Source organism: Rattus norvegicus, chromosome 9, assembly GCF_036323735.1.
Source record: "Rattus norvegicus strain BN/NHsdMcwi chromosome 9, GRCr8, whole genome shotgun sequence".
Lineage (NCBI taxonomy): Eukaryota > Metazoa > Chordata > Mammalia > Rodentia > Muridae > Rattus > Rattus norvegicus.
In genome coordinates this window covers 11,571,155-11,643,243 of record NC_086027.1, presented here as the reverse complement: position 1 = coordinate 11,643,243, position 72,089 = coordinate 11,571,155, and the positions used below count along the sequence as shown (strand labels likewise).

Genomic DNA, 72,089 nt, shown 5'->3' with positions numbered 1-72,089 from the left:
AGGAGAGGCTGGTGGAAATGGCAAAGAACCGGTTCTCATTTGTGGTGGCTTTTGTTCTTCCTCCCCTCATGTCTCTGTATATGAAAATGGTGACTTCATGCTTCATAGATCTTGGGTAACTACAGAGCCTGAGGAGCAGCATGTCAGTCCTGTCTTATTTGAGTGCTCCTGGAGAGTTCGTATGTGGGCCTTACAATCTGAAGCTGGATAGAAGAACAAGGATGTGGAAAAGGTTTCTCAAAGGCTGAGGGTTGGCATGAGAGATTTGAGACTTCAAGAACAAAGTTATCCGTATATACCCCCAATTCTCACCAAGAAAGGTGCATTGCTGTGCTGATCTGCATCTTAGGGAGCCTGCGGGGAGGCCAGTTCATGACATGCAGTTTTGTCCAGTCATTATCCAACTTCGTCCTTTAAGCCTAGGTCTCTCAACAAACATGAAGCTTCCTTTTTTGTGCTGTCCAGCAGTCTTTGCATCACCGGTCCAGTTCCAGGTGGAGCCCTGTCTCTTATTTGTCTCAACACATTCTTAAACCATTCAACTATTTTCAAAATAAGGATTAGATTTCTTCACTTTACCTGAACAGAGGTATCCCCCGGGAAGATTCTGGATTGTCTTGTTGGCTTCACCATGATCTTGCATGGAATCCTAGAGTGCATCCCTCTGCTGACATTGCTTTGCTGACTATATCATGGGCATGGCATCCTTTAAGGATAGATTCCCCCTCAATACTGTACACAGTGCTGCATTTCAGAAAAGTCAGGGTATGTTATTTCTTTAGCCTCCTTCTGACTGACATTCAGGTTGTTTTAACATCACATGAACTCTAATGTGATGAAAAGTTCCTGGTAAATGACCATGAGTCCCTGTCTTCTCTGATGGTTCCAAGGTCTTCTATGAAGGAAACAGGGTAGTTTTAGTGAGGGGCCTATGATGAGTCAACATAGAGCTTGATGGTGTCTTTTCCTAGAATCTCTTTCTTGGGAATTTGATCTTGTATTGTTTAGGCTATCTGTGCAGAACATGTAACTTACTTGTAAAACCAACAAGTATCTGCATAGAAAGGTTTCCTGAAGTGGAAATGAGTACAGGCCAGGGCAGCACAGCCTGCTTGAGTCTAAGAGACTTGTACACAGCATAGCTCCCACTAATTCCTCACTCAACAGGAAATGTGCTGCACAAGATCAAAGTTTTCATTTGTGCGTGCAAGTGAGTATCTGTGTATTTCTGTGTGTTTGTGTGTGTTTGTGTTTGCAGTAGTGAATGTGTTTCCCTCTATTTCCAAGTTTCATGAGAAAAGTACTCTAAGTGATCACTTTACATCCATGAAACATGAAATACAGCTGCCCAGTCATTTGGCATCTCCATCCAGCTCTGTACAGCAAAAGGACACTTAAGGTATTAATTTATTCTGTTTTCAAAAATACCGTAACAGAATTATCTCGTGAAGTCTGGGGGAGGAGTGGGAAATATGTTCAAGTGAGTCGTGTTTCACAGTGGTAACAAATGGTACAGGCCTGGAGCTTGCAGGTCCCTTTTGGTTATGGTGTAAAAGAAGGACAATAAAGTCCTGTAGAAATGCAGCCCCCCCCAAAAAGAAGAAATGCAGCCCCCCAAAAAGAGGACACAAAAACACCTGTAAAGTTAGATTTTCAAGTGATTAGGGGTAAAACTACTGGTCTGCATTGAAATCCTTTGGAGCACATCAAAGGAAAGGAGTACAGGGAGGTAAGGGGGGCTTCTCTCTAAAATCCATGAGTTTATGCGGCTTCTCTGTTCTTTGTGAATGGTGAAAGCCCACTGGAAGGGTGTGTCACTCACTGTGTCTTCTCCAAGGTTGCTTTCCACATGGCCTGCTACCATTTCTCTCCAGCTACCTTGGCACACTACAGCTTCCGCTGGGAGTTTGGCTTGGATTTTATTCAATGAGAATTTGAGTTGCTTGGAGTTGTATTGTCATCCAGCAAAAGCCCCATAGCTATGCTGTGGTGCAAGAACAGTGCAGTGTCAGGAGCCCCTTTGGTGCACAGATAATCTAAAGCGCTCCCCTATGTTATCTGTGTAGCATTCTGCAAGTGCTGTCAATCAACATCATTTTCTCTCAGTTAATTTCAGCCTCAATGGAGTTAGGAGAAATGATGAATTTCAGATGGGTCTGGGAGTTTAAGAACAGGTAGCCCTATGAGAAGCCATGTTCAGAAAGTGGAACAGAAGGTTTAGTTAACCCAGTGATTCCACAACAAGGAGTAGGTGTTGCCATTGCAACTAGGGCACATCAGTGTTGTAGTGGTCCCAGAGTAGCCCTGAAGGAGAATCTATCCAGACGTCCATCAGGCAAGGAGTAAAAGTGTACCATAGGGTGGAGCCCTTCCATAGATTCTGATTCAGTCTGAGAAAATCCATGCAAGCTTTTACGTACTTACTCAAAATATCTGTGGCACAATCACATTACGGGGAGAAAAATTGTTGATTTCGATCCTGGTTATGGAGATTTCCTATGATTCTAGCTTTGGGCATGAAGTCACTCAGGCTATGGTAAAGACAGCTCAGATTAGAAGAAGCTGCACACTTTGGGGAAAGTCTGAAACAGTGAAAAAGAACAAGAGTCTAGTCTACCACCATCATATGAACCTTTGCTGGGGAACAAGAGTGCTCTACACAGCCCTGGGAACTTGCAAAGCAAGATTGGTAATAGGGAAAGAACCCTGAGTCTATGTCAGTTTATGGGAGGACAGCACATCACTGACTGAGCTGTCTATAGGCTCTATTCACTATGTACATATCCCACTCAACATTTGTTTTTATGCCTCCAGCGTATACTGGGGAGTCTTTACATTAAGCATTAATGTTCAGGTAGGAACACAGGCTGGAAGAAGCCATTTGAATATCCTTCCCTATATAAGTACCCGTTTTGGGTGAATGACCACCTACATGGATTTCAGCCTCAGGCAGCTAAAGAGCTACTCAGAGTATAGTTCTGGTACAGTTCATGTGAATTTTGCCCATGAAACAATATATATGATCCTCTGGATTTCTTGCTATGTTCTACTCCTTTCTTCCTGTGATCTCTCTGGAAAGATCTGAGGACATTTTCTCTTCTGTCCTCTCACAAATTGCCTTACACTAGCCATAGACTTACAGGGGTGCTAGTGTGTTTCTACATCACAATCACCTTTAATGTCCGTGTGTACGCTGGGAAGATTTGCATGGAGCACATTCTCAGTGATTACAGGATTCATGCAATTCCCATGGATTTGATGTGAGATGGCTTCTCTGTGCATTTGCAGGTACAGTGCTTAAAATGGAACCTAGGCAGGTTCCTTTACTGCAAACATAATCAGAACTTTCACCTCAATTCTAGGCATCTTCTCCAGAAGGCATCCACATGGTATTGTAGGTTGCTCATCCCTCTCTTGAACTCAGATTCAGACATAGGTACAATGTTATTATTCAACATAATATATCTGGACCAGTGGAAAAATACGCTCATTTTTCTCTAAATTCCAATACAGTGTATAGTCCACAGTTCAAATTCTAGCAGTTTTAAAAGCTGAGATACAAATCCAAGAGCAGGTACTCTATGACACTTGGGGATGCAGGGACTGACCTCAGCTGACAGGTCATGCTGGATTGTCCAACTGAATAGAGCTGATGTAAGAGGGAGAGTTGAAAGACTGAACCCCCAGTGAACTAGACTGTGGGGGGGAGGGCAGCAATGGGGGGAGGGTTGGGAGGGGAACACCAATAAGGAAGGGGAGGGGGGAGGAGGACGTTTGCCCGGAAACCGGGAAAGGGAATAACACTCGAAATGTATACAAGAAATACTCAAGTTAATAAAAAAAAAAAAAAAGAGGGAGAGCTGAATTGACAACCACTCACTAAACCTTTATTCCTTTGCTCTGCTAGGTCTGAAATTCTCCAGGAGAAAATCGAACAAGACACAAACCAGGGCAAGATCTCCCTTGGAGAGAAGTGCTACAGGAGGAGAACTAAGTGTGCACAGCAAATACACCACTATTGCATCTCATCTGTAATGTCCATAGCAATTGTGGACTGCATTTTCCTCCTTTAGTTTTATTTCTTTGGATTGAATAGGCTGTACTTTCACCTCCCCACCCTCCAGCAAGTGTAAACTTTTGGAGGGACTCAGAGAAGTGCTGATGCACATCAATCAAGAGGTGCTGGTCATCCAGAAAGACTGTGCACGTGTAAATGTGTACTTGTCCTGGTGGGTCATCCAGAAGAGTTTCATGGAGATCAGTTCACAACATTGGAAAGTCTTTGAGATAAAGTCTGTAATATCATTTCTACTCAGTATTGGATGGCTTTGTCCTTAATACCCCCACTCCAACAAAACAGACCTACTTCCACTCCTCTTGGAAAGATTATTACCATCAGTAACTGCTTGTCTACTGTGTCTCCAAGGAGAGACACAGGCTATAAATCTATTCTGCAGAAGGAGCAGCAAAAAATGCTTAGCGCAGCTCCTCTATTTAAAGTGTGGCTGAGTTTTGATTATTTTGGTTATTTGGTTTTCCTCCTATTCATTTGAAGTTTTGTTATTTATGTGTTGTTGTTTTGTTCATTTTGTTTTCTATTTTGATAAGGATATAGAATGTATATATTGACAACCTGCATCTGGTTACTATCATGTAAATTGGATGTATCCTGGTGAAAAAAAGAGTAATCTCAAACTCTTCACTCTTAAGAACCTTCTTTATTGATCATTAGTGTCAACATCTGAAGTCCCACAGCTATCAGGGAGGGATGGATCTCTGCATTCTCATGGGGACTGGGCATCAAAATCACTTCCTAGTCAGACTGAGATTCAAAGGCAATTATACAGTCACTGTTCACTGTGTTCCAAACTCTGTGAATTTCAACTTCATATTGCATATATTACCCACTTTGTATGCTTACTGTCAAATATATAGTTACCTCTAAATTATACTCTGTGGATGAGAGTGTTGAACAAATTAATGGGATAAACATTAATTTCTCTGTAATATCTCCCAGGACATATAAACGTGGCATAAGGGAGTTTAAACCAATCAGGAAGCCTGCACCCAAATCCCGTGGTGGAGAGTGCTGAACACCCAGGAATGCAGATACTCCTGATGCCACAGGACAGAAAGCCACTTCTGCCCAACTTTGCCCACATCTCTTGCCCAATATTAATCTGCATGATGCCTCTGGAAACAGGAATAGAGGAGCAGTCAGCGGCAGGAACCTGCTTGGTTCAGCCTGGGTCCAGAACCAACCCAGGCCCTGAGCATATTTGAAGAAAACCAGAGGCATACAATTCTGTTTCCTGATTGTGGCTTTTTTTTATTTGAAGTTCTAAACACCATTTTGTTGTTGTTGAATTTTAATTGGATATTTTTCATTTTGAATTCAAATGTTATTCCTTCCTTGTTTTCCAGAAATAAGTCTGAATACCATCGCCCTCCCCCTCTTCTATAAAGGTGTTCCCTTCACCATCCATCCAAATTCCCAGCCTAGGCAGGACCAAGGGCTGCTCATTCCATTTGTGCCCAAGAGGACCATCCTCTGATACACATGCAGATGGAGCCATGGCACAGTCCCTGTATAGTGATTGGGTAGTGGTTTAGTCTCTGGGAACTTTGCTTGGCAGTCATGGTTGTTCTTATGGGGTTGTTAGTCCCTTCAGCTCTTCCAATCTTTCTCTAATTCCTCCAACTGAGGTCCAGTTCTCAGTTCAATGGTTTGCTGCTAGCATTCTCCACTGTATTTGACATGCTCTGGCTGTGCCTCTCAGGAGACATCTATATCCAGTTCCTGTCAGCCTGCACCTCTTAGCTTCATCCACCTTATCTAGTTTGAAGGCTGTATGTGTATAGGTCACTCGTGGGGTAGACACTGAATGGCCATTCCTCCAGGCTCTGTTGTAAACTTTTTCTCCCTATCCTTTCAATAGGGATTCTTCTTCTCTTTTAAAGGAAGAAGTGAAGCATCTACATTTTGGTCATCCTTCCTGAATTTGATTTGGTCTGTGAATCTTGGGGAATTCCAGCATTTGGGCTAATATCCACTTATCAATGAGTGCATACCATGTGTGTGTTTCTGTGATTGGGTTAACTCACTCAGGATGATATGTTTTAGTTCATTCTATTTGCCTATGAAATTCATGAAGTCATTGTTTTTGATATCGCTGTAGTACTCCATTGTATAGATGTACCACACTTTCTGTTTCCATTCCTCTGTTGAAGGGCATCTGGGATCTTTTCATTTTCTGACTATTATAAATATGGCCGCTATGAACATGGTGGAGCATGTGCCCTCTTGTATGTTGGAGTATCTTGTGGGAATATGTGCAAGAGAGGTATAGCTGGGTCGTCAGCTAGTGCAATGTCTAATTTTCTGAGGAACCTCCAGACTGATATCCAGAATGGTTGTACCAGTCTGCAATCTCACCAACAATGGAGGAGTGTTCCTCTTTCTCATATCCATGCAAGCATCTTCTGTTGCCTGAGTATTTGATCTTAGGCATTCAGACTGGTGTGAGGTGGAATCTCAGGGTTGTTTTGATTTGCATTTCCCTTATAACTAATGATGTTGAACATTTCTTTTGGTGCATCTCAGCCACTCCATATTCCTCAGCTGTGAATTCTTTGTTTAGCTCTGAACTGCAATTTTTATTAGGGTTATTAGTCTCCCTACAGTCCAACTTCATGAGTTCTTTGTATATTTTGGATATTAGCCCTCTATCAGTTGTAGGATTAGTAAAGGTCTTTTCCCAATCTGTTTGTTGCTGTTTAGTCTTAACCACAGTGTCCTTTGCCTTACAGAAGCTTTGTACCTTTATGAGGTCCCATCTGTCTACTCTTGATCGTAGAGCATAAGCCATTCATGTTTTGTTCAGGAAATTTTTTCCAGTGTCCTTGTGTTCAAGATTCTTCCCCACTTTTGCTTCTCTTCGTTTGAGTGTATCTGGTTTGATGTAGAGGTCTTTGATCCACCTGGACTTAAGCTTTGTCCAGGGCAATAAGCAGGGGATGATTTGGACTCTTCCATATGCTGACCTCCAGTGGAACTGGCACCATTTGCTGAAAAAGTATATTTTTTCCACTGGATGGTTTTGTCTCTTTTGTCAAAAATCAAGTGATCATAGATAGGTGTGTGGGTTCATTTCTGTGTCTGCAATTGTATTCCACTGGTATATCTTCCTGTCTCTGTACCAATACCATACAGTTTTTATCACCAATGCTCTGTAATACTGCTTGAGTTCAGGGATGGTGATTCCCAGGGAAGTCCTTTATTGTTGGGGATAGTTTTAGCGATCCTGTGTTCTTTTGTTATTCCAAGTGAATTTGCAAATTGTTCTGTCTAACCCTATGAAGAATTGGATTGGAATTTTGATGGGGATTGCATTGAATCTGTAGGTCACTTTGGGTAAAATGGCCATTTTTACTATCTTCATCCTGACAAGCCATGAGCATGGAAGATCTTTCCATTTTCTGAGATCTTCTTCAATTTCTTTCTTCAGATCATGAAGTTCTTATCACACAGATCTTTCACTTGTTTGATAAAAGTCACACTGTGGTATTTTTATATTATTTGGGACTGTTATGAAAGGTGTCATTTTCCTAATTTCTTTCTCAGCTTCTTTATCTTTTGTGTAGAGGAAGGCTACTGATTTGTTTGAGTTAATATTATACCCAGGCACTTGCTGAAGTTGTTTATCAGGCTTAGGAGTTCTCTCGTGTAACTTTTGGGGTGAATCAAGTGTACTCTTCTGTCATCCGCAATAGTGATATTTTGACATCTTCCTTTCCAATCTGTATCCCTTTGACCTCCTCTTGTTGTCTGCTTGCTCTGGCTAATGCTGGGGACAACATACAATGACAGGGACTGCAGGCAGTAGGCCGGGATGGAGACATCTCAGAAGCCTGCAGCAGCTCCTTGTAAAGTAGGGTGGCTTTTTGGAACCCTGAGAAGCAGGAGACACATCTCTCCATTAACCCACCATCTGAAATAAGAGGCTGCTTGCAGCAGTCCGGGATGGAGACATCTCAGTAGCCCACAGTAGCTCTTTTTAAAAACTGGTTGTTTCCATTTCTCCAAACCTTATCCCTGGACAAGGGCTGTATAGATTTCATTTGTGTGTGACTGCCTATCAGGTGGCCTTGGTGTGCACAATTATTCTATTATGTCTGACTTTCCTACGTCTTTCTACTTCTGCTCTGGTGAATTCTGTGAAACTAGATGTTCCTTGAGGTTATGATTCTTAGACAATTGGAAATTGATGCATAGGGGCACAGCACAGCATATCCCTAGCGGCCCAGGTGCATATTGTGTATTCTCATCTTGGAAAATATGTAATAACTGCACAATTGAAGTTCCAGATTAAGGTTTGACTTGCAAAGACAGCTTGAAGAAAATAAGAGAAAATGAATTAGAGCCAACAATCGGGCGCTAGGAAAGGAAAAGGTTATTGAAGTTAGGAAATAAGTCTTATATAATATTACAGACTAGTTAAGGAAATATAGAATATATAAAATTATATACTAGTAAACTAAGTCAAACTACTGGAACTCTTATGAGAGTCATTGTGTGCAAGGAACAGAAAGCTAGTGGAATTACTGTGCTAAGGGTTACCTTGATTCTTTCTGGCCAATGCCTGGCAGTTTTGCCCATGTCATTTATCATTAGAGAGTCTCAGGAAAATGCAATTAGCTGACCTCGGAGCTTTGGACTCTGAAGTATAAAAGTAAAGAATTAAAGTTTAAATAATGATAAGTTTACAATTATTATTATATTGGCCACAGGCCTGGGTATAGGGGAAGCCTGAAACTTTGGGGAACAGTTGCAATTCTTAGATCTTGGTGGGATGTAGTCATTCTTTGCATCTGATTTGGCAATGATTAAAAAATGTCATTTTTCTACCCGCTTTTGCATCATGAATAAAGGACTGGGGCAAGAGAAAGGCTACAGAACATGTGAAGAGTAAATGAGAGAGAGCATGCGGGAGTGAATGAGAGAGTAAATGACAGAGCAAATGTAAGAACAAATGTGAGAGCGAATGAGAGAGCATGAGAAGAGCATGTGAAGAGTGAGTGGAGTGAGAATGTGAAGAGTGAATGAGGGAGCTAATGAGAGAGCGATTCTGAGAACAAATGTGAGAGCCAGGGAGAGAGCATGAGGAGAGCATGTGAGAATGAGTGAGGAGAGAATGTGAGGTGTGTATGAAGATTGTGTGTGTGCGTGACAGGAGAGTGCATGTGGTGTGTGTGAGATATGTGTGAGGTGTGTATGAAGATTGTGTGTGTGCGTGACAGGAGAGTGCATGTGGTGTGTGTGAGATATGTATGAGGTGTGTATGAAGATTGTGTGTGTGCGTGACAGGAGAGTGCATGTGGTGTGTGCGAGATATGTGTGAGGTGTGTATGAAGACTGTGTATGTGCGTGACAGGAGAGTGCATGTGGTATGTGTGAGATATGTATGAGGTGTGTGTGAAGATTGTGTGTGTGCGTGACAGGAGAGTGCATGTGGTGTGTGTGAGATATGTGTGAGGTGTGTATGAATACTGTGTATTTGCGTGACAGGAGAGTGCATGTGGTATGTGTGAGATATGTATGAGGTGTGTGTGAAGATTGTGTGTGTGCGTGACAGGAGAGTGCATGTGGTGTGTGTGAGATATGTATGAGGTGTGTATGAAGATTCTGTGTGTGCGTGACAGGAGAGTGCATGTGGTGTGTGTGAGATATGTATGAGGTGTGTATGAAGAGTGTTTGTGTAAGTGACAGGAGAGTGCATGTGGTGTGTGTGAGATATGTATGAGGTGTGTATGAAGATTGTGTGTGTGCGTGACAGGAGAGTGCATGTGGTGTGTGTGAAATATGTGTGAGGTGTGTATGAAGACTGTGTATGTGCGTGACAGGAGAGTGCATGTGGTATGTGTGAGATATGTATGAGGTGTGTGTGAAGATTTGTGTGTGCGTGACAGGAGAGTGCATGTGGTGTGTGTGAGATATGTGTGAGGTGTGTATGAAGACTTTGTATGTGCGTGACAGGAGAGTGCATGTGGTATGTGTGAGATATGTGTGAGGTGTGTGTGAAGATTGTGTGTGTGCGTGACAGGAGAGTGCATGTGGTGTGTGTGAGATATGTGTGAGGTGTGTATGAAGACTGTGTATGTGCGTGACAGGAGAGTGCATGTGGTATGTGTGAGATATGTATGAGGTGTGTGTGAAGATTGTGTGTGTGCATGACAGGAGAGTGCATGTGGTGTGTGTGAGATATGTATGAGGTGTGTATGAAGATTCTGTGTGTGCGTGACAGGAGAGTGCATGTGGTGTGTGTGAGATATGTATGAGGTGTGTATGAAGAGTGTGTAAGTGACAGGAGAGTGCATGTGGTATGTGTGAGATATGTATGAGGTGTGTATGAAGATTGTGTGTGTGCGTGACAGGAGAGTGCATGTGGTGTGTGTGCAATATGTGTGAGGTGTGTATGAAGACTGTGTGTGTGCGTGACAGGAGAGTGCATGTGGTGTGTGTGAGATATGTATGAGGTGTGTATGAAGATTGTGTGTGTGCGTGACAGGAGAGTGCATGTGGTATGTGTGAGATATATATGAGGTGTGTATGAAGAGTGTGTGTGAGAATGAAAGGGTAATGAACAGACGTGTGCATGATCGTGGGAGTATGAGAAAAGAAAATTGCAATTAAAAAGGCAGAGTGCACAAAAGAATGTTAAGTGTGTGTAGCCACAAAATGTGTATGTGTGTGTGTGTGTGTGTGTGAGAGAGAGAGAGAGAGACAGAGAGAAAGACAGAGAGACAGAGAGAGAGACAGAAACAGAGAGACAGAGAGAGAATGACTTTAAGCCTTGAAGTTGCCTGTCATTTTGTACCCAAAGAGTAGTCTGTGGATATGTATTATGTGCCTTCCAGATATTCCTGCTTCCAGGTGAGAACTCTGATCCTGTGAGAGGCCAGGAAGGGCTGAAAGAATGGCTGCAACCCTGAGGCCAGAGGATAAAACTTTTTGGCCTAGAACTCCTAATTTATCTTTTCATCTGAAGCCTTAATATTAAAATTTTCTTACTGGGAAAAGACTATGATCCTGGTGAGCGTCTTGTCTCTTGGATGCTCAAGCAGTTATTTGTTGTCACAGACTGTTTGAGCTTACTCCAGTCACTGGGACTTATTCACACCTTCAAATTTGGTGAACTTTTCAGATATCTAACATTTGTGGCAAACTGAGTGACAAATGCAATGAATGTTGAGCACTTCGCTGGGGTCCAGTGCATATACAGCTATGGGTGTATGGATATGGTAAGTCCCTATGAGTTACTCTAAGAAAGTAGGACTGTGCTATTAGGACCTGTCCTGCGCGCGACTTTTCGCCAGCAAGGAACACGCGGACATTTAGAAATCCTTACTGTGACCACTTTATTAATCTTAGAAGAGGAAAAACCATGCCGCGCCAACATGGCGCACTTATAAAACCCTAGTGCGGCGCACCCACACCTGATTGGTTGTTACCCATGATCTCATAAGGCACGCCCCGGAGTGGGCAAAGACCTGGCACGAAGGCACTCTTGCACATGCTCACAGTTAACTTCCTGAAAGGGGGCCGGATGGTGCGGCGAAGGCTGGCGCCATCTTGCAATGGCAGAGTCTATCCTAGCCTACCACGTGGGGCGCAGTGGAAGCCAGCGCCATCTAGTGCTGGCGAATGTTATTGCAGCCCTCTACATCTCACCCTTATAATTTATATAATTTATAGCAGTCATGATCACCCTATCGCGTGCAATGAGGAAACCTCAGCGATGTGCAAGGGCTGATCAAAGGAACACTGAGTCTCTCTCAATCCCAGTGCAATGGATCCACAGATCCATGGGGTGCAGGAGCAGAGAACTCAGATACAGAGAGAGTCCCTCTCCTCCCAGTGCAATGGACCCACAGATCCATGGGGTGCAGGAGCAGGGAACTCAGATACAGAGTAAATCCTGAACAAGATAACCAAATTCCAGGTGAGGCCCTTTGTACAATGGCCACAAGTGCTTGAGTGATAACGGCCTTGTCACGTTACTGTTGAGATCTGAGTTTGCAAACCAACCATGGTATGAATACTGATCCACAGCATAGGGCTGCATCAAACAGAGCCACTCCCGATAAGTAGTGGGTACCTCATTTGGTCCTCCTCAGCTGTTACCACCAAGGACCGTAGTCAAGCTGCTCCTATAATAAAATTTAGAACTCCCAATTGTTAGTAACTACTCCAGAAAGTTCACCCACTGTACTTGTCTAACAATAGATTGGGGGAGGATAACTACAGACACTGCAGACACAATGTCTGCAGCAGTAAAGGCTGCTACAATAGCAGCGAAAGTGTCAAGGTCTTTTCCAGGACAGAGTTCTCCAGTCACTGTAGCTTTACACAGGTGGCTTTCTGTGAAGCTACAGTCTGTAAAATGACAACACCAGTTACCAGTTAAGGCAGAAAGAGTCACCAGAGAAATGAAGGGACAGGGGTAACAGTTGGAGTCAGCAAGCAGCAGTGTACAGAGTCTGAGCATAGGCCACAGTGGAACGGGAACACACGCAGCGGTAACACTGACTGCAGCAACGGCAAAATCTCTGTGATGACAAAGGATGAAGGGGAATCTTCTATCTTCCTCTCAGGGCAGAGGAATGACTCCAGGGACCCGAACCAGGAGAGCTGAATAACCAGGATCAGCAAGTCTCAGCAACCACTCAGGCAGCTGGCATACTCTTGTAGCATCCTGTAGAAAAAACACAAACATTCCCTCTTCCCCATATAAAATATCTGGACAGGAACATGTCAATAAGTGGATCTCTCTATTTCACCTAGGCAGAAGTATGCCTAGTTGTAGGGTGCCATAAACTTTGGCATCCAAAATTTTAAAACTGAAATAAAAGGAGCATTATTTAGCATACAGGGATAACTCCCCCTTTTTATTTATTAAGATATAGTAAATATATTATTTATTAAGGTAAGTCCTCGAGGATTAAATGGAGGACACTGAGCACTTGTATTTATAAATTGACCTGTATACCAAATTATTGTCTCCAGCATAATTGTATTGGATATATAAAGAATGAGATTTTTTTACTAATTGTTCTTATGTAAGGACTATAATCTGTCTGGTATCTGTCCTCCCTTGCTAAAGAGCCCAGGCAATCCAGTTTGAGTTCTTAAATGTCCTATAAAAGAACAGTATTTAGTGCTCTTAACCACTAAGCCATTTCTCTAGCACCTCACAAACTTTATTTACCTAAACATAAGCATTAATTAGAAATGTCAAATCTTGTAAATATTGTCCAGATTCAGTCTTACTAGAAATCCCTGAGCTGGCAGGGTGAAGCTGGGAGTTGAAAGTAAGCAAATGTAGTCTTCCTCTTTTCGTGAGGGTGTGTTAGCAACTCTATTACCATTTTTAAAGAGCTGGGTCTATGGTTTTGTTTAGTTGTCTGAGCCAGAGCACTGAAGGGACAGTGAGTTGTCAGACATTTACACTGAAATCACTCACTGATTTCATGTAGAAAACTTGTCTCTAATAAAGCATTAAGTAATTGAAATCAATTGTAAACCACAAACCACACATTGGCTATCAGTATATGAATTGAAAGCTTGATTTTTTAACATTTTAAAAACAGCGGCTAAAGCATGGAATTTAATAATCTGTGCTGAAGCAGCAGAAACTCAAGAGAATAAACAAGTGATCCAATCATATATGTAGCCTTTTCATTAGATGAACCACCTATAAATACACTAAGCACATTTCCTATGGATTGTACGCACAAATATGCAGGAAGTACAAAAGCATGTAAAGAGTAAAATTATCAATTTTGCCTGAAAAAGTTGTATATGTAATAGGCCAAATATCAGTATTTAGTAGTAACCAATTAACTGTTGTTTGGAATAAGATATGTTTTACCAGGTTTCTATTCAAAATACTTCCATGACTCTAGTCCACAACTCTGTACTAACACAGCTGAAGCTTTATCTCCAATGTGCATAACAAAGACCGAAGTCCTCTGGTAAGGTGAGGTACTTAGCCAATTAACATATCTTTAGAAGCTTAAAATTAGCTTCAAATATTCTTATCCGGAGTAGTGTGACAGCTACTCCCCAAATATTAAAGCTCATTTTAAGAGCAAAGGTTTGTAGTAAAAATTTCTATATACATTGAAAGATTTAAGTTCTAACTTCTTACACTGAAGAAGCAAAAAAATTATCTAACATGAGGCTGTTAGCAATCCTCTAAATCTATCCTGAAATGGCAGTTGGAGTAAGTAAACTGGCTGTAATGCTCTCACAAGTTCCAAAACCTCATCAGTCCTTCGTAAATCTTGTAACAATCTCTACCTGTATGATTTTTCCTTAATTAAAAATATGTTTGAGTTAGTCAATGTAACACTGGCAATCTTAAATCACAATCTTTAAGTTCTCTTTGTAACACCAGAACACAGCCAGGAGGTCACCTGAGTTCTGAGTACGGGACTAGGCAGCTGTTCTCTGGGCAGTGGAAATTAGCATTAGAATACGGATAACTTCAGGGCAAGCCACAACTTTAGAAAGCAAAACTCAACCTCCAACAAACAATCTAGTCTCCAAGGCACCCCAGGTCTATCTATTATGTTACAACGTTTGACTGTCAATTCTTACATTTGGACGCACAATGGTGCGGTCTCCAATACCTCAAGGGACAATGTCCTAAATTCTTTTAGAAGCCTGGTTTCTAGGATAAGAGTTCCATAAAAATATTACCTCAATTTAGACCTGTTTCCCTAGGTTGGCTCATGTCACATGTTATCTAGAATGACTCCATCCAGATTACCAGCTTTATGTCAACTTTCTGTTACCAATATTATACCTTTTTAACCGTATCCAATAACTTGAAAGCCAATAGTCCATAACCAAGACAAGTAGAGCATATTTATACATTTAAAACCAATGAGAAACAAAATTGAAGTGGCTACACCTATCTTTAATATATAGACCAAACACCATTTTTACCCTTTTGTTATGATTTTAAGAGAAGCACCTTGTCACCTGTTGAGTCAATTAATCAGTCAGGGATTTTTCTAAGAGAAACAGCTATCAACTCTTGTATGAAGAAGCTGTTGGCGCTTTTAAGATCAGCTCCTGTAGACGCTTAGCTTCTGGTCAGCTTCTCTAGCTAATCTAGACACCTGGCTCTAGGCACAGGGCTTCAAAGACCTGATTAAAACTGTTTTTTATTCATTGTTCCCTTCTTGAAGCTAGTTAAAACCAAGTCAAGGTGCGCACGACCGGCAGATAAAGTTTTTACCATTTTTTTCTTTTGAACATGAAACATAAAACTTTTAGACAACGAGAAACAAAAACCACATACATACACTGACAGACATGGGGACATCCTGGTGTACCAGAGACAAACAATAGAGAAAGAGGGGAAAAAGCCAGATGGTGTTCACGGTGACTATCCATCGAGTGGAGCTGATATGGGCGATGGATTGTCTCAATTCCTGGACTAGTCCACCAACGTGTTGAAACCCAATTCTGTAAGACACTGAGAGATATCTGAGCAGTACGACCGATATTCGCCAATGGTATGGAAGTGAAACACAGCCCTGAGTATCTTTACTCACAACCCAATTACATTAACTCTATCAGGCTGTGCACGGGCACTGAGATGTCCTTTTGTTTGATTCTCCTGAATAAATTTTCAGGCGGTCTGCCTCTATCAAATCTGATCAGTATGACTCTGTAAAGCTGTCGCGTCAGCGCCCGGACGCCGCAGCGTCCCCAGAGTCGGCGCGGGAGCCTAATTACACCTTTCATAAGCACTAAGACAAAGTTTTTCTCCCAAAATACTGTGTTCTGTTTATCTCCTTCCTTGTTCTCTCCCGGGGCGTTTTTTCCCCACTCTCTCTCTCCCTCGGATCTAAAGTCCTCGAGAGGGTCTCTTTTCTTAAGTGCACTTTTCCCCTTAAAACTCTTTAATTCGTTCTCTAACTCTGTTTCTGACGCACTGTCTCTCCCTGTCCCCAACGCTCTCCGCTTTGCTGTTACAGCTGGGCAGTTCCCACGCGACCTCTGACGCCGTTTGGTGGTAGCTAGAAACTCAAAGGTCAATAGAAAAAGCCCGAGGGTTGCCAGAGCAACCACAGCGGCACCTGCCGCGTCCGGCAGGGGACTGAGTTGGAGCAGATCAAGGCTAGCCATGGTCTCTCAGAGTTTTTTACCTGTATTCCATAGCTTCTGAATTTCTTCCGTGAAACGGAGGCCTCTTGTAGCACCAGCGATGTTTTTGTCCCGGGTTTCTCGGCACCAAATGTCCCACGCGAGACTTTCCGCCGGCAAGAAGCACGCGAGACATAGAAATTCTTGCTATGAGTGATACTTTATTCCTATCTCATGGAGAAGCCCCGCGCGCCGGCCAGGCACGCCTATTTAACCCTCGAGCACGCATCCACACCTGATTGGTTGCTTACTCATGATCTCATCAGGCACGCCCCGGAATGGGCAAAGACCTGGCAGGAAGGCACTCTTGCACATGCGCACAGTTAACTACCTGAAAGGGGGGGGCGGCTGGCGCGGCGAAGGTTGGAGCCATCTTGCAATGGCAGAGTCTATCCTGACCTACCACGTGGGGCGCAGTGGAAGACAGCGCCAACTAGTGGTGGCGAACGTATTGCAGCCCTCTACACAGAGCTTTGGACTCTGAAGTATAAAAGTAAAGAGTTAAAGTTTAAATAATGATAAGTTTACAATTATTATTATTATATTGGCCACAGGCCTGGGTATAGGGCAAGCCTGAAACTTTGGAGAACAGTTGTAATTCTTAGTTCTTGATGAAATGTAGTCATTCTTTGCATTTGATTTGGCAATGATTATAAATATCTTTTTTCTACCCACTTTTGGGTTATTAATAAAGGACTGGGGCAAGAGAAAGGCTACAGAATATGTGAAGACTAAATGAGAGAGCATGAGGGAGTGAATGAGAGAGTAAATGACAGAGCTAATGTAAGAACAAATGTGAGAGCGAATGAGAGAGCATGACAAGAGCATGTGAAGAGTGAGTGGAAAGAGAATGTGAAGAAGGAATGAGGGAGCTAATGAGGGAGCGAGTCTGAGAACAAATGTGAGAGCCAGGGAGAGAGCATGAGGAGAGCATTTGAGAATGAGTGAGGAGAGAATGTGAGGTGTGTGTGAAGACTGTGTGTGTGCGTGACAGGAGAGTGCATGTGGTGTGTGTGAGATATGTGTGAGGTGTGTGTGAAGATTGTGTGTGTGCATGACAGGAGAGTGCATGTGGTGTGTGTGAGATATGTATGAGGTGTGTATGAAGACTGTGTGTGTACGTGACAGGAGTGTGCATGTGGTGTGTGTGAGATATGTGTGAGGTGTGTATAAAGAGTGTGTGTGAGAATGAAAGGGTAATGAACAGACGTGTGCATGATTGTGGGAGTTTGAGAAAAGAAAACTGCAATAAAAAAAGTGGAGTGCACAAAAGAATGCAGAGTGTGTGCAGCCTCAAGCTGAGAGAGAGAGAGAGAGAGAGAGAGAGAGAGAGAGAGAGAGAGAATGACTTTAAGCCTTGAAGTTGCCTATCAGTTTGTACCCAAAGAGGAGTCTGTGGATATGTATTATGTGCCTTCCAGATAACCCTGCTTCCAGGTGAGAACTCTGATCCTGTGACCGAGGGCCAGCAAAGGCTGACAGAATGGCTGCTCCCCTGAGGGCAAAGGATAAAACTTTTAGGTCTATGACCTCCTAATTTATCTTTTCACCTGAAGACTTATTATTCAAATTTTCTTACTGGGATAAAACTATGATCCTGGTGAGGGTCTTGTCTCTTGGATGCTCAATCAGTTCTTTGTTGTCACAGACTGTTTGAGCTTACTCCAGTCACTGGGACTTATTCACACCTTCAATTTTCCTGAACTTTTCAGATTTCTAACGTTTGTGGCAAACTGAGTGGCAAAAGCAATGAATGTTGAGCACTTCCCTGGGGTCCAGTGCATATGGAGCTACGGGTGTATGGATATGGTAAATCCCTAGGAGTTACTCTAAGAAAGTAGGACTGTGCTCTTAGGACCCCTGCGTGACCTCACTTCACTTTGCCAGCTTTGTGGGCTTCTACACTGCTGCTCTGAGAAGAACTGAAAACTAAGGGAATAGATGTGTAGCCTCCCATTACCTTTGTCATTGTTAGGATATTAGTAGGATAGGTTTGACTGAAATATACTCTCAAAAATATTAACAAAACCATTGCCTCTTGTGTACCATCTGGATGAAGGGCCAAGTTCACAGACATTTCTTCACAAACTTCCGAAAGCCAGCAAATTGGAGCATGAAGAAAGCCAAGTCCAAGGCATTCAAAACGAGCATCCTCACCAATGCCCCCAGGAAAGGCTTTGGTTAAAGAAGGGAGGTACTGAGACAGTTGGCCCTCATACACTCAGAGAAGACTGTGCCAGGAGAATTGGGGAAGGATTGTGGGAGAGTAATTAGGTATCAGTAGTCAGTGAGCAGAACGTAAAGTGAAAAAGAAAAAATATATAAATAGAAATAAAACAAAGTTCTTTAACAAAATGGGATACAATGTATTGCTGAACTAACTCTACTGTATTTACATTTGCACATGCTTTAACAGATAGAGAGACTAGATGTGATAAAGTAGGATGCCCTTGTCATTTACATATATTATGTATACAAGATAAATGAGGTGGAGAACATGCAGTTCAAAGATCCATTGTTCCTTCACATCTATGTGGCTCTGCTTCCCTTTATCAGGACTGTGGAGGCCTCTGCTCATCCAGGTCTCAGGGCTCAACCAAAATGCAGTCCCCTATGATCTCTGGCCAAGTGCTCTTGTGTTCACAACAGAACTCTGCCTCAGGCTGCAGAGGCACTGAAGGGCCAGCCTTCACCTTCAAGGTGCAACCACTCTTTCAGTCTTTCCAGGCTCTCTGTTACTCAACTGGAGGTTTCAACAGAGGCCTTTCATCTCAATAACAGAAGCTTACCTAACCCAAAACAATGGGAAGCCATCCTACCCTCCTGATTCGCTGGTTACCTGAGACCAAACAACATAGCTCTCTTCTTTATGCCTGTTTTCCTGATTTGAAAGTATATAATGTGATCATCTGTGGTGTTGGTGGTAAGAATAAAATTCTTAACATGAATAATAGGACCATGCAGAGCATAGGCTTCACATTCTAGGTACAGAGTGAAGAGCTAGAGGGAATTACCAAAGAAAACAATAAAAATCCTAACAACAATTACAGAAATAATGAAATCAAATAAAACAAAAACAAAAGCAAAACCAAAAATACCTTGTGGGTGCTGGTATTAAAGGCATGTATTAATTCTGACCAGCTTTGTAGGAATTTCCAATAAAAAAACAAACAAACAAACAAACAAACAGCCTTATTCCACTTGCAGCAAGTGCAGGAGAGAAAGCTGGGAGACATCCTGTGCTGGTGCCCCCATGCTGTGATTCTGCAGCAACAACTTCCTTGGGAATAGGAACCTGTATGCAGTGGGATCCCTTGCTGGGCCTATCATCTCAAAAAGAGGTGCTTCCCTAATCCAAACCTTAGAATCCAGTTTACTTCAGGCCAGGAATGAAGTCAACCATCATTAGTGAAAGAGCAAGGGAAAAATTATACAGGAAAAAATATGTGCCTTAATCAGAAAAGATCCTCAACTTCTAAGGCCTCCACAATCTCCACCCCTCTCTTCTGAGCTGTGCATAGTGATGTTGTATAACTCCAGATGGTAGGAAAAGGCAGAGTTCTTCCCAGAAAAGTCATACATAATTTTCACCCTGACATATGTGAGTTGCGGTGGCATCGTATCACAGAGTCAGCACACCCGGGATAAGGACACAGAAGCCACAGATGACAATGCCAAATGGACTCCCTCCTGAACTTATGGACCCATTAAAATTAAGGTTTAGCTTAACCTTAGGCCATTCCACTCCCTGCCCATCCACCTGATTTTTATGTTTGCTCTGAGTAAAAGATCAGAGTGTAGCCCCAAATAGCCTCATGATTGGACTTGGAAATTCAGGAAGAATGATATTGGAGAAGGGATGGCTATGTGGTTACAATGTGGTAACTAGTTTCTGACCAGGAACCTTGTCCTTCGCCAATGGGGACTTTAAGGCGGGGCCTCCTGCTTGTTCCAGTGCAGGCTAAGACTTGAGGGTCAGGCCAGCTCCTGAGCCCCACACAGGGCTGCCTGCATACTCTTGTGACTGCATTAGAGCCAATGCGCTCTCCACCCTATCCTCTTCTCTCCTCTTTGTCACAGCCATGGTCCCCAAGATCACTTGTCAAACACATTTATACATCTATCTCTATCTCAAAGTCAGGTTCCCAGAGAATCAATCCCCATAGCTGACCATAAATGAGGATTCACTGTGTGTGTGTGTGTGTGTGTGTGTGTATATAGTATTTTAGAACACAGAATGGGGATTCTTGGTGAAAGCTTCATGGACATGTATTGCAGAACTAGAGTTTTAAAAAGGTTACTCATTGTCAGAGTCCGGATGTGCAGGGCCGGACGTGCCTGAGGGAGAGCCAGAGATAGGACTTGCCAAACCAGCTATCAGCCCCAAGGACATTCACCATCTGTAGCCACCCCCTCCCCTTCCTTCACCCCCCTGAGTGAGATGAGCCACCCTACCTGCCTGCCGAGCTGCTAGAGAGCACGTACTCCTTGCTGATGTAATTTCGCGCCGAACGTAACTGTGCACCATTTGAATTGACCAATCATGTGTAACCTCGCGAATGCCCCTAACCTCCCCTATATAAACCCTCGAGTTTGGAGGCTCGGGGTCACCATGTGGTTGCTGGGAATTGAACTTGGGAGCAATGGAGGAGCAGTGCTCTTAACCACCAAGCCATCTCTCCAGCCTGATAAAAAAGATTTTAAATTTCATTCTTTTCGTGTTTGTTTACAATCTTTCTTCTTGAGAACACTGTGATGGAATGTCCAAATGGTGATTAGTGGCGGTTGGTAGAAGGAGCCATATGTGTGATGCTGCCATATGTGTGAGGGGCTGGCAACAAGGTGCAGAGCCAAGACCATGGCCCGGTTCCCTGAGGCTCGCCTGCTGGATGTGGGCTCACAGCCAGGTCAGGATGCCTTCAGGTGAGGACAGCAGGTGGTGGCTTGCGCCCTGCTGAGCCTGCCTAGGAGAGTGGCAACCACAATCGCCATGCCCAAGCCTCCAGCCTGGGGCACCTGGAAGATCTGGAGGCTTTGGCCGCGGTTAGGTCACGGTGGGCCTGGGGGCCTCAGAAGCAGCCCTGGGCCTCCGCAGAGCCCTGAGGGGGACTGACGGGCCTGGGCGCAGACGGGAGCTCGGCACCAGGCGCCTCCGCGGGTCGCACTTCAGCGTGTTGCCTGCACCACGCAGTGGGCACACGTGTCCTTCCCACCCCGCCATTCGACCGCGCCCGAGCCTGGCCTCAGGGCACGCGGAGCTCGTGGGTGAGCGCGGGGCCTGAGGGGACGGGGAACGCGCGTTATATTTGGCGCCGGCAGCAGCGCGTGTGCCTGGGCGAGTTTTCCTTCCGCAGGTGCCAGCAGCCGGGGCGCCGCCGCCCGCCGCCCAAGCTGACTCCTCTCTCTCCCTCTCAGACCCCGGCAGGGCCCAGAGGTGATTCTGCCTGCACGATGTCCTCCTTCCTGGAGACGAGCTCTTCGCAGGCGCCACGTCGCGAACAAAAAGAGAGAGAAAAAAAGAAAAGAAAAAGCAGAAGAAGAGACCAGGGAAGCGGGCCTTAGCGGCCTTGGGGTCACCTCGGCCCCGGGAGGGCGCGCTATGACAGCGGCGGTGTTTCCAACGGAGACTGCAGCCTCTCAGTGTCCAGGAACGAAGCCCAGGCCAGGGGACCTCGAGGCGTGGAGCTCGCGCTGACCCTAGCCCGACCTCCGGTCTGGTCCCCAGGGACAGCAAGCAGCAAGCAGGGCGGGCTGCACCTCCAGAGCAACAGAATCAAGGTAGGTAGGAGACCCGCATCTGTCCTTGGCTGGTTCTGGCCCCGCCCCCTCCCCTCCCCTCCCTCCCCTTCCCCCTGTCCTGGGAAAGCAGTGGCAGAAGGAGGCAATGCAAAGTGAGCCCATTGGGTAGGGGAAGGGAGGGTTCAGGGATGTATGGAGAGCTGAAGTAGGGATTGGAAAGCCCAAGGCATTGGGAAAGAATGGAGAGGTAATCTGGAGTGTGCTGTTAATGGACGGGGATCCTGGGAAAATATTTTCTTAAAACCTCAGGCAATGAATGTATTATTTAATAGATTTTTTCTGATCTACTTTGAAATTGGTTGCCCCTTGCAAGAGATTGTATTTGGAGGATGTAAAATACCCTCCTTCAATTACTCGGAGAAAGGGAACATAAACAGAGATTTCCTCTTTTTTAGCCTCCAGAGCTCTGAGAGATTACAGTTCTGCATAATTTAATTCTTTCCTGCCTGCCATGAGCAGGCCTCCAGATCAGCAAGTTCCTTTGGAATGGTTTTGCTTGTTTTTGTTTATTTTCCATGGTGCTGATTAGAAAGCCATGAATTGTTTTGTGAATTTTAAATTTCAAGAGGTGACACCCAGAGTTTATGGTGGTTTCCTTCACACATTGCAGTGTAGTTGCAGCATAAAAAAAATACTTCTTGTGACAAGAAGTGGAAAAAGAAAGTTGATGTGCTAAGAAAAGTAGAGCCTTGAGCCAGATCAACCATTTGGCTTCCTCAAATATGGAGCAAGCATGGAATGTGGCTTTTTCAGAATCGAGGGGGTTTTTAGGATAGGGCAGTGAATGCTGTCTGGTGCTAACCCGTCCCTTTTGTGGCTGACAACCCTTAGGAGAAGGTCAGAATGTGCCAACAGCACAGAGTGGGCACTGGTGGTGTTTGAACTCAGAAGTGCTCAGGAACTGTGAAAGTTTCTCTGTTATCACCCTGGAGCCATCTAGTGAAATAGACCACTGTGATGCTGTGTAAGAGGCCATTGTGAGGGCTGGAGAGATGGCTCAGTGGGTAAGAGCACCAAGTGTTCTTCCAGAGGTCCTGAGTTCAAATGCCAGCAACCACATGGTGATTCACAACCATCTGTAAGGAGTACTGATGCCCTCTTCTGGTGTGTCTGAAGACAGCTGCATTGTCTGACATATAAATAAATAAATCTTACAAAAGATTGTCATCTACTGCAGTTTCTATGTGGACAGGGCTTAAAGATCAAGTACATTGCCTGTCTTTAAAGATCAAGTGTATCACCTAACTTTCAAACCAAGAAATGTAGTGTCTTTTTTGCTGCTTGTGGAGCTTTTAGTGATGTATCTTTTCTCCTATTACATTGTTTGTTTCCATGATAGTTGTTTTCAAGTGAATGTGATTATTGATCCTATTTGCAGAGCTATTCAATGTTTCTGTTTGAATTGGTTAAATATTTGTGGTGAATTTGCTTTGTGATATCAGTAAAATGTATGTGAAAATTTTAGAGAGTATATTGTTTGGGTAATTATAATAACTTTCCCCTCAAGTGGTGGCCTGTTTACACATTTAAAGGACTGGAATGTATTACCATCCATAGCAGGATTGATAGGGAAGCACAATGGACAGCAACAGTGTTGTTCCCTTTGACAGTTGTGGGAGCCAAGAAAGAAGTGTGAGTTGCCTATTTGTGTCTTACAAAATTGAGACTGAGTATCATTACTGTAGAAGCCCATGGAAAAAATGATGAAGTTTTCAGAAATCACCAGTTAAAGAAATGGTGATATTGCTTATATTGAACTCTGAGTTTCAAAGTTATGTTTCATTTCTCTTTATTCCATAATGAAGCTTTTTATTAATTTTTTTATTCACCATTACACCCTTAGATGCACAGGGCTAGGATTGTAGTAGGTGCTCAATAAATCTCTGACCATTGGGGAGGAGGAATGATAAGAAAGGATGTATTTTTTGTAAGTTCTGTTACTTTCGGGAACAGGTGGTTTTCGGCTTACCATTCATAGCTTGGTATCTTGTCCCACATACGACAACTTGTCAGAATCCCCTTTCTGGCCATTATGTTCAACTTATTTTTCTCTTAATCATTCTTGAAAATCATGGAAGTAGTGTGGAAACTTGATTGTACCTGCAGTATAGCAAAAGAGGCCAGTCTAGATAGGTAAGCAGTTAAGTTTCTCCATGAGGTGATGTCTTAAAACATCTAGACTTTAGGAATATAGTGTTGCATTTTCTAAAGATACATCATACAGTACACAGATAACATGGTAATAGAATAAATGAATCTTTTGATTTAGCCTCAAATTCCATAAAGTAATGACTACTGCACAGTTCTCTTGGCCATATGAATAGCGGAAATTATATTTCACTTTTTTAAAAAAATAATGAAAGTACTTAATCTTAAGCAAAGCCCATGGGAAAAGTTTGCTGTGGTGTTTCTCTTTGGTTTCTTGTGCTCTTTCTAGAGGACGACTTTAAGAAGTCAGGGCGGTCAGGTGGTCAGAGTGGTCAGGCAGTCATGAGTAGATGGTTAAGCAATGTGCTAGGGCCCCATAGGCCAGTGAGCCAGGCTGAAGAGCAGAGGCTAGCCAGTGAGCCTGACTGAAGAGCAGAGGCTAGCCAGTGAGCCTGACTGAAGAGCAGAGTCTAGCCAGTGAGCCTGACTGAAGAGCAGAGGCTAGCCAGTGAGCCAGGCTGAAGAGCAGAGGCTAGCCAGTGAACCTGACTGAAGAGCAGAAGCTAGCCAGTGAGCCTGACTGAAGAGCAGAGGCTAGCCAGTGAGCCTGACTGAAGAGCAGAGGCTAGGCAGTGAGCCTGACTGAAGAGCAGAAGCTAGCCAGTGAGCCTGACTGAAGAGCAGAGGCTAGCCAGTGAGCCAGGCTGAAGAGCAGAGGCTAGCCAGTGAACCTGACTGAAGAGCAGAAGCTAGCCAGTGAGCCTGACTGAAGAGCACAGGCTAGCCAGTGAGCCAGGCTGAAGGCTGAAGAGCAGTGATTTTAACCTTTATTTCTAAGTTCTTCAGTTTTCCTAAAAGTTTCTACAAAGTTTTGCCTCCATAAAGTTTGGCTTAAAAGGTTCTCCTTGCTCTCTTCTTCTGATCTCCTTTCCTCTTGCTCTATGTCACAATAATTTCCTTACTCTCAATGCCTTACTCTCAACGCTATGCCTTTACTTCTAAGTTCTTCTTGAGTTCTGTCCTGTTCTGTTCTGTTCAGTTCTGTCTAAAAAGCTTTCTCTCTCTTTGTCCTCAGCATTTGTATATCTTTCTGAACACAGCATCACATGGTGAAAAGTTCACCACAAGTTTGCACAGGAATTCAAATCATAAGTTGGATAATCAGTTTACGACAGGGAATGTTTACATGCATATCCATGAAGAGTAATCATCAGGATAAACCATCACCATCTGTCACTAGTTCTGCACGTTCATGGAGAGTTAAATGCTGTAATTTTTATGAGAAAAGAATAAGTGAAATTACATATAGGCAAATCCAGTCAATTATGTTAAGTCCTTGTACCTATAGGAAATCATTAGTTCTCTTTTTATGAACTTTGGTTAATTGGTTTACACCCTCTTAGGATGGGCTATAATTTGTAGATGCCTGCTTGGTATTGCAGAAGCAATTCACTCATGACACTTTAAGAATAGAAGAGATTTCAATGCAATTTTGATTACCAGATAAAACATAATAGCAGTCCTATTATAAAAGCTTAAAATTACTAATCTAATTTTAGGAATTCTTATAGAACCATCCTTAGGAATTAAGAAATCATCTATTTGTCTACAGATCATCACTCCAAGACAATACATCTTCGTTGCTCTGTGGTGATCTGCTCAAAAGAGTGGTGTAAAGAGCATGACAAATACAGAGGCAGATGCTTGCAGCCAACAATTCAGCTGAGATCAGGGTCCCCAATGGAGAAGTAAGAGAAAGAATTGAGGGAGCTGAAGGGCTGTACAGCCCCATAAGAACAACAGTAAGAAACAACCAGAGCTCCCAGGGCTGAAATCACCATCCAAAGAGTACACATGGACAGACCCATGGCTACAGCTGCATATGTAGAAGAGGATGGCCTTCTTGGGTACAAATGGGAGGAGAAGCCCTTAGTCTTGTCAAGGCTTGATGGCCCAGCATAGGGGAAAACAGAACAGGGAGGCAGGTAGGCCTCGGTGTTTGGGTGGGTGTGGTAACACCCTCATAGTAGAAGGGGGAGGCATGTTATAAGGGGTTTTGTGGATGGTATACCAGGAAAAGGGATAACATTTGAAATGTAACAAAAGCACTCTCTGGGGGATGGACAGCGGCTAAGGTGCTCTGAGCCCCTACTTCCCTGCTGCCTCCCTTTGATCACGACTGTGGTGCATGGTGTCAGCCTGGGACTCTCCATGGGCTGCTGCTGGCACTGGTCTTGGCGTTCAGGGCCAAAAGCATGATGAGCAAGGAGCACTTCGTTTGTCCCGATTCAGAGCAGGGCTAGTGGCCACCAGAGAACAAGCACAGCTTCCTGTACGATCATGAGGTCTTCCTGGGCAAGGAGGACTCCAAGACCTATGATAGCTAATCCTGGACGAGAGCAGGAGAGGCTGAGGAAAATTGTTGATCCAATTGACAGTGATGGAGGCGGCCTTGTTACTTCTGAAGACCTGAAAGTTTGGGTCAAACAGGTACAGAAAAGATACATCTACCATAATGTGGCTAAACTCTGGAAGAATTATGATAGGGACATAGAGGAAAAGATCTCCTGGTAAGAATACAAGCAGCCACCTATGGCTACTACCTCGGAAACCTTGCTGAATTCCAAGATAGCTCTGATCATCACAGCTTTAAAAAGATGCCTCCAGGGGAATCACTATCCCTGAATTCAAGCAGTATTACAGAGCAATAGTGATAAAAACTGCATGGTATTGGTACAGAGACAGACAGATAGACCAATGGAATAGAATTGAAGACCCAGAAATGAACCCACACACCTATGGTCACTTGATTTTTGACAAAGGAGCCAAAACCATCCAATGGAAAAAAGATAGCATTTTCAGCAAATGGTGCTGGTTCAACTGGAGGTCAACATGTAGAAGAATGAAGATTGATCCATGCTTATCACTCTGTACAAAGCTTAAGTCCAAGTGGATCAAGGACCTCCACATCAAACCTGATACACTCAAACTAATAGAAGAAAAACTAGGGAAGCGTCTGGAACACATGGGCACTGGAAAAAATTTCCTGAACAAAACACCAATGGCTTATGCTCTGAGATCAAGAATCGACAAATGGGATCTCATAAAACTGCAAAGCTTCTGTAAGGCAAAGGACACTGTGGTTAGGACAAAACGGCAACCAACAGATTGGGAAAAGATCTTTACCAATCCTACAACATATAGAGGCCTTATATCCAAAATATACAAAGAACTCAAGAAGTTAGACCGCAGGGAGACAAATAACCCTATTAAAAAATGGGGTTCAGAGCTAAACAAAGAATTCACAGCTGAGGAATGCCGAATGGCTGAGAAACACCTAAAGAAATGTTCAACATCTTTAGTCATAAGGGAAATGCAAATCAAAACAACCCTGAGATTTCACCTCACACCAGTGAGAATGGCTAAGATCAAAAACTCAGGTGACAGCAGATGCTGGCGAGGATGTGGAGAAAGAGGAACACTCCTCCATTGTTGGTGGGATTGCAGACTGGTAAAACCATTCTGGAAATCAGTCTGGAGGTTCCTCAGAAAATTGGACATTGAACTGCCTGGGGATCCAGCTATACCTCTCTTGGGCATATACCCAAAAGTTGCCCCAACATATAAATAAGACACGTGCTCCACTATGTTCATCGCAGCCTTATTTATAATAGCCAGAAGCTGGAAAGAACCCAGATGCCCTTCAACAGAGGAATGGATACAGAAAATGTGGTACATCTACACAATGGAATATTACTCAGCTATCAAAAACAACGGCTTTATGAAATTCGTAGGCAAATGGTTGGAACTGGAAAATATCATCCTGAGTGAGCTAACCCTATCACAGAAAGACATACATGGTATGCACTCACTGATAAGTGGCTATTAGCCCAAATGCTTGAATTACCCTAGATGCCTAGAACAAATGAAACGCAAGACAGATGATCAAAATGTGAATGCTTCACTCCTTCTCTAAAAGGGGAACAAGAATACCCTTGGCAGGGAAGAGAGGCAAAGATTAAAACAGAGACTGAAGGAACTCCCATTCAGAGCCTGCCCCACATGTGGTCCATACATATACAGCCACCCAATTATACAAGATGGATGAAGCAAAGAAGTGCAGACCGACAGGAGCCGGATGTAGATCGCTCCTGAGAGACACAGCCAGAATACAGCATATACAGAGGCGAATGCCAGCAGCAAACCACTGAACTGAGAATAGGACCCCCGTTGAAGGAATCAGAGAAAGAACTGGAAGAGCTTGAAGGGGCTCGAGATCCCATATGTACAACAATGCCAAGCAACCAGAGCTTCCAGGGACTAAGCCACTACCTAAAGACTATACATGGACTGACCCTGGACTCTGACCTCATAGGTAGCAATGAATATCCTAGTAAGAGCACCAGTGGAAGGGGAAGCCCTGGGTCCTGCTAAGACTGAACCCCCAGTGAACTAGACTGTTGGGGGGGAGGGCGGCAATGGGGGGAGGGTTGGGAGGGGAACACCCATAAGGCAGGGGAGGGGGAGGGGGATGTTTGCCCGGAAACCAAAGAATTATTATTAAGTATTAAATAAATTTAAAAAAACTGAAAACAACAAAAAAATGTAAGTTAAAATTACCAATAAAAAGATTCAAAGCCAAAAAAAAAAAAAAAAAAAGGTGCCTCCACGAGATGAAATGAGAGGAGGTTTAAGGCCTTGACGGTGACCTGACAGCTACTCAAGACTGGTTCATTGCTTTTCTACACTAAGAGGATTTAAAGCATATGAAGGAGATTGTAGTTCTGGAAACCCTGGAGGATATCGACAAGATCGGGGATGGTTTTGTGGACCAGGATGAGTACATTTTGGACATCTTTTTCCCATGTGGACAATTCCCCTATGACAGACTGGGTTTTGTCTGGGGAGCAGTTCAATGATTTCCTAGATCTGAACAAGGATGGGAAACTGGATTAGGATGAGATTCACCATTGGATCCTCCCTCAGGACTATGACCATGCACAGGCTGAGGCCTGGCATCTGGTATATGAGTCAGACAAAAGCAAGGATGAGATGCTAACCAAGGAGGAGATTCTAGACAACTGGACCATGTTTATGGGAAGCCAAGCCACCAATTATGCGGAAGATCTTACCAAAAATCATGATGAACTTTGAAAGACATTCATCTTCGTGTGGCCAATGGTCACAGGCTTCCTGCGGATGTTCTGGGTTATTGCTATATTTGTAAAGTATATAGCAGTTGTGTCCCTAAACAATGAGAAACCTTTCTAAAGCTCAAAAAAAAAAATCATATATTGCACCACAAACAATAATAGTTGGAGATTTAAACACACCACTTTCATCAATGGACAGATCAAGGGAACAGAAATTAAACAGAGACATAGAAAGACTAAGAGAAGTTATGAAACAAATGGATTTAACTTATATTTATAGAACATTCCATACTAAAACGAAAGGATATACCTTCTTCTCAGCATCTCATGGAACCTATTCCAAAATTGACCATATAATCAGTCACAAAACAAGCCTCAACAGGTACAGGAAGATAGAAGTAATCCCATGCATTTATCAAAAAACCACAGACTAAGGATGCTGATCAATAACAACAAATAGGACAGAAAGCCCACATATACATGGAAGTTGAAGTCAATAACAACTTGTTCATTGGAGACATAAGAAAGAAATTAAAGACTTCTTAGAACTTAATGAAAGTGAAGATACAACATACTCAAACTTATGGGACACAATAAAAGCAGTGCAAAGAGGAAAACTCACAGCTCTGAGTGCCTGCAAAAAGAAACAGGAGAGAGCATCTTTCATCAGCTTGACGGCACACCTAAAAGCACTAGAAAAAAAATTAAATAAACCCTAGAGGAGTAGAAGGCAGGAAATAATCAAACTCAGGGCTGAAATCAAACAAGAAGAAACAAAACTGAGTATCAAAAGAATCAGCAAACCCAGGAACTGGTTCTTTGAGAAAATCAACAAGATAAATAAACACTTAGCCATACTAACCAGAGGTCACGGAGAGTGTATCCAAATTAATAAAATCAGAAATAAAAGGGAGACATACAACAATATCTGAAGAAATTAAAAAGATCATCAGATCCTACTACAAAAACATATATTCAACAAAACTGGAAAATGTGAAGGAAATGGACAATTTTCTATACAGATACCAGGTACCACAGTTAAATCAGGAACAAATAAACCATCTAAACAACCCCATAACTCCTAAAGAAATAGAAACTGCTATTAAACATCTCCCATCCAAAAAGAGCCCAGGACCAGATGGATTTAGTGCAGAATTCTATCAGACCTTCCTAGAAGAGTTCATACCAATACTGTCCAAAATACTCCGCAAAATACAAACAGACAGAGCACTACCAAATTCCTTCCATGAAGCCACAATTACTCTTATACCTAAACCACCCAAAGATACAACAAAGATAAAGAAAATCAGATCAGTTTGCTTTATGAATATTGATGCAAAAATGCTCAATAAAATTCTTGCAAATTGAATCCAAGAACACATCCAAATGATCATCCATCATGATCAAGTAGGCCTCATGGCAAGGATGCAGGGATGGTTTAATATACAGAAATCTATCAACGAAATTCACCATATAAACAAACTCAAAGGAAAAAAAACACATGATCATTTCATTAGATGCTGAGAAATCATTTGACAAAATTCATTACCCTTTCATTAATAAAGTCCTGGAAAGATCAGGAATTAAAGGCCCATATCTAAATATAGGAAAATGCAAAATACATCAAACCAGTACCTAACATCAAACTAAACTGAGAAAATTGAAGGAAACCCACTAAACCAGGAACTAGACACGGCTGACCACTCTTTCCCTACTTTTTCAATATGGTACTTAAAGTCCTAGCCATAGCAATCAAACAATGAAAGTAGGTCAAAGGGAAAAAATTAGAAGGGATGAAGTCAAAATACTAATATTTGAAGATGATATGATAGTCTACATAAGCACCACCAAAATTCCACCAGAGAACTACTTAACCTGAGCAACAATTTCAGCAAACTGTCCGGGTATAAAATTAACTCAAACAATTCAGTAGTCTTCCTCTACTCAAAGGGTAAACAGGCTGAGAAAGAAATTAGGGAAATGACAGCCTTCACAATAGTCCCAAATAATGTAAAATAACTTGCTGTTACTTGAACCAAGCAAGTAAAAAATCTGTATGACAAGAACTTCAAGTCTCTGAAGAAATTGAAGAAGATCTCAGAAGATGGAACGATCTCCCATGCTCATAGATTGGCAGGATGAATATGGTAAAAAATGGCTATTTTGCCAAAAGCAATCTACAGATTCAATGCCATCACCATCAATATTCCTACTCAATTCTTTATAAAGGTAGAAAGTGCAATTTGCCATCATTTGGTATACCATAAAACCCAGGATAGCAAAAACTATACTCAACAATAAAAGAACTTCTGGGGGAATCACCATCTCTGACCTCAAGCAGTATTACAGAGCAATAGTTTGTATGGTATTGGCATACAGACAGGCAGATCAGTGGAACATAATTGAAGACACAGAAATGAACCCACACACCTATGGTCATTTGATCTTTGACAAAGGAGTTAAAACATCCAATGGTAGAAACATAGCATTTTTAACAAATGGTGCTGGATCAACTGGAGGTAAGCATGTAGAAGAATGTAAGTTGACCCATCCTTATTGCCCTGGACAAAGATTAAGTCCAAGTGGATCAAGGGCCTCCACATCAAACCAGATACAATAAAATTAATCGAAAAAAAGTAGGGAAGAGTCCCGAAGACATAAGAACTAAGGAAAATTTCCTGAACAAAATACCAATAGCTTATGCTTTAAGATCAAGAATCGACAAATGGGCCCTCATAAAACTGAAAAGCTTCTGTAAGGCAAAGGACAGTGTCATTAGGACAAAAAGGCAACCTACAGATTGGGAAAAAATCTTGACCAATCCTGCATCTGATAGAGGACTAATATCCAAAGTATACACAAAACACAAGAAGTTAGAGTACAGAGAGCCAAACACCCCTGTTAATAAATGGGGTTCGGAGCTGAAGAAAACATTCTCAGCTGAGGAATATCGAACAGCTGAAAAGCACATAAAGAAATGCTCAACATCCTTAGTCATCTGGGAAATGCAAATCAAAACAACCCTAAGAATCCACCTCACACCAGTCAGGATGTCTAAGATCAAAAACTCAGGTGACAACAGATGCTGGCGAGGATGTGGAGAAAGAGGAACACTCCTCCATTGTTGCTGGGATTGCAAACTGGTACAAGCACTCTGGAAATCAGCCTGAAGGTTCCTCAGAAAATTGGACATTCCACTACCTGAGCACACAGCTATACCTGTCCTGGGCATATACTCAATAGATGCTCCAACATACAACAACAAACATGCTGCACTAAGTTCATAGCAGCCTTATTCATAATAGCCAGAAGCTGGAATGAACCCAGATGCCCTTCAACAGAGGAATGGATTTGAAAAATGTGGTACATCTACACAATGGAGTACCACTCAGCTATCAAAAACAATGACTACGTTCAATTCATAGGCAAATGGAAAGAACTAGAAAATATCATGCACAGTGAGGTAATCCAATCACAGAAAAACACACTTGGTATGCTGTTGGGAGCAATGGCCTTGAAGCCCTCCATTATTGATGTTATTATTATGGTTAGCATTAAGTATGACTGGGTTCATGGAAAATCCACAGCCACCTCAGAAGACTAATACAAATGTGGTGGTCAAGATGAATAATCATATGATAATGTGTGATGTTAAGATACCCAATGTCATGACCTGTAACCTTTCTGAAAAACCAACAGCCTGCTGACTAATAGATATGACAAACCTGTGATCTTTCTGACATCCTGTCAACATCAGCCAATTCCCTGACTACACGAATATTGTGTCCTTGGCGTGCGTAAATGTTTCTTACTTCACCCCTCTCTCTCTTACCTTTTTATGGTACAAATTCATCCTTGGGGAAAAATAAAATTGTCACCTTGATCAGACTCTTGTCTTGGCATCCTTCTTCGCGTCTCTTGTCCCTCATTCTCTTCCAGGTACTCAGCACCCCTCATTGACAATATGCACTCATTGATAAGTGGATATTGACCAAAACCTCAAATTACCCAAGATGCAATCTACAGATCTCAGAAAACTCAAGAAGAAGGATGACCAAAGTGCAGATGCTCCCACTCCTTCTTAAAATGGGGAACAAAAATATCCACAGGAGGCCAAATCTAAAGCAGAGACCGAAGGAACAGCCATTCAGAGCCTGCCCCACATGTGGCCCATATATATACAGCCACCAAAACTAGGTAAGATTGATGAAGCTAAAAAGTGCTTACTGAAAGGGACCGGATATACATCTCCCCTGAGAGACACATCCAGAGCATGACAAATAAAGAGGTCAGTGCTGGCAGTAAACTAGTGAACTGAGAACAGGACGCCCTTTATGGGAATTAGAGGAAGGATTCAAAGAGCTGAAGGGCTTGCAACCCCATATGAACAGCAATGCCAACCAAATAAACCACTAGCAAAAGACTATACATGGACTGACCCAGGGGTCCAACTGCATATGTAGGAGAGAATAGCCTTGTTGGGGCACCTGTGGAAGTGGAAGCCCTTGTTCTTAACAAGGTGGGACCCTCAGTGCAGGGGATTGTCCGGGAAGGGGTTTCTAAGTGGCGTGGATTGGGGGACCATACATATGGGAGAGGGCACGGCAGGGGGGCTTAAGGACCAAAAGCTGCAAAACGGAATAAGTTTTGAATAAAAAATGTATATATATTTAAAAAACTAAAATTTTAAATAATGATAATAATACTAAGAAATATTCAAAAAAAGAAAGTGTGAATAAGAAAGAAATTTTAGGATTTGGAAAAAGATGAATGCCAGGTATTTGAAAAACTGTATGATCGGGTTGGGGATTTGGCTCAGCTGTAGAGCACTTGCCTAGCAACCGCAAGGCCCTGGGTTCGGTCCCCAGCTCCAAAAAAAAAAAAAAAAAAAAAAAAAGAAAGAAAGAAAAACTGTATGATCATGGTAAACACTTTAATATACATGAGAAATTTTTTTACATGTTAATGAACTGCATCTTTTGTTTAAATAGTGAATGGAAATCCAGTCCCTTCCTGGCTGTGAGTCTAGGTATCCAGATGTAGTGGAATTCATTATTTGTTGGTCCTGAATCTTTGAGTCTGCTTCTAACACAGCTTATGCCAAGGAAACTAGGCCAAGGTGATATCTAAGCCATTGACCAAACTATCTGGACTAACAATCACAGGTGAAATCCCACCTTGTAAATGGGAGGAGAGGAATAAAAGATACCTTTAAGGATTTAAAAAAGATGAAATGTACCCAAAAAAAATCCAATAAAAATGTTTAAAATAAAAATAACTTAGGAAATACAAAATACTGGGGTGCCACTCCACAATCATGATGTGTTTCTTCTGTGATAGCTTACAGGTTAATTTACTTCTCTATGACTGTTTTCTTATTTCAAAGTAAGTAATGGCATCATCTGTGGAGTGGATGGTGAGAACAAAAGCTTTGCCTAACTTGAATAATCGATCCCTCCTGAGCATGTGCTTAACATTCTAAGCACACGGAAATTTCCTGAGGGGATTAAAAAACAAAATCCAAACATAAAACAGGAACGACAACGATGTAAAAACATTCTGCACTCTGGGTATGAAGGCATGTTGCAACTTTAATCAGCTTTGTAGGTATTTCTAATAAACACACAAAGAAACAAAAATCCTATCACAGTCCTAGCAGTTGCATCCAACAAAGAGAGAGCTGTGAGGAAGTGTGTGCTGCTTCTTTCCCCAGATACCCCTGGGCCTCAGGCCTGCACCCAGTGAATTGGACCAAGAGCAGCCAGGTTGAAATTCCTGCTGCCATGGCAGGATTCTGCAGGAACATTTCCCTTTGACAACAAGGAACCTGTGTGGAGGAGACCTCTTGGTGAGTCCTCAAGGACTCTACATGTCCTATTCTACAGGGAGAAGCCCTGCCAGGTCTTTGGCAAGGCCAGCCATTTGTATGGGGAAGTCTCTGGTCCTGTGGCAGAGAACGAGGAATGGCAGAAAGAATGGCAGCGCCACTGAGATCAAAGGATAACCCTTCTAGGCCTATGACCTCCTAATTAATTTATCTTTCACCCGATGCCCTATTCACATTTTCTTAATCTCATACAACTGTGATCTTGATGAGAACTGGGCTCTTGTTTTCTTAATCAGTTCTTTGTTGTAACAGACCTTTTTAACTTACTCCAGCCCCTGAGACTTATTCATACCTTCTGTATGCAGTAGGACCCTTGGTGGGACTGTCATCTCGAAAATAGAAGGTTCGGTAATCCAAAAGATTGGACTCCAGTTTACCTCAGGCCAGGAAAGAAGTCAGCCACCATTAGTAAAAGAGCAAGGGAAAAATAACATAGGAAAAACAAGTGGCTTAATCAGTAGAAAAGATCCTCAACTTCTAAGGCCCGCACATCTGCACCCCTCTCTTCTGAGCTTTGTATAGTGATGTTGTATAACTCCAGATGGTAGTAAAAGGGAGAGTTCTTCCCAGAAAGGTCAGACATGATTTTCACTCTTACATCTCTGAGGTGGGCTGGCATTATAGCACACATTCATGTTGAATTATTATAACACCTATGATAAGAAGACAGAATCCGTATATCACAATGCCAAATAGACTCCCTCCTGAACGTATGGACCCATTAAAATTGAGGTTCAACCTGAACTCAGACCATTCCACTCCCTTCCCGTCCTCCTCATTCTTATGTTTGCTACAAGTAAAAGCTCATGTTGTAGTCCCCAATATTCTCATGCCTAGACTTGTCTATTCACGGAGAAGGATATTGGAGAAGTGATGGTTATATAGTTACAATGTAGTAACACAAGGTCCAGGTTGACATTTGCTCACTGATGTCCAATTTAATTGTCTTGTTATATTTGAGAAAGGGAGGATGTCCTCCATAATATATAAAACAGACAGAAATTTATTGTTTTATATATGCTCTGTAGTTGATCCCTATGTTCCCAAGGAAAAGGAGTTTTTATTGCAAAAAAATAGGATTATAGACCATTGATTTTGTGAAATACATGGATATGTAAATGGAAACAAGGTCGGCTTTCAAGGACTGCACAGTAAGCAAATATTTCCAGGTTTTATACACTCAGAGGTATAGAAGAAATATATTGGCCTCCAGAAAAAGGGAAAAAGCTTAGAAATCGAAATACATGTCACATGCATTGTCTCGAGTAGTAGATTTACTTTTAAGAAAAATCTCCCTCCTCCTTGGTCCCTAGAGATTTGGGTGCTAAGAAAAATCTGTTCTCCAATTCAGGGTTGTAAGAAACCCTCCGCAGCAAAAGCATTGTTGACTTCTAATGAAGCAGAGAGACATATCTAGCTTTGAAATAGAGGTTGCCAAATGGTATTCCCAGTGACACATGGGAGACTGGAGGAAAGGGTCCCCACAGAAATTCATCAGTGTGGGGAGAGCTGGTTAGTAGGTAGGCCATAGAATTTTCCAGTGACATCACCAGTAAGCCGTTCACTGGACACTCTATTGTATCTAAGAGATCCCTAGAATCTTCTGTGATGTCACCAGTGTTGTGGTGACACCAACTGCCTTTGGGATATTACTTCAGTTCCCTTTGGGTTCACAAGCAGGCATGTTTCGCCAGCTGCTCAGGCTATTTCGGAAGGAAAGTGTTGATCAAGGAGAGACCACACCAGGTCAGAGGGAAGCTGACCCCGTCTCTAGTGAAACAGGAAGGAGGAAATCATTCTTGGGAAGGCTTGGTGAGTCTTGGGCAGAGTTGGGGAACATCCTCAAGGAGGTAGGTTTGAGATGTGCCTTCTAAGACTAGGCCTTACAAGCAGGAGCCTTGGGATTTTTCAAAGGCAAACCAAGAGTCAGGAGTTCCTGATCTTTAATTTGAGAGAAAGCCATAAAGTTGTAAGACTTCAGTGTCTTTTCTTGAAGCTTTTTAACTATGAGTGTCAATGATTGGCAGGAGGAGGCACTGTGAGATTAACAATGTAACCATCCATGTTTGGGAGTTGAAGCACTTCATCCTCTAGATTACTGTACGTTACATAAGTCTTGATGGCGAGAACAAGGAAGGATGCACCCCTAGTCATGAATTGAGTTCTCAGACAGTTTGGGCTGGACCACACTTGGTTAGAGCTTGATGGTGCTAAACATTATGAAGTCATTATGAACTCCAGGATTATCTGCACCATATCTGATATAACAATGTCACAGATGTTTATGTCTCAATCATATTATAACTTTCAGTGCCACGGGTTGTGTAATAGTGAGTGTGGCACGTGTATGGCATTAGAGGTTGGGAACAGGGACATAGCTTAAGAATCAACCTTTAAGAAAGCTTTTCTGCTCTTTCAGGGATTCACCCAGTCTCTACCATTTCCCCTTCCTCAACCTCCTTTTCGGATTCAGAATGATCTATTCTGCCCATTGGTTCAAATATGCAAATTCACTTGGGTTTATCTGTCTACAGGTTTTGGTAGGAAGGCATCATCCCAAAATGTCATCAGTCAGCAAGAGGAGTGTCTAAAGGAACTGGAGGAACTCAAATTTGAAATCCAGAAGTGTCAATTCGAGAGGGATGAACTTTATCAAATCCTGGATCTTTATATCTATGATGAGTGGGACCACAGGTAGACATTATGCCCAGTAACCTGTTCACTGTCTTGTGCTCTCTCTCTGCTAGCTCAAGATTTACTCATAGCACGAGAGAGTTTCACCTCTCATCCTGGATTTGAAGGAGATTTGGCAGGCATTTGCTTGTGAGATGAGCTAGGTGCTGTGTGTTTAGGGTCAACCTCTTTTGTACTTGACCCTGAGCCTCTTGGATTAGCATTGGTTCTGTCAACAGCTAGAATGACCTTGTCACACTTGCTGCAACTGTGTGTGTGAATGAAATGCCTGCACGTCATCACTCTTTCCTCTGAATTTGTTCATTATACACTGATTCTATGGCACCTCCATGGATGTAGTTGGAATTCTAAACGTGTTTGGATATGGGTTGGTGTGTATATATGTGGCAGTATTTGTTGGTGGTTTACTCTGGATCAGGACGTCTGGGACCTTTGAATGGGTCTGAGGATTTGTTTGATCAACAGTTTGCAGGTCATGATAGTGATTAGTACATGGAGGCCCACACTGATCAACACAGCACTTTGCTCCTTCTGTATACCTTGGTGGCACACAGGACTCTCCTGAGGGGAGGAGGTGCTATAAATCCTCTTCCCTGTCAAACATAGTTATGCCCTCTGGGAATTCATGTAACGATAGAAAGCAAGGATTGAGTATACCTGCTTTCAAAACAAGAGAAATGTCATCACAGCTTTCTCTTGGGCCCAAAGCTGTGGCACAGACTGGAGGAATCTTCTTCCTGAACTAGTGAATTCCATCATGCTTACCTGGCCAGCTCTTGAAGGTCAGGTCCCTCCAACTGGTACTGTGACTCTGTTGTCCTGTGCCCAGGATAATAAACTTAACCAGTACAAATACTTTGAAGGAGCAAGTATGTGGAACGTACTGAGTTTAAGTAATAGAGAGAACAGTCTGATTTTACCTAATTTGTTTCACCTGCTTTGATCTTTAGTTTTTTTATTTTTTTAACTATCCAGGGATTGTTTATTGTGACCTAGAAATGGTCACTGTGGTCTTGACAGTTGTTATTCCCAAACAGGGAGCTCTCCGGCTCTGCCCCCTCCTATATAGTGAGTCTTTGCAGAACCATATCTCTCAGGATTCCAAGGAGTCCTTATTTCAAAACAAATGTTTGCTTATTTACATAGAAATATTTTCTGTGGATTGAGTCTCACTGTTGGGTTTTGGTCTGGTTTTTGAGTTTGCCATTTTCTTCCCTTCCACCATTCCTTGAATTTGAAATTTTTTATTATATATTTTTATTTACATTTCACCTAATTCTGAAATCGTGAGTTCAAAACATTATTTGTTCCTTTGGGCATGACCTAACCCAGGCTGCATGTCGAATTGCCAGTCCTTCAATCTGAACATGAGATGAGAATGATGGCTATGCAAATGATGACCAACTCAATAAGTGATGCCATGGAGAGGTACAAGGAGCTCATACAAGTGAACAGTTCCTACCGGTGAGTCGCTGACAGAGATGAGAACCCAGCACTAGGCAGGGAATGCTTCTGTCCTGTATGACTTTAACAAAAGTCAGGGCTCTGGTTCCATGGTGTTTGACTCTTAACAAGAAGGCTGCCTCCTGGCAAGGGTCTTAGATTTGTAGCTCTTGGACTCAGTTGTCCTACATGTGAAGGGTGTAGAAGACCCTCCAATTGTTATTTTCCCCGTTAAAGTTCCTCTAGATTGAAAAGGTTTGCACCATGATGGGAATATCAATCAACTCTGAATCTCTAGGACTCTGACAGGAGATTTAAAGATCTGTGATCCATGAGAAACACATGGAAAGAGTCTATATCTATTGGGTCTTCAACTACCCCTCAGAGAGGCTTTCCCCACAACGTGAAGATGGTTTCACCATACCATGGACATACGAGCTCCCTTATGGACCATCTCTTCTTCCTTGATTTATATAAACCGTCTTAGTGTCAGGATTTTCAGAAGTACTTTGCTTCATGTGGAATGTGGATTCTGGATTTGACCTCCTCTAATTGGTGCTAACTTGCATAGTGTGGCTCTATTCTGGGGATTTCTGAGGATGAGGACCCTTGAAGGGATGATTGGACTTGTAGGAGTGACAGGCAAATAGAAGCTGGCTGGGATTTACCATTTTTTGTTTGTGGTTCAGCATCAGGCACTCCCAGCTCCTGCGTGAACAAGCTCAATTGAAGAACAATATACAGATTTTGCTGAATGAGAAGAGAGAACTGCTGGTGGAGCAGACTGAACTGCCAGCATTCTCTGTGGAGACAAAAAGGCTCTGTGAAGAGGCCAGAATGAACATCTGTGACCCCAGTGCCACGCAACAGCAGGTAGGGTTAGGCCTCAGGGTCAGGTTGTCCTCAGGTCTTACCATAAACATAGACAAACCAATGTAACTGTCTATTGACTGATCCATGTCCTGACCTAGGTCTCATCCAAGTGTTCATTCATGTGATGGTTTACAAGGCTTTCTGTGGAGATAGCCCCTTTTCAAGAAACTGCATGTTTGGAAAGCAAATGCTCCTGCTCTTCTAGAATCTGCACTTCATTAAGGGAGATAGGTTGATCACACAGCAGAGCACTACATGCCATTATGGATGGAGGGTGCTATGTGGGAGCCCCTCTTTAGACTAGAGCAGGGCTTTGAGGGATGAAGCAAAAGCCCAGAGCCCATTTTCTTTACAGGGATCGTGTGAGACTCAGGAGATAAGTAGTTTTCAAGGAGGAGAGCCTGGTGGAAATGCCAAAGAAATGGTTCTCATTGTCATTTGTGGTGGCTTTTGTTCTTCCTCCCCTCATGTCCCTGTATATGAAGATGGTGACTTCATGCTTCATAGATCTTGGGTAACTACAGAGCCTGTGTATCAGAATGTCAGTCCTGTCTTATTTGAGTGCTCCTGGAGAGTTCATAACTGGGCCTTAGAACCTGAAGCTGTTTAGAAGAGCAAGGATGTGGAAAAGGTTTCTCAAAGGCTGAGGGTTGGTATGAGAGACTTGAGACTTCAAGAACAAAGTTATCCATATGTACCCCCAATTCTCACCAAGAAAGTTGCATTGCTGTGCTGACCTGCATCTTAGGGAGCATGCGGGGAGGCCAGTTCATGACATGCAGTTTTGTCCAGTCATTATCTAACTTAGTCCTTTAAGCCTAGGTCTCTCAACAAACATGAAGCTTCCTGTTTTGTGCTGGCCAGCAGTCTTTGCATCATTCGTCCAGTTCCAAGATGAGCCCCCTCTCTTATTTGTCTCAACACATTCTTAAACCATTCAGCTATTTTAAAAATAAGGATTAGATTTCTTCACTTTACCTGAACAGAGTTATCCCCCGGGAAGATTCTGGATTGTCTTATTGGCTTCACCATGATATTGCATGGAATCCTAGAGTGCAACCCTCTGCTGACATTGCTTTGCTGACTATATCATGGGCACTGCATTCTTTCAGGATGGATTCCCTCTCAATATTGTACACAGTGCTGCATTTCAGAAAATTCACTGTATGTTATTTATTTAGCCTTTTTCTGACTGACATTGAGGTTGTTTTAATACCACAGGAACTCTAATGTGATCAAATGTTCCTGGGAACTGACCATGAGTCACTGTCTCCTCTGGTGCTTCCAAAGTCTTCTATGAAGGAAACAGAGTAGTTTTAGTGAGGGGCCTATGATAAGTCAGCATAGAGCTTGATGGAGTCTTTTCCTAGAAATCTCTCTTGGGGATTTGATGTTGTGTTGTTTAGGCTATCTGTGCAGAACATGTAACTTACTTGTCGGACCAGCAAGTATCTGCATAGAAAGGTTTCCTGAAGTGGAAATGAGTACAGGCCAGGGCAGCACATCTTACTTGTGTCTAAGAGACTTGTACACAGCATTGTTCCCACTAATTCCTCACTCAACAGGAAATGTGCTGCATAAGAGCAAAGTTTTCATTTGTGCATGCAAGTGTGTATCTGTGTGTCTGTGTTTGTGTGTGTGTTTGTGTGTGTGTGTGTGTGTGGTGTGTGTGTGGGTATATGTGTGTGTGTGTATGTGTGTGTGTGAGTGTGTGTTTGCAGTAGTGAACGTGTGTTTCCCTCTATTTCCAAGTTTCATGAGAAAAGTACTCTAAGCGTTCACTTTACATCCATGAAACATGAAATAGAGCTGCCCAGTCATTTGGCATCTCCATCTAGCTCTGTACAGCAAAAGGACACTTAAATTACTAATTTATTGTTTCCAAAAATTTCAGAATGAATTATCTTGTGAAGTCTGGGGGAGGAGTGGAAATATGTTCAAGTGAGTCATGTTTCACAGGGGTAACAAATGGTACAGGCCTAGAGCTTGCAGGTCCCTTTTTGTTATGGTGTAGAAGCAGGACAATAAAATCCTTTAGAAATGCAACCCCCAAAAAGAGGACACAAAAACACCTGTAAAGTTAGATTTTCAAGTGATTAGGGGCAAAACTACTGATCTGCATTGAAATCCTTTGGAGCACATCAAAGGAATGGAGTACTGGGAGGTAAGGGCAAGGCTTCTCTAGAAAAATCCATGAGTTTATTCTGCTTCTCTGTTCTTTGTGAATTGTGAAAGCCCACTGGAAGGTTATGTCACTCACTGTGTCTTCTCCAAGGTTGCTTTCCACATTGCCTGCTACCATTTCTTTCGAGCTACCTTGGCACACTACAACTTCCCCTGGGAGTTTGGCTTGGATTTTATTCATTGAGAATTTGAGTTGCTTGGAATTGTATCGTCATCCAGAAAAAGTCCCATAGCTATGCTGTGGTGCAAGAACAGGGCAGTTTCAGGAACCCCTTTAGGTGCACAGATAATCCAAAGCGCTCCTCTATGTTATCTGTGTAGCATTCTGCAAGTGCTGTCGATCAATATCATTTTCTCTCAGTTAATTTCAGCCTCAATGGGTTAGGAGAAATGATGAGCTTCAAATGGGTCTGACAGTGTAAGAACAGGTAGCCCTATGAGAAGCCATGTTCAGAAAGTGGAACAGAAGTTTTAGTTAACCCAGTGATTCCACAACAAGGAGTAGGTATTGCCATTGCAACTAGGGAGCATCAATGTTGTAGTGGTCCCAGAGTAACCTTGAAGGAGAACCTATCCAGACGTCCATCAGCCAAGGAGTAAAAGTGTACCATACGATGGAGCCCTTCCATAGATTCTGATTCAGTGTGAGATAATCCATGCAAGCGTTTACTTACTTATTCAAATTATCTGTGGAACAATCACGTTACGGGGAGAAAATTTGTTGATTTGGATCCTGGTTATGGAGATTTCCTATGATTCTAGCTTTGGGCATGAAGTCACTCAGGCTATGGTAAAGACAGCTCCGATTAGAAGAAGTTGCACACTTTGGGGAAAGTCTGAAAGAGTGAACAAGAACAAGAGTCTAGTCCACCACCAATATATGATCCTTTGCTGAGCAACAAGACAGCTCTACACAGCCTTTGGGACTTGCTAAGCCAGATTGTTAATGGGGAAAGAACCCTGAGTCTATGACGGTTTATGGGAGGACAGCACATCACTGACTGAGCTGTCTATAGGTCTGGCCACTATGTACATATCCCAGTCAACATTTGTTTTTATGCCTCCAGCGAATCCTGGGGAATCTTTACATTAAGCATTAATGTTCAGGTAGGAACACAGGCTGGAAGAAGCCATTTGAATATCCTTCCCTATATAAATACCCTTTTTGGGTGGATGACCACCCACCTGGATTTCAGCCTCAGGCAGCTAAGGAGCTACTCAGAGTATAGTTCTGGTACAGTTCATGTGAATTTTGCCCATGAAACAATATATATGATCCTCTGGATTTCTTGCTATGTTCTACTCCTTTCTTCCTGTGATCTCTCCGGAAAGATCTGAGGACATTTTCTCTTCTGTCCTCTCACAAATTGCCTTACACTAGCCATAGACTTACAGGAGTGCTGTTCTGTTTCTACATCATAATCACCTTTAATGTCCATGTGTACGCTGGGAAGATTTACATGGAGCACATTCTCAGTGATTACAGGATCTATGCAGTGAGCATGAATTTGAAGTGAGATGGCTTCTCTGTGTATTTGCAGACTCAGTGGTTACAAATGGAAACTAGACGGGTTCCTTCAGTGCTAACATAATCAGAAATTTCACCTCAATTCTGGGCATGTTCTCCAGAAGGAATCCACATGGTATTCTACGTTGCTCATACCTCTCTTGAACTCAGATTCAGACATAGCTACAATGTTATTATTCAATGTCATATACCTGGACCAGTGGGAAAAAATGCTCATTTTTCTCTTAATCCCAGCACAGTGCATAGTCCACAGTTCAAATTCCAGCAGTGTTAAAAGCTGAGATATTAATCCAAGCGCAGGTACTCTATGTCACTTGGGGATGCAGGGACTGACCTCAGCTGACAAGTCATGCTAGATTGTCCAACTGAATAGAGCTGATGTAAGAGGGAGAGCTGAATTGACAACCACTCAATAAATCTTTATTCCCTTGCTCTGCTAGGTCTGAAATTCTCCAGCAGAAACTCGAACATGACACAGACCAGGATAAGATCTCCCTTGGAGAGAAGAGCTACAGGAGGAGAACTAAGTGTGCACAGCAAATACACCACTATTGTGTCTCATCTGTAGTGTCCATAGCAATTGTGGACTGCATTTTCCTCCTTTAGTTTAACTTCTTTGGATTGAATAGGCCGTACTTTCACCTCAGCCTCTCCAACAAATGTGCACTTTTTGAGGGACTCAGAGAAGTGCTGATGCACATCAATCAAGAGCTGCTGGTCATCCAGAAAGACTGTGCATGTGTAAATTTGTACTTGTCCTGATGGGTCATCCAGAAGAGTTTCGTGGAGATCAATTCACAATATTGGAAAGACTTTGTGACAAAGTCTGTAATATCATTTATACTCAGTATTGGTAGGCTTTTTCCTTAATACCCCCACTCCAACAAAACAGACCTACTTCCACTCCTCTCGAAAAGATTGTTACCATCACTAACTGCTTGTCTACTATGTCTCCAAGGCAAGCCACAGGCTATAAGTCTATTCTGCAAAAGGAGCAGCAAAAGAATGCTTAGCGCAATTCTTCTATTTAAAGTTTGGTTAATTTTTAATTGTTTTGGTTATTTGGTTTTCCTTCTATTCATTTGAAGATTTGTTATTTATCTGTTGTTGTTTTGTTCATTTGCTTTTCTATTTTGATAAGGATATAGACTGTATATATTTACTACCTGCATCTGGTTACTATCAAGTAAATTGGATGTATTCTGGTCAATAAAGGAGTAATCTTAAACTCTTCACTCTTAGGAACCTTCTTTATTGATCATTAGTGTCAACATCTGAAGTCCCACAGCTATCAGGGAGGGATGGATCTCTGAATTCTCATGGGGACTGGGCATCAAATCACTTCCCAGTCAGACTGAGATTCACAGGCATTTATATAGTCACTGTGCACTGTGTTTCCAACTCTGAATTTCAACTTCATCATGCATACATTACCCACTGTGTATGCTTGCTGTCAAATATATAGTTACCTGTAAATTATACTCTGTCGATGAGAGTTTTGACCAAATTAATAGGATAAACATTAATTTTTCTGTAACACCTCCCAGGACATATAAACATGGTATAAGGGAGTTTAAAGCCATCGGGAATCCTGCACCCAAATCCTGGGGCAGAAAATGCTGAATACCCAGGAATGCAGATAATCCTGAGACCACAGGAAAGAAAGCCACTTCTGACCAGCTCTGCCCACATCTCTGGCCCAATATTAATCTGCATGGTGCCTCTGGAAACAGGAATAGAAGAGCAGTCAGTGGCAGGAACCTGCTTGGTCCAGCCTGGACCCAGAACCTACCTGGGCCCTGAGCATATTTGAAGAAAACCATAGGCATACAATTCTCTGTTTCCTGACTGTGGCTTTTTTTGATTCGAAGCTCAAAATACCATTTTGTTGTTGTTGAATTTTAATTAAGTATTTTTCATTTTGAATTCAAATGTTATTCCTTCCTTGTTTTCCAGAAATAAGTCTGAATACCATCGCCCTCCACCTCTGCTATAAAAGTATTCCCTTCACCAGCCATCCACTTTCCCAGCCTAGGCAGGACCAAGGGCTGTTCATTCCATTTGTGCCCAAGAAGACCATCCTCTGATACACATGCAGATGAGTCCATGGCACAGTCCCTGTATAGTGATTGGGTAGTGGTTTAGTCTCTGGGAACTCTGCTTGGCAGGCATGGTTGTTCTTATGGGGTTGCAAGTCCCTTCAGCTCTTTCAATCTTTCTGTAATTCCTCCAACTGAGGTCCAGTTCTCAGTTCAATGGTTTGCTGCTAGCAATCGCCACTGTATTTGACATGCTCCGGCTGTGCCTCTCAGGAGACATCTATATCCAGTTCCTATCAGCCTGCACTTCTTAGCTTCATCCACCTTATCTAGTTTGAAGGCTGTATATGTATAGGCCACATGTGGGGTAGACTCTTGAATGGACATTCCTCTAGGCTCTGTTTTAAACTTTGCATCCCTATCACGTCAATAGGGATTCTTCTTCTCCTTTAAAGGAAGGAGTGAAGAATCAGCATTTTGGTCATCCTTCCTGAATTTCATTTGGTCTGTGAATCTTGGAGAATTTGAGCATTTGGGCTAATATCCACTTATCAGTGAGTGCATACCATGTGTGTGTTTCTGTCATTGGGTTAACTCACTCAGGATGATATGTTTTAGTTTGTTCTCTTTGCCTATGAATTTCATGAAGTCATTGTTTTTGATATCTCTGTAGTACTCCATTGTGTAGATGTACCACACTTTCTGTTTCCATTCCTCTGTTGAAGGGCATCTGGGATCTTTTCATTTTCTGACTATTATAAATAAGGCTGCTATGAACATGGTGGAGCATGTGCCCTGTTGTATGTTGGAGCATCTTTTGGGTATATGTGCAAGAGAGATATAGCTGGGTCCTCAGCTAGTGCAATGTCTAATTTTCTGAGGAACCTCCAGACTGATATCCAGAATGGTTGTAGCAGTCTGCAATCTCACCGACAATGGAGGAGTGTTCCTATTTCTCACATCCCTGCAAGTATCTTCTGTGGCATGAGTGTTTTATCTTAGGCATTCAGACTGGTGTGAGGTGGAATCTCAGGGTTGTTTTTATTTACATTTCCCTTATAACTAAAGATGTTGAACATTTCTTTTGGTTCTTCTCAGCCACTCCATATTCCTCAGCTATGAATTCTTTGTTTAGCTCTGAACTGCAATTTTTAATAGGGTTATTAGTCTCTCTGCAGTCCAACTTCATGAGTTCTTGTATATTTTGGATATTAGCCCTATATCAGTTGTAGGATTAGTAAAGGTCTATTCCCAATCTGTTGGCTGCTGTTTTGTCCTAACCACAGTGTCCTTTGCCTTACAGAAGCTTTGTAGCTTTATGAGGTCCCATTTGTCTATTCTTGATCTTAGAGCATAAGCCATTCGTGTTTTGTTCAGGAAATTTTTTCCAGTGTCCATGTGTTCAAGATTCTTCCCAGCTTTTGCTTCTATTAGTTTGAGTGATCTGGTTTGATGTAGAGGTCCTTGATCCACCTGGACTTAAGCTTTACACAGGGCAATAAGAAGGGGATGATTTGTACTCCTCCATATGTTGACCTCCATTTGAACCAGCACCCTTTGCTAAAAATGCTATCCTTTTTCCACTGGATGCTTTTGTCTCCTTTGTCAAAAATCAAGGGACCATAGGTGTGCTGGTTCATTTCTGGGTCTGCAGTTCTATTCCACTGGTCTATCTTCCTGTCTCTGTACCAATACCATACAGTTTTATCACTAATGCTCTGTAAACTGGTTGAGTTCAGGGATGGTGATTCCCAGGGATGTCCTTTTATTGTTGAGGATAGTTTTAGTTATCCTGCGTTACTTGTTATTCCAAATGAATTTTCAAATTGTTCTGTCTAACCCTATGAAGAATTGGAATCGAATTTTGATGGAGATTGCATTTCAACTGTAGGTCACTTTGGGAAAATGGCCATTTTTACTATCTTCATACTGCCAACCCACGAGCCTGGGAGATCTTTCCATTTTCTGAGATCTTCTTCAATTTCTTTCTTCATATCATGAAGTTCTTGTCACATAGATCTTTCACTTGTTTGATAAAAGTCACACTGAGGTATTTTTATATGATTTGGGACTGTTATGAAAGGTGTCATTTCCCTAATTTCTTTCTCAGCCTGTTTATCTTTTGTGTAGAGGAAGGCTACTGATTTGTTTGAATTAATTCTATACCCAACCACTTTGCTGAAGTTGTTTATCAGGCTTAGGAGTTCTCTGTTGTAACTTTTGGGGTGTCCCATGTATACTACCCTATCCTCTGCAACAGTGATATTTTGACTTCTTCCTTTCCAATCTGTATCCTTTTGACCTCCCTTTGTTGTCTGAGTTCTGGCTAATGCTGGGGACAACATACAATGGAGACATCTCAGTAGCCCGCAGTAGCTTTTTGTAAAAACTGGTTGTTTCCATTTCTCCAAACCTTAGCCCTGGACAACGGCTGTATAGATTCATTTGTGTGTGACTGCCTATCAGTTGGCCTTGGTGTGCACAATTATTGTATTATATCTGACTTTCCTACTTCTTTCTCCTTCTGCTCTGGTGAATTCTGTGAAACTAGATGTTCGTTGATGTTATGATTCTTAGACAATTGGAAATTGATGCATAGGGGCACAGCACAGCACAGCCCTAGTGGCCCTGGTGGATACTGTGTATTCTCATCTTGGAAAAAAATGTAATAACTGCAGAATTGTAGTTCTAGATTAGGGTTTTACTTGCAAAGACAGCTTGAAGAAAATAAGAGAAAATGAATTAGAGCCGACATTGGGACCCTAAGAAAGGAAAAAGTTATTGAAGTTAGGAAGTAATTTTTACATAATATTATAGACTGGTTAAGGAAGTATAGAATATATAAAATAATATACTAGTAAACTAAGTCTAACTACTGGAACCCTTATGAGAGTCATTGTGTGCAAGGAACAGAACGCTAGTGGAATTAGTGTGCTAAGGGTTACCTTGATTCTTTCTGGCCACTGCCTGGCAGTTTTGCCTATGTCATTTATCATTAGAGTGTCACAGGAAAATGCAATTTGCTGACCTCAGAGCTTTGGACTCTGAAGTATAAAAGTAAAGAATTAAAGTTTAAATAATTATAAGTTTACAATTATTATTATATTGGCCACAGGCCTGGGTATAGGGGAAGCCTGAAACTTTGGGGAACAGTTGTAATTCTTAGGTCTTGGTGGGATGTAGTCATTATTTGCATCTGATTTGGCAATGATTATAAATCTCTTTTTTCTACCCGCTTTTGGATTATTAATAAAGGACTGGGGCAAGAGAAAGGCTACAGAACATGTGAAGAGTAAATGAGAGAGAGCATGAGGGAGTGAATGAGAGAGTAAATGACAGAGCAAATGTAAGAACAAATGTGAGAGTGAATGAGAGAGCATGAGAAGAGCATGTGAAGAGTGAGTGGAGAGAGAATGTGATAGTGAATGAGGGAGCTAATGAGGGAGCGAGTCTGAGAACAAATGTGAGAGCCAGGGAGAGAGCATGAGGAGAGCATGTGAGAATGAGTGAGGAGAGAATGTGAGGTGTGTGTGAAGACTGTGTTTGTGCGTGACAGGAGAGTGCATGTGCTGTGTGTGAGATATATGTGAGGTGTGTGTGAAGATTGTGTGTGTGCATGACAGGAGAGTGCATGTGGTGTGTGTGAGATATGTATGAGGTGTTTACGAAGATTGTGTGTGTGCGTGACAGGAGAGTGCATGTGCTGTGTGTGAGATATGTATGAGGTGTGCATGAAGACTGTGTGTGAGTGACAGGAGAGTGCATGTGGTGTGTGTGAGATATGTGTGAGGTGTGTATGAAGAGTGTGTGTGTGCATGACAGGAGAGTGCATGTGGTGTGTGTGAGATATGTACGAGGTGTGTATGAAGAGTGTGTGTGAGAATGAAAGGGTAATGAACAGACGTGTGCATGATTGTGGGAGTTTGAGAAAAGAAAACTGCAATAAAAAAATCGGAGTGCCCAAAGAATGCAGTGTGTGTGCAGCCTCAAGCTGAGAGAGAGAGAGAGAGAGAGAGAGAGAGAGAGAGAGAGAGAGAGAATGACTTTAAGACATGAAGTTGCCTATCAGTTTGTACCCAAAGAGGAGTCTGTGGATATGTATTATGCGCCTTCCAGATAACCCTGCTTCCAGGTGAGAACTCTGATCCTGTGACCGAGGGCCAGGAAAGGCTGACAGAATGGCTGCTCCCCTGAGGGCAAAGGATAAAACTTTTAGGTCTATGACCTCCTAATTTATCTTTTCACCTGAAGACTTATTATTCAAATTTTCTTACTGGGATACAACTATGATCCTGGTGAGCGTCTTGTCTCTTGGATGCTCAATCAGTTCTTTGTTGTCACAGACTGTTTGAGCTTACTCCAGTCACTGGGATTATTCACATCTTCAAGTTTCCTGAACTTTTTTTGTGGGTGCTGGTATTAAAGGCATGTATTAATTCTGACCAGCTTTGTAGGAATTTCCAATAAAAAACAAACAAACAAACAAACAGCCTTATTACACTTGCAGCAAGTGCAGGAGAGAAAGCTGGGAGACATCATGTGCTGCTGCCCCCATGCTGTGATTCTGCAGCAACAACTTCCTTGGGAATAGGAACCTGTATGCAGTGGAATCCCTTGCTGGGCCTATCATCTCAAAAAGAGGGGCTTCCCTAATCCAAACCTTAGAATCCAGTTTACTTCAGGCCAGGAATGAAGTCAACCATCATTAGGGAAAGAGCAAGGGAAAAATTATACAGGAAAAAATATGTGCCTTAATCAGAAAAGATCCTCAACTTCTAAGGCCTCCACAATCTCCACCCCTCTCTTCTGAGCTTTGCATAGTGATGTTGTATAACTCCAGATGGTAGGAAAAGGCAGAGTTCTTCCCAGAAAAGTCATACATGATTTTCACCCTGACATATGTGAGTTGAGCTGGCATCGTATCACAGAGTCAGCGTACCCGGGATAAGGACACAGAAGCCACAGATGACAATGCCAAATGGACTCCCTCCTGATCTTATGGACCCATTAAAATTGAGGTTTAGCCTAACCTTAGGCCATTCCACTCCCTGCCCATCGGCCTGATTTCTATGTTTGCTCTGAGTAAAAGATCAGAGTGGAGCCCCAAATATCCTCATGATTGGACTTGGAAATTCAGGAAGAATGATATTGGAGAAGGGATGGCTATGTGGTTACAATGTGGTAAGTAGTTTCTGACCAGGACCTCGTCCTTAGCCAATGGGGACTTTAAGGCGGGGCCTCCTGCTTGTTCCAGTGCAGGCTAAGACTTCAGTGTCAGGCCAGCTCCTGAGCCCCACACAGGGCTGCCTACATACACTTGTGACTGCATTAGAGCCAGAGTGCTCTCCACCCTATCCTCTTCTCTCCTCTTTGTCACAGCCATGGTCACCAAGAGCACTTGTCAAACACATTTATACATCTATCTCTATCTCAAAGTCAGGTTCCCAGAGAATCAATCCCCATAGCTGACCATAAATTAGGATTCACTGTGTGTGTGTATATATATAGTATTTTAGAACACAGAATGGGGATTCTTGGTGAAAGCTTCATGGACATGTATTGTAGAACTAGAGTTTTAAAAAGGTTACTCATTGTCAGAGTCCGGATGTTCAGGGCCGGATATGCCTGAGGGAGAGCCAGAGATAGGACTTGCCAAACCAGCTATCAGCCCCAAGGACATTGACCATCTATAGCCACCCCCTCCCCTTCCTTCACCCCCCTGAGTGAGATGAGCTACCCTACCTGCCTGCCGAGCTGCTAGAGAGCACGTACTCCTTGCTGATGTAATTTCGTGCCGAAAGTAACTGTGCACCATTTGAATTGACCAATCATGTGTAACCGCACGAATGCCCCTAACCTCCCCTATATAAACCCCCGAGTTTGGAGGCTCGGGGTCGATTCCTCTCTCTCCTGTGTGAGATACGTGTCGACCCGGGATCCCGCTAAGACTTGGGGTCTCGTTTAATAAAGCTACCTCTTGCTGTTACAACAAGAATGGCTACTCGTGATTCCTGGGGGCACCCTAGCCCACGATCGGAGTGAGAGACGGGGCTCCCCGTTTTGGGGTATGATCTTTCATTTGGGGGCTCGTCCGGGATCTGAGCGTGACCCCCACCCCCCCCGGAACCCCGAATGCCACTTGGAGGTACGTTAATGTGAGTGCTGGAAAGCGGCTGCTGTGTGTGAGTTTGTGTGAATTAAGTCTTGTAGTCTGTGTTTTTCAGTACCGGTTTAAGGTCTTGGTGCACTGTCTGGGCAGATGAAGGATTCCTGCCCTGTGCACGGGTGGAAGAAGGATTCCCACCCCGTAGAAAGCTAGCTTGAGGGTGCACTGTCTGGGCAGAAGGAGGATTCCTGCCCTGTGCACGGGTGGAAGAAGGATTCCCATCCTGTAGAAAGCTAGCTTGAGAGTGCACTGTCTGGGCAGAAGGAGGATTCCTGCCCTGTGCACGGGTGGAAGAAGGATTCCCACCCAGTAGAAAGCTAGCTTGAGAGTGCACTGTCTGGGCAGAAGGAGGATTCCTGCCCTGTGCACGGTGGAAGAAGGTTCCCCACCCCGAATAGGCGCCTGTGAGTAGATGAAGGATTCCTACTCCGAATAGTCTTTTTTTTTCTTTTTCCTTTGTAGAAAGCACACAGGGGGATGCCCCAATCGCGCAGGTTCTGGGACGCATGAGACCGTTACACGAGCTGAATTTTGCAGGGAGGACCCGGCAACTGACAGTCAAAAAGATCTGACTGTGTTTAAAATCTTGGACCGACGACTGTGTTTGAAATCATGTTTTGCTTTGTTCGTCGAAGAGTTTTACTTGGTCCCCTTAATGCTTAGTGAGTAAGAAACTTAATCTTATGGACCCCGCTCTAGTGGCGGTGTGTTGGTTGATAGCCAAAGTTAATTGTTAAAACAGTGTTTTATCTGTGCTTGTGCTCACAGCCAGCTGAGATAAGCTAGAGAAAGATTTCAATTTTGCTTGGGAGTAAGGAATCTTAAAGGCAGAGTTTCAGCCATTTTGACACTTAGTGCGCAGCTGCCTAAAAGATCAGAAATGCTGTCAACAGGCTATCAAAAAAAAAAAAGAGAGAGAGAGAGACAGGCTGTGTTAGAAATGCTACAGGAGGAACTATCTGAAAAGGCTGAGAGCGAGGTGAGAGAGGACTATAAGGAAAACAAGAACAAGAAAGGAATTTCTGACATTTGCTCACAGTAGGAGAGTGCTCATTTAGAGAAGTTCTTTAAGGGAGCCTGCCTTATCAGGCGGTGGCCAAGGTCAGGATTAATGTTTTCTTTTCCATGGGCCTTTAAACCCAGTGAGACAGTTTGGTAAAGGGCTGCTACTGAGGTCCTGATAGCCCCAGGTGAATTGGTTACGATTCTTTTGTCAGCCACCTGTCATCTAGCACCCAGTTTCTAACCATCTCTCCATCCTTTGGTTATACTCCTTGAGGGAAAAATCTAAGTCTAGAGAGATAGTCGATAGCAGATCTGCTGCCTCTCTGCTCACCTTTCCGTTTCATAGACAAAGCTTGTGCTTATTTGTACAATGGCTTTTTGTCCAAGAAGGCCTCCTGGTTTAGCTGTGTGACTAAATGCTGTTTGCCTTCTTCATGCTTGTTAATAACTGTTACAGGTTTTCTTTACCACTGAGGAAAGACGGGATCCTACTAGAGGCCAGAAAAAATGTTCCAGACACGGATAGAAGGCCCTCACTTCTGCGTGCTCTCTTCAGACGCCTGAAGGTAGGGAGTGCTCCATGTCTGCCGCCAGGCTCCAAGGGTGGGTCTCTGAGGGGCTGGAAAATGCCCCGATGTCCCGCGCTACGTCTCGCCAGCAGGAACGACGCGGCACACACAGGATCCTACTACAGAAAAGCTTTAATGCGTCTTGAGAGGGAGAGCATAAGCTTACAATGCGGAGACGGAGAGTGAGGAATAACCGTCCCTTATATAGGAAACTATCCTCGCCTAGGACGTGTCACTCTCTGACTGGTCGCTGCCAATTATGCCAGATGACGTACCAAAATGTACGTGTCCCTTTGAGTAGGGACGTTACCAGGCGCCTGCGTATTGCCCTTTTTACTAGGTGCGTTCTGCCGGATGCCGGTGCCATCTTGTAATGGAGTTTGTGAGGACAGCTCCTCACATATGTGAGGACAGCTCCTCACATATGTGAGGACAGCTCCTCGGACAGCTCCTCACATCTCTGTGAGGACAGCTCCTCGGACAGCTCCTCACATCTCCCCCTTTTCTGTTTTTTTTAAGCAAACAGGACACCCAGATATAGGAGGGTGAAGACAGAGGTCATATCCTCGTACAAAGTTGGCGAACCTGTACAAGAGAGATACCCTTAGGCTGTTGTTGGGACCCAGGGCACTCCCGACCCGTCGCACTGCCATTTTTCGAGGGAGGGAAAACTGGGGCAGAAACCCTCATGTAATATGACATGCCTTCCAGGGAGCATATTTGGTAGAACTTCCCTGTGCGATGCTAAGCTCGTCACCCCTCATGGGCTGCTCAAGCCGGACACTCTAATCCTGTGCAATGAACCGAGGTTCTAGGAGTGCAAGAGCTGTCCAGCCGGCGACCTGTTGCTTGAGCATGGTCAACCAGATATCGGCTGACGCTCCTTGTTCAAGGGCTACAAGCGCCTGGGCGATCACTACTTTGTCCTTTCTTGTTTGAGATCTCAATTTGCAAAGCAACCAGAGGAGTAACACTAATCCACAGCAGAGGATCACTCCAAAAAGTCCCACTCCCACCCATTCCTTGAAATAAGAGACTGCTGAGGTGATCCAGGACGACAATCCCTCCGTCAAAGACAGGTCCAGTCGGGTAGAATTTATTTGAATGATGGTCGCTCTCAGCTCCCGAAGTGTCTGTTCAAACTCCGAGGTCCAGTTCTGTAACATATGCTGTGAAAGACTCTTAGACAGATTAGCAGCTCGGGTAAATTTGTCATATTATATGGAGGTGACACAAAGGCCTGGGAGTTTTTGCTCACAGCCAAGCTGGGCCAGTTGCCATAGAATGTCTAATTGCTCTCGGACCAGATCTATACGTTGGTTGACAAGCATAAGGCCTCCCTATATCTGAGTATTGGCTGAGGCCTGTCTGTCCCGAGCCACAGAGATGGTGGCCGATAAATCGTTGATAGTTTGGGTTGTCTGTACTGAATTTGACAAGGCCAATGCCGAGGCAGTAACCGAGGGAGCGACTGCTGTCGTAGCAATAATGCCAGCAATAATTGCAGAAGTACCAAAATCTCTTTTTCCTCTAAATAAGGTCATGGTCCCCGGGGCATCAACAGGGATCGGGATAAAGCGAGGCATGCGGGTAACTACTGCGATATTTTATATGAGTAGCTGTCCAGACAGAGGCAGCAGGTTTGATGTTCCCCGTCCAGGAAAATGACAACCGTCCCTTTTCGCCCTTTCCTCCAAGTAGCATCGCTATGGGCGTAAGATCAGTGCAGCTACCATTAACCCAATGTAAGGCCACCACCATAGAGAACTGTGGCGTTAGCCACAATGTCCTCCTCACCAGTTCCCCATGTGGCCTCCCTTAACCAAGCAGAAGATTGATTATATAACATAATGCAAGGGAGATCAAAAGATGTTTTGTTGAATATGCCAAAACAAAGGCTGCCCTTAAGGGGAATAGTCCTATTTTCTTTTAGTCGTTCAACCTGTGGATCCTTAGGTAAATAGGCCAACCCTAAATCCCTGTTAGTGGTACATCACCAGCATCGGGAGTGGAAAGGTTGACATTATTCCCCATCGTAGCTCGCCCTGCACCGTTGCTGGCATCCATGGAAGAAGAGTGAGGAGGTGCAGGAGTCCCAGTCCCTTCTTGATCACTTGCTGTGATGCTCCTAGTAAGTCGTCCTGGGATCCATATGGGATTTTCATTGTCCTGTGGAAAAACACAGACAGCTCCCCTGGATCTTATTAAAACAGGATCCGGGCCTTTCCATTCATTTGTTAATACATCCTTCCATTTGACTAATTCTTTTGTCCTCTTGGGCTCTGAGCAATGTCGCTCAGCCGCTGTTTGTCCAGCTTCATCAAGATTTAAAAAATTTAAGGTAAAAAGGGCCAGAGCAGTGGCCACTCGGGGTGTTGGGGGGAGTTCTATCATAATTCCCCTCCTTTGTTTTATTAAATATGATTTGAGCGTCCAATGAGCACGCTCTATGATTCCCTGTCCTTGAGGGTTGTAGGGCAGGCCCCTCAGGTGGGTAACCTGCATCTGAGCACAAAACTGATGGAATTTTTGAGATGTGTAGGCGGGGCCATTGTCAGTTTTTACACATTTTGGCTTTCCCCAAGCACTCCATGCTTCAAGGCAGTGCTGAATGACATGTGTTGTTTTTTCTCCTGTAAGTGGGGTGGCATGTAGAATGCCAGAACATGTGTCTATAGATACATGCACATACTGAAATTTTCCAAAAGTAGAATTATGAGTAACATCCATTTGCCAGATTTGCAATGGCTGTATTCCTCTTGGGTTGACCCCGATGTGAGGAACTGGGAGGAACTGGCAGCACTGTTGGCATTGGGTGACTATATCACGTGCCTCTTTTCTAGTTATAGAGAAGCGGTGGCGTAAAGTTTCTGAGGTGACATGGAAATTGCCATGAAAGGCTTTAGCGGCCTCTAAAGGAGAGGCCAGGGCCACAGCTATCATTTTTGTGGCTTTGTCAGCCAAATCATTCTCTGAACTCATTGGGCCAGGGAGTCCAAAATGGGCCCGTATATGAGTAATGTATACAGGGAATCTTCTATTTAATAGGATAATTTGGATTTTTCGGAAAATATCTGCCACATTACTAGTGGTTTTAATTATACCGGCAGTTTCAAGAATACTAACAGCATTAACCACATAGGAGGAATCTGAAACAATATTTAGAGGAACCTGGAATTTTTCAATGACCTCCATGACCACTAGGCATTCTACCACTTGGGGTGAGGTTTCAAAATATTGTCGTGAGAATACTTGGGAGTTTACCACATATGCTCCCACCCCTGTTTTTGACCCATCCGTATACACCGTTATCCCCTCCTTTAATGGTTTGTGGGATGTGATGCGAGGGAAAACAATAGGTTGTGATCTTGCGAAACACAATAGGGGGTGTTTAGGATAATGATCATCTATCTTCCCTGTAAAGGATGTGAGCAGCACTGCCCAATCATCAGAGGTAGCGGCTAGAGTTTGGACCTGGTAGGGTGTATATGGGATAATCAAGGATTGGGGTGGAGTCCCAAAATGACAGATGGCAGCTTTTAGGCCCTTAATAGCCAGATGTGCTACTGCGGCTGGATACCAATCAATAATCTTCACAGGGGAAGCATGTGGATGGATCCATAACAGTGGACCTTGTTGCCATAAAACGGCAGTGGGTAAATCCTTGGTATCTAGTACACAGAGTGAAAAAGGTAGAGACCAATCAATGCGTTGCAATTGGGCCTGTTTTATGGCATCTTCTACTTTTAGTAAGGCCTTGGTTGCAGCGGGAGTTAGCACACGAGGGGAGGTGATGTGGCCGTCCCCTTCCAATATTTCGAACAAAGGTTTTAATTCCGTGGAAGGGATTTTCAAAAATGGTCTCAACCAGTTGATATCTCCCAAGAGCTTCTGAAAGTCATTAAGAGTATGGAGGTGGTCTCTACGGATTTCCAGTTTCTGGGGTATAATCTTATCAGGGAAAATAATGGATCCTAGAAAATGACCTGTGTCAGCAATTTGGACCTTTTCTGTAGCAATATGTAAGTCCCATTGTTTAAGGGTTTTTTGTAATAAGGAATAGGCTTGTTTGAGTAATTCTAAGTCTTTATGACACATCAATATATCATCCATGTAATGGATTAACAGTAAATTTGGATAGGTCTCCCTGATTGGTTTGAGGGCTTCCTGAACATATAACTGACACATCGTAGGGCTGTTGGCCATGCCCTGAGGTAGGACCTTCCACTGGTATCTTTTATCAGGTTCAATATGATTAATTGATGGAACAGTAAAAGCAAACCTGGGCCTATCTGGGGGGTAAAGAGGAATAGAGAAAAAACAAACCTTGATATCTATTATTACCAAATTCCAATCTTTTTGTAGGGCCGAGAGTATAGGAAGGCCCCGCTGAATGGGTCCAAGGGATTCCATCTGATCGTTAATGGCCCTCAAGTCATGGAGTAGTCGCCATTTTCCTGATTTTTTCCTTATTACAAAAATTGGGGTGTTCCAAGGAGAGGTAGAGGGCTCCAAATGTCCCAATCTTAATTGTTCATCCACCAGTCCTGTAGCTGCCTGTAATTTCTCAGAGGTTAATGGCCATTGGGGAACCCACACTGTGTCCTCCGTCCTCCATGGTATGGGTCGTGCTGCCCCAATGGCGCCTAGGAAAAACCCAGGCCTTGTTTATGGGGGTTGGCGATCGGTTCAATGGGCGTGAGACAACCCTGTTCTAATCGCCCAAGGCCTTTCCCTTCCTTATAGCCCATCCTTGACATCATGTGGGCCACTTGTGGGGGGTATTCATTAGATAAGGTCAGTCCCATGGTCTGCATAACATCCCTCCCCCAAAGATTAACAGGCAGGGGAAGTACATAAGGAATAAATTGTCCCTGTCGGCCGTCGGCAGTTGTCCAAGTTAGAGTGGCAGAGCTGATCATAGGGCATGACTGGTAGCCTAATCCTTGTAGTGAGTGAGAAGATTTTGTGGTAGGCCATGATTGAGGCCACCATTTTGAGGAAATTATACTTTTATCAGCCCCAGTATCCAGTATGCCTTCGAATTTCTTTCCATTAATTTCTAAGCTCAATTTTGGGCGGTTGTTAAGGTGAACCACCAAATATGCCGAATCATGACCAGTGGACCCCATGGGTCCCTTAGTATCCTGTATCGTGGCCTGGAAGCACGGAAGGAGTAATAACTGTGCTATTCTATCTCCTTTACTTATGGAAAAAACCCCATCGGGACTTGAACAAAGAATCTGAATATCAAGAGAGCACTGAGCTTCAACAAGGCCTGGATGGACTATCAGTCCTTGTAGGGCGAGAGATCCTCTCCCAAGGACAAGGCCTATGGTTCCCGGGGGTAGAGGCCCCACAGTCTGAGCAGGAATTGGCTGAATGCCCATCTGGGGCATTAGAAAGAAGTCTGAGGCGGCACGCAGGTCCAATTTTGTGTCGCCTCTTGGGGGACCTCCTCTGCCAGGGTCGTGGCCCTGTGAAAGCGGTTCCCATATCTTTGAGGGCCCTGGGACCGGGGGCCCACCAGCCCGTTTTTTGACATCTCATTAGGTCGAGTCTCCAAAGGAGGGAGTAGTTTGCCTTTAATGTCTCTCACTGATCGGCACTGGTCAGCCCTATGGTAGCCTTTGCCACATCGGACACAGAGGGTTGCAGACCCCCTGTCTCTTTTTGTCATCCTGCAGTCTCTTTTTAGATGGCCTGTTTTCCCACATTGAAAGCATGATCTTTTATCCGTCCCTTTAACGGGGCGTCGCTGGAACTGGAGAATGGCAGCCGCCAGGCCTGAGTTAGTAAGGGGCCCTCCAAGTTCCCTGCAAACTCTAAGCCAATCCTGTAGCCCTTTATTTCTTCGGGGGGCTATGGCTGTTCGGCACTCCTGGGTGGCTTGCTCGAAAACGAGCTGTTATATTAGTGGTGCTGCTTGTTCAGGATCGCCAAAGATTCGTCCTGCAGCCTCTGTCATTCTAGCTACAAAATCTGAGAAATTTTCCTGGGGTCCCTGAACGATTTTTGTAAGTTGATTATCAATCCCTCCTCTCCTGGACAGTGCCTTCCAGGCTCTAATAGCTGTGCTGGAGACCTGAGCATAGGCGCCCCAGTGGTAAGCAGACTGATCAGCTGCAAAGCGGCCCTGTCCTGTTAAGAGTTCGAAAGTCCATTCTTGTTGCTCAGGTATTAAGGCCGTAGCATTTGCTCTGGCCTGTGTTTGGGCTGCCTCATACCAGAGCGCTTTCCATTCCATGTATTGGCCCATGCTGGCAAGGGCTGCCTTAGCAATCATCTGCCAATCAGCTGGTGTCAATGCTGTCATGGCCAACCTGTCGAGTTGTGTTAGAGTAAAGTTGGCCGTGACTCCATACTTTCTAACTGATTCCGCTAATTCCTTAATCTGATTATATTCAACAGGGGCATGGACCCGTCCTCCCTCCGGAGTCTCAAAGATAGGAAATGTCATACTCAGCTTTCTTCTCACCCTCTCGGGGACTAGTGAGAAGGCGCGTGAGCGTGTCTCATATGGAGGAGGCGCCGTTGGTGGCGGCCGCGCTAGAAGGCTTCTATTATTTCCCCTACATTCATCTGGGTAATATCTTTCCTCCTCATATTTAGCTGCTTCCTCATCTAGCTCAGCCTCCTCCTCTGAGTCTAGGGTTTTATTTTCAGAGCTTTCAGAACTGTCGAGGTTCAGCGCTTCTAGCTCTTTCACAGGGTATAGGCTGGCTCCCCCTCCTGGTTTATGTGTAGAGGAGGAAGTGCTGGAATCTGAAAATTTCAACACTCCCTTGTCTTTGGACTTACCGGGAGGGCACCTTTTCTTTCTTTGGACGTCTTTTTTCTTGCGCGCGCCCAACCTCTCACTACGTTCGGTTTCTGACAGACTTTCCCGGACTACCTCGAGAGTGGCCTGTCCTTCTACTACTGCTGCCTTACACGTTTCATCCTTTAAACAATTCTTAACCAGCTTCCATATAGCTTTGGTCCCTAGGCGCAGATCATCTTCCGCCAATTTTCTGTCAAGGTCTTTTCCAAGTTTGTTCCATGAGGCAATCGTAAACGAGCCTGAACAGGCAAACCAAGGCGCCACCCTCTCCACCTCCTTCACAAAGTTTTTAAGTGTTCCTCCTCCAATTTTGATGTTCCTCTGCTTTAACACTGTTTCCAAGGCCGTGACCACAGACTGTGAGGATCCCATGATGGGCCAGGAACGCCGGCGGCTTATCTACGTCCGTCTGACAAGGCGTGAGGTGAAAGGGTAGAGACGGACACGCTGCTCTCTTATGTACGGGAGTCTTACACGCGCCTCCCCGGACGGTGCCGCTTATCTACGTCGGCCTTATTGCGTCCTTGTTCCTCAACAGTCAAAATCGAAGGTAAAAGGGAGCTGCGCGAAGCTCACTTATATACGAGAGACTGAGACGCGCCTTCAGCTGCTGTGATCGTCCTTTTAACAGCGAAAACGGTGAAAACAGAACATAAAGAATAGTGTGGCTCCCAGGACAAATACTATAGCCTCAACAAATCCTTCCCAAGGCGGTGACAACCCCAGACCAAAGTCCAAGAGAGGGCTGCCTCTCCGAACGTATCTACCTGCAGTTCTGAATCCTCCTTGTCGCCAAGGGATCTCCGAAGGTGCTGACGATGGTGAGGTCTTTCCCGGGTTTTCGGCACCAGATGTCCCGCGCTACGTCTCGCCAGCAGGAACGACGCGGCACACACAGGATCCTACTACAGAAAAGCTTTAATGCGTCTTGAGAGGGAGAGCATAAGCTTACAATGCGGAGACGGAGAGTGAGGAATAACCGTCCCTTATATAGGAAACTATCCTCGCCTAGGACGTGTCACTCTCTGACTGGTCGCTGCCAATTATGCCAGATGACGTACCAAAATGTACGTGTCCCTTTGAGTAGGGACGTTACCAGGCGCCTGCGTATTGCCCTTTTTACTAGGTGCGTTCTGCCGGATGCCGGTGCCATCTTGTAATGGAGTTTGTGAGGACAGCTCCTCACATATGTGAGGACAGCTCCTCGGACAGCTCCTCACATCTCTGTGAGGACAGCTCCTCGGACAGCTCCTCACATCCCACCAATCTGGCTAAGATAAGGAAAGGATATGAAGAGAAAGTTACAGAAACTTGAAGGGTTAAGCTAAGTCACTGAGAGAGTTATTGTAAGTTGCAGAGAAAAATAGCTGTAGAAGAAGGTGCAGACAGAGAGATTGAAAAAAAGAAAGAAAGAAAGAGGATAAAAAGAGTAGGAAGCTAGGGAAGAAAAGAGACAAGAAGAAGAAGAAGTTAGAGAGCTAAAGAGAGATAAAAGATGAGAGAGGAACATATACTGGCCACAGTAGTTAGGGAACCTAGGAAGATAGTACCTGGCAATAGAAGAGAATTCCTGGCTAAAGATCAGTGTGCCTAATGCAAAGAAAAAGGACACTGTGGCAGGGACTGCCCAAGAAAGAACAAGAGGGGCCACTGGAGAGCTTCTTGGTCCTAGAGTGCTGGGTAGGGACCCAATGCTCTGTGCTCCTATGCCCCCCAGTGGGCCAATATCCAAAAACCTTGAGTGCAAGGGACTACTGGCAACGAACAATACTTATGGACTGCCCGAAGAACAGTGGACCTTGGCGTGGGCCGGGTAACCCACCCACTAATTCATGGTCATCCCTGACTGCCCCTATCCCTACTCATGAGAAAATTGCTCTCCAAATTGGCTTGCGTGGGCTGAAATCGCTGGGTGAGGCCATGTGTATGCATATCTACAGACTGTGAATGTGGAGCTTAAGACCTGTGTCAGTGCACCAGTACCTGATGCTGGGAGGTGTGTGGCTTAGCGCTGTTCTGCTTGGAACACACCGTTCCTGCCAGCCGGGCACTGGCAATTATCACCCAATCCAGGACTTAAACTGTGATAGAGTGGCTGATGTTTTGCCTTTAAATAGAGTGTCCCAAAAGACGGGACCACTGGTCAGCTGCCATGGACTAGGTTCTCCAATGGTTGGGGACAATCTGGTCACCTTGCTGCCCAATCCAGACCTGGAGCCACCACAGCACGAGTGTCAAGCACTGACAGAAGCCCATGGGTGGAGGAAAGACCTCTGCAACTGGCTGATTGACCCCTGCTGAAAGCCAAGGACCTTGTCCACAAACGGGAACAGTTCTCTTCATGAATGAAGGTCAGAGACAAGTGGGTGCTGCCATGGTGGACAACACGATGTCATCTGGGATGGCTGAACTTCTACCCCCCAGCACATCAGCACTTCAGATGCCTTTACCATCTCTTGGATGCCCTGGTGAAGCCAACAACTGCAAGAGACAGCCTCGATAGTCATCAAGAAGATACTGGAAGAAATCTTCCCCCAGTCTGGAGTACCCAAGGTAATCTGGTCAGACAACAGCCCTATTTTCGTTGCCAAGGTATGCCAGGGTGTGGCCAAGTATTTAGAGGTCGATTGGAAATTACATTGTATCTACAGACCTCAAAGTTCAGGACAGGTAGAGTAAATAAATACAACTCTAAAAGAGACCCTGACCAAATTAAATTAACCATGGAGACTGGCACAGCCTGGGTGACACTCCTTCCCTCTTGCTCTCTTCAGAGCAAGAAATACCCCTTCCAGATTCAGCCTTACCCCCTTTGAGATCTTATATGAGGCCTCAGCCCCCCTGACTGTATTAGATGATGTTACTGAACCAACACGTCATAGTGCCATAGTAATAATGATTTGTGTGCCAGGCTAAAAGACCTACAGGTGATACAGAAAGAAATCTGCTCACAGCTGACAGCAGCCTATGCCCCGGAGACCCCTGAGACATCCCATCAGTTCGAGGTCGGAGACTGCAGCTACACTGAGCCCAGACACTCGAGCCTCGCTGGAAAGGACCATACCTGGTGCTGCTGACCACCCTGACAGCTGTCAATTCTCAGCCCTCACCAGTCGTGTACTAGCTGTTGGGGCTGAGAGCTGGGACCTAGAGGGAAATTCAGTCATGTTTGTCCTGGGTTCTATCAAGATAGGTGTGGGATAGGCTTGATTTCCATTACAAATGATGTAACACTGCATATGTTAGTACTCTTAATACTTCTTGGGACCGTGCCTCAGGGATCACAGTCTGTATAAGCTTAGAAGTTCTAAAAGCTAGTCATGACCTTGGTGTATAGGCTTAGATAGTGTCCAGATTAGAATCCTCATGTTAAGACAACAATACCAAGCTGTTATGCTAGATGAAGCTGAGTTCTCCATGAAGTTCTAAGATTAGAACTATTAACAAAAAAGGAGAAGGGAATGTAGAACTAGAGTTTTAAAAAGGTTACTCATTGTCAGAGTCCGGATGTGCAGGGCCGGACGTGCCTGAGGGAGAGACAGAGATAGGACTTGCCGGACCAGCTACCAGCCCCAAGGACATTGACCATCAGTAGCCACCCCCTCCCCTTCCTTCACCCCCCTGAGTGAGATGAGCCACCCTACCTGCCTGCCGAGCTGCTAGAGAGCACATACTCCTTGCTGATGTAATTTCGTGCCGAAAGTAACTGTGCACCATTTGAATTGACCAATCATGTGTAACCCTGCGAATGCCCCTAACCTCCCCTATATAAACCCCCCAGATTGGAGGCTCGGGGTCGATTCCTCTCTCTCCTGTGTGAGACAAGGATCGACCCGGGATCCCGCTAAGACCCGGGATCCCCTTAATAAAAGCTACCTCTTGCAGTTACATCAAGAATGGCTACTCATGATTCCTGGGGGCACCCCAGCCCACGATCAGAGCGAGAGATGGGGCTCCCCGTTTTGGGGTACACTCTTTCAGTATCTTTGCTAGATGTCTTTGCACTGGAATCTTTCCACATGACTTAGATATCCTTTCCATGGGGTCATTACCCGTCACCTTGCCATTTCAATTTTGTGTTTCTTTTGGATGCTAACGCTGTTTGACATAAGATCCAAGGCTGAACTTCCATACTGGGCTATGGTTTCAGACTTGCTTTACAGCCATGTGGCCCTTGGGTTGCTTCCTTTTGATCCTAGAGTTTGATTAATCTTTCCAGCAAGGCTTCCAGTACTTGATAGGATTGTGCTACATGGTGTCAGAGCAGAGTTATACAGAATTCATATGCTGGCCTTCCTCTGACAGTGCTTACCCTTGACAAGTCCTCAAACAGGGCAGCGCTTGCAGAAAAAAAAACCCTGCAGGCAATAAATCATATATCTGGGTCTACCCCTGGCTCCTTGAGAAATGGAAGAGGAATATGGTCTTGGCTTACTGGAAGTCTTATCCCAAGACTAGGGAAGGGGACTCCAGAGAGCACTAAGCCTTCTCCTCATCCATCATAGTCTGTATAGCCTGTGGCTTTCATTTGGTCGGTGGGGTGACCTTAAAATGTTCTAGGTATTTCTGCCATGTTATGTCTCTATACCTACACATGACCTCAGGTGTACAGTCACATGGAAATATACAAAGCCTTGCATATGAATTGTAAAATTCAATGTGTGTTATATTTAAAATACCACAATAATTGAGTGGCCATTGCTACAGTAAATATTATAAGGGGGTTTCTACCAGACCGTAGATCATTTTGTTCCCAAATAAAAGACACAAAACTTTTAGATTTATAATAAGCCTTAAAGTACTAGAACTGGGCAGACATCAACCTTCTGTGCTATTTTTTCTGCTTCCCTGTCAGTAACACTGAGGTATTGCTTGCCACGCTCTGCCTGGGCCACGCCTGTTCTAACAAAGTGGCCCTCATGGCAATACACTCATGATCCAACTACCCTATGGGGTGGTGTCTCCTTCCTTCTCCTCCATGTCCTTTCCCTCTCCTCGTGGACCCTGCCTGAGCCCCCAAGCCAAGGACAACTTTGCTCTGTCCCCTCTCTTCTTCCAAGCCCATGTTGTAGGGATTTTATTAACCAATCAGGGATAACTTAGGAGGCAAAAAAAAAATCTGGTATACATGAGGGTCTCCTTGTTTGAAGCAACCAGACCTTAGGGTACAGAATTTAGCATTTGAATATACAGCACCACAGGCCACCCCATTATAGGCCGATCTACTTTGTAGTTGGACTCAAAGCTTGGCTCTCACACTCTTTAGATGTTCAATTGTGGAGAAGTTATTTTACCTTGTGTGACTCAATTCCCTTATCTGCACAGTGAGGATGATAATGAGTGTTTAATTCACAGAGTTTTCTTGGGGACTGATGAGTTAATATATCTAGTATTTAAACATTAAACACCATCTACTTTGCATAATTAATAAAAGTCTGTGAAAAGGGCAGAGTAATAAAGCCAGAAGAACATTTGATTTGGAAATGGGGCCATATAACTACCTCTAGTAACAAACTGAGAATCAGGGAATGGTGGAAGACTAAGGCCAGAGAATTGGGAAATCAAGGCCAGCCTGGGCTGCCTAATAAGATCCTATCTCAAAATATCAAGCCAAGTCATGTTCGTAGGAATAATAAATCAAGAAATAGCCATTGTAAAGAATTTACAAAAAGCAAAGCAGTGGAGCAGAGTGGATGCTGTGTGTCAAATCCCTCTGCTGTCCATCTCTGGGATCAAGTATGCATCAGATCAGTGACAGGAATGGGGTGCTGAGAGCCTGGAGCAAAGGGATGCTGGCTGCATGGCCACATTTGAACAGCGCTAAAGCAGGACTAATGCTAAGAAAAAAAAGCGATATGCAAACCATGTAAATTTTAATGTCCTCCAGAAAGACAACACCACAATAATTTTACTGTTTCTCAAGCTGCTTCTGTCACCAAACTTCTAATATTGGTAAGGATGTGGAAAACTCTTGTGATGCAAACCAGTTGCCAATAAGAAGAGCAACCACTGTCCTGACCAAGGTGACCTGGATGCTGTGAAATAGGCCGAGGCAGCCTGGACAGCCGTCAGAGTATGTTTAACACACAGATATCTGTCATTTCAAAACGGGGAAAATGTAGCCTGACTTTTCCCTCCTTTAAGCAAAACCAAGAATACTAAAGCATTGAGGATTACAAATAAAAATATGCCAAGAAACTTCATAGAATATACACTTCTCTTGTGTGTGCTCCTCAGAGTGTGTGATTTGTATGTGTTTTGTGTGTGTTTTATGTGTATGTGTGAGTGTGTGTGTATGTGTGTGTACTTTTGTGTGTGAGTGTCTGTGTGTCTCTGTGTGTATGTGTGTGAGTGTGTATGCATGTGTGAGTGTGTGTATGCGTGTGAGTGTGTGTTTTGTGTGTGTGTGCATGTGTGAGTGTGTGTATGAGTGTGTGTGTATCTGTGTCTGTGTCTGTGTGCACTAATGCTTCAATTATCTGCTATGGTGAATACTGTCCCCAACTCAATTATGAAGGTTAGTATTAAGCTGTGAGTAGTATGTGGAGAGTGGTCACAAAGAATATTTAGGAGTCCTCTTCTGTTAAGTTGTCTGAGACTTCCAAATGCTGCATAATGTGAGTGGGCCTCACATCTCAGCACACTAACTCTATTAAGTAAATTCCCGTGTGTTTTTCTTAAACAATTTTTATGAAAACCTTAATAATTTTTTCTCCCATTCATTTTGGGGGGGGGGCGCAAGGGTCTTTGTTTGTTTTTTGTTTTTTTTTTTTGTTTTTTTTTGGTTTTCTTTTTGTTTGTTTGTTTGTTTTTTGCTTATTTTAGGTCCAGAGGATTTTCTGTAGCCTTGGAGGAAGTCCTAGACTTAGGACACTGGATCTGTACAGTTAAGGGAATTAACCAGTTCACTGAGCACATTTTTTGTTTGTTGGTTTCTGTTTTTCTTTTGAGATCTCACTGTGGGAGCAGAGGAAGTCCTGAGGAACTGAAGCCCTAAGTGGATATGTGCTGTAAACATGATATGACCATGCCTTGGACCCAAAGCCATTTATCCATGGGGAAAAGGCAAAGGCCCCCATGTCCCTTGAGGCTCAGAGACATGACAATGCCTTCTCAGGATGGTGTTGATAGTGTGTGCAGAAAAAATCTACTCTACCTTTCTCCCTGGCCCCATCTGGATATTTACAGCCTGAAGACTGCTCCCTGCAGAGACTGCTCCTACTGAGATTAGCTAAATCTGCCCCTTGTCAGTTGCATATGCATAGTCCTCCCCTCCTTGTTTATCTGCATGTAATGCCCACCTCCTTGCTGCCCTGTGCAACAGCCCTGCTTCCTGGCCAACTCTATATAATAAACATGCTGAGCTTCTGGGATGCTGCATTTTCTCCAGCTCACGGACCCAGCCTTCCCCATGTATGTGTGTCCAATGTCATTCTTCATTTCCTCCTCACCCCTGGTCAGACCCAAGTCCCTGGAGCCACACAAAGGACTTGGCAATCTCAGTCTGCTCCACTTCGAAGGAAGTGCTTTCTACACTGAAATCTAAAGCACACAGTGGGTTCAGCTCCCTCTCAAATGTCTTTGGTGAGGGTTGGGGTGGGTGTGAGACCAGTTGCATTATGACTATTGCAGAAGAGTAAAGGATTCACAGTTTGCTTTTGGTGAAGGTGAGCTCCCCAAGAGGCTATCATTGCCAATGTTTTCCCAAGTCACTTCTAGGAGGTCAACTGACTCCTAGGTGAGTCTTTGGTTACACTGCTTCAGTTTTCTGTGGCTACACTGTCCAAATGGCACCCACTGGTCACACATGGCTATTTGAGATGAACTAAACTTAGAACTAAAATCTGCCCCTTTAGTCACAGCAGGCAAACCAGGAGGCAAACAGCCAGCCAGAATCCATAGCCAGAAACACCGCAGATATAGAATATTTCTATCATCTAGAAATTTTTCCTGGACAGCAGTGGTCTAGGTTCTTGGTGTCCTGTTTTTCCTTCAGGGAGAATTATTTGCTGTACTAATATCAAAAGGTTTATTTTTAAAGCAACTTTACCAAAATGACTTACTCACCCCCAAATTAATCCAGTTTAAGTCTACAATGTAATGGTTCCCCATAAATCTATCTGAGTTCGAAGGTAGACCACGGAACAAAAGAAAGACAGTTTATGCAGTTATGTAAAATGGTATGCATCAATATTGACCACTGCAAAATTATACTGTACTACTTTTGATTTCTTCAAAATTCAGGCCTTTTATTGATAGTTTTACAAAAATACATTATCCTAGAGTTGAGAAAATATTATACAATATTTCATCTGGGCTTTTTATTTCATTGAGACTTTAATATTTTTGCATCTTTTGCTAGTATTGTTAGATTCTTTATAAGAGTTTTATTTTGTGGATTTTTTTGCCGATCTGGTCACTATTTGATGCCATTTCAATGTTCTCAGGATTTTGATGACAATAATACCACAATGATAAAGTGATACTCATTTTCTTGAGCCATTTACATATGTATATACACACATATGGGAAGTTATATATACATATTTCTATGCTATACTGTGTAGAATACAATTCTATTATACGTCAACATATACAGTTTGCTCAATATGATTTCTGTGAATGTTATCAGTCATGGGGAAATAATAAGAGCCTGAATAAACATGGACAATATTTGCAGAATGCACATAAAATTGAAGATGGTATATAAGCAAAAGTGTGAAGTATATCACTTAGAGCTTTCATATCAAATGCACTTTAAAATTTTTAATAGATTAAAAAATTTAAATCATCTTTACCCAGTTTCATGTTTTTTTTTCACAATGTATCTCCTGGATGATTTGAATTATATATGCTGCTCAAGATCCTTTTAACAACAGTAACCTAATGCCTTACATGTGTTTCTGATATTTCTATTCACTTGATCACTGTTCAAAAATTGTACCAAGTTGATAACTGTAATTTTTTATGACTTTAAGAATGTAAATTTCATGTGTATGTATACACTTTTGATCCTAACTCTTTGGAGGTATAGGCAGGTGGGTCTCTTTTTTGAGGTCTACCTGGTCTACATAGGAAAACCCTATCTTAAAAAAATCAATCAATAAATAAGCAAATAAATAAAAAGAATTTAAAACACTTGAAATTAATATGAACACAACCACATCTTTAATAACAATTGATTTTTTATTGCAGATAATTCATATAATCAATTTAAAAAATGTTATATAGTATCATATGGGAACTCAATTTCATCGTAAAACAAACCTGCTTTTCTCTTTTAATTGGTTGCACTTAGTTAACATTTTCATGTACATATATAGTTTATTGTGATTATTCTCTCCCCCCACATCGTCTCATTCCCACCCCTATGACTTAAACTTATACAGTCTTCTAAATTTAGGCTTTCCAAATGTAGGAATTCTCTTTTATTTTTTATACATTCCTTTACTTTTCCATCTACAGTTTATGATATCTTAATAAGAAACCCATTCTGTCATTAGCATTATCTCAGTGCTTGGTAGGAGACATTCACATTCTTCAGTAGCTTGTCATCAGTGCAGGAAATGACATCGAGGTCTCTCTCTCTCTCTCTCTCTCTCTCTCTCTCTCTCTCTCTCTGTCTGTCTCTGTCACCCTCTCCGTCTTTCTCTGTTTTTCTGTCTCTCTGTCTCTGTCTCCCTCTCTGTCTCTTCTGTCTCTCTGTCTCTTCTGTCTCTCTGTCTCTCTGTCTCTCTGTCTCTCTCTCCATCCCCTCCCCAATTGTTTTGTTTTCTAATATAAGGTCTCACACTTTAGTCTAGCCTTGAACTCAAGGCAATCCACCTACCTCAGCCTTGTGAGTTTTGGGATTCCAGGTATACACCATCTTGCCCAGTGAATTTTGTGACTCTCGTACATCCCTTTACAATTTCTGAATTATTTTTAATATTGCTGTGACCCTTTTCTAGCTTCTAGATGTAGATACATTAACTGATTAGAAGGTTTAATTTTTAAAGATTTATTTATTTATGTACATGAGCACTCTGCGAGTGTGCCTGAATGTCAGAAGAGAGCTTCAGACAGAAGAGGGCATTGGATCCCACTACAGATAGTTGTAGGTCACCATGTGGTTGCTGGGAATTGAACTTGGGAGCAATGGAGAAGCAGCACTCTTAACCACCAAGCCATCTCTCCAGCCTGATAAAAAAGATTTTAAATTTCATTCTTTTCGTGTTTTTTTGCAATCTTTCTTCTTGAGAACACTGTGATGGAATGTCCAAATGGTGATTAGTGGCGGTTGGTAGAAGGAGCCATATGTGTGATGCTGCCATATGTGTGAGGGGCTGGCAACAAGGTGCAGACCCAAGACCATGGCCCGTGCCCTGAGGCTCGCCTGCTGGATGTGGGCTCTCAGCCCCATCAGGATGCCTTCAGGTGAGGACAGCAGGTGGTGGCTTGTGCCCTGCTGAGCTGGCCTAGGAGAGTGGCAGCCACAATCACCCTGCCCAAGTCTCCAGCCTGGGGCAGCTGGAAGCTCCTGAGGCTTTGGCCACAGTTAGGTCAAGGTAGGCCTGGGGGCCACAGAAGCCGCCCTACGCCTCCCCAGAGCCCTGAGAGGGGACTGACCCACCTGGACTGAGCCAGGAGCTCCGCACCACGCGCTTCCCAGTGTTGCGCCTCACCAGGTTGCCTGCACCTTGGAGTGGGCACCCGTGTCCTTCCCACCCCGCCGTTCGACCGCGCCCGAGCCAGGCCTCAGGGCACGCGGAGCTCGTGGGTGAGCGCGGGGCCTGAGGGGACGGGGCGCCCGCGTTATATTTGGCGCCCGCAGCAGCGCGTGTGCCTGGGCGAGTTTTCCATCAGCAGGTGCCTGCAGTCAGGGCGCCGCCGCCCAAGCTGACTCCTCTCTCTCCCTCTCCAACCCCGGCAGGGCCCAGAGGTGATTCTGCCTGCAAGATGTCCTCCTTCCTGGAAGCGAGCTCTTCGCAGGCGCCACGTCGCGAACAAAAAGAGAAAGACAAAAAGAAAAGAAAAAGCAGAAGAAGCAGCCAGGGAAGCGGGCCTTAAAGGCGTTGGGGGTCAGCTCGGCCTAGGGCAGGCGCGCTATGATAGCGGCGGGGTTTCAAACAGAGACTGCAGCCTTCAGTGTCCAGGGATGAAGCCCAGGCCAGCCCTGCCAGGGGACCTGGAGGCGTGGTGCTCGCGCGGACCCCTAGCCCGACCTCCGGTCTGGACCCCAGGGACAGCAAGCAGCAAGCAGGGCGGGCTGCACCGCCAGAGCAGCAGAATCAAGGTAGGTAGGAGACCCACGTCCCTCCTTGCCTGGTTCTGGCTCCGCCCCCCCCCCCCCCCCACCTGGTCCCCCTGTCCTGGGAAAGCAGTGGCAGAAGGAGGCAATGCAAAGTGAGTCCATTGGGTAGGGGAAGGGAGGGTTCAGGGATGTATGGAGAGCTGAAGCAGGGATTGGAAAGCCTATGGCATTGAGAAAGAATGGAGAGGTAATCTGGAGTGTGCTGTTAATGGACGGGGATCGTGGGAAAATATTTTCTTAAAACCTCAGGCAATGAATGTATT

At 43.7% G+C, this 72,089-nt stretch overlaps 2 protein-coding genes across 3 annotated transcripts in view; both read left to right on the top strand.

Moving 5' to 3' along the window:
* Positions 1-4,949, top strand: part of LOC134480485 (uncharacterized) — an 8,674-nt gene extending 3,725 nt beyond the window's left edge. The window contains exon 5 of the mRNA XM_063267982.1: positions 3,908-4,949. Within this exon, the coding sequence (XP_063124052.1) occupies positions 3,908-3,913 (6 nt within the window). The 3' untranslated portion in view covers positions 3,914-4,949. The remainder of the gene's footprint in view (positions 1-3,907) is intronic.
* Positions 4,950-34,635: 29,686 nt separating this feature from the next.
* Positions 34,636-49,047, top strand: LOC134480484 (uncharacterized). Of its 2 annotated transcripts, XM_063267981.1 has the most exons (5): positions 34,637-37,021; positions 37,744-37,903; positions 39,236-39,367; positions 40,036-40,219; positions 44,372-49,047. In XM_063267981.1, exons 1-5 carry the CDS (start codon positions 36,892-36,894, stop codon positions 44,375-44,377), a joined length of 612 nt encoding a protein of 203 aa, XP_063124051.1. In that variant the 5' UTR covers positions 34,637-36,891; the 3' UTR covers positions 44,378-49,047. The 2 variants fall into 2 exon arrangements, with proteins under 2 accessions (XP_063124050.1, XP_063124051.1); XM_063267980.1 differs by lacking the exon at positions 44,372-49,047 and having other exon boundaries at positions 34,636-37,021; positions 40,036-43,593.
* Positions 49,048-72,089: the final 23,042 nt, after the last annotated feature.

Excerpts from the sequence above, each read along its gene's own strand:
- LOC134480484 (XM_063267980.1), top strand. The coding sequence starts at position 36,892 with ATGTTTCGCCAGCTGCTCAGGCTATTTCGGAAGGAAAGTGTTGATCAA. Across the intron at positions 37,904-39,235 it reads TATGATGAGTGGGACCACAG|GCTGCATGTCGAATTGCCAG; the intron begins GTAGACATTATG and ends GACCTAACCCAG. Across the intron at positions 39,368-40,035 it reads CAAGTGAACAGTTCCTACCG|CATCAGGCACTCCCAGCTCC; the intron begins GTGAGTCGCTGA and ends TTTGTGGTTCAG.